Source organism: Tachypleus tridentatus, chromosome 10, assembly GCF_004210375.1.
Source record: "Tachypleus tridentatus isolate NWPU-2018 chromosome 10, ASM421037v1, whole genome shotgun sequence".
In the NCBI taxonomy this organism is placed as follows: domain Eukaryota; kingdom Metazoa; phylum Arthropoda; class Merostomata; order Xiphosura; family Limulidae; genus Tachypleus; species Tachypleus tridentatus.
This window is the reverse complement of record NC_134834.1, coordinates 192,250,351-192,322,439: the sequence shown is the minus strand read 5'-3', so window position 1 is coordinate 192,322,439 and position 72,089 is coordinate 192,250,351. Positions and strand designations below refer to the sequence as shown.

At 34.5% G+C, this 72,089-nt stretch overlaps 1 protein-coding gene across 1 annotated transcript; it reads right to left on the bottom strand.

Moving 5' to 3' along the window:
* Nucleotides 1–28,838: 28,838 nt before the first annotated feature.
* On the bottom strand, nucleotides 28,839–70,976 carry LOC143227854 (alkaline phosphatase, tissue-nonspecific isozyme-like). The gene is made up of 7 exons (XM_076459203.1): nucleotides 70,847–70,976; nucleotides 69,344–69,522; nucleotides 42,543–42,750; nucleotides 36,827–36,967; nucleotides 35,794–35,985; nucleotides 33,157–33,279; nucleotides 28,839–31,780 (listed from the first exon to the last, which is right to left on the bottom strand). Exons 2-7 carry the CDS (start codon nucleotides 69,464–69,466, stop codon nucleotides 31,404–31,406), a joined length of 1,164 nt encoding a protein of 387 aa, XP_076315318.1. The 5' UTR covers nucleotides 69,467–69,522; nucleotides 70,847–70,976; the 3' UTR covers nucleotides 28,839–31,403.
* Nucleotides 70,977–72,089: the final 1,113 nt, after the last annotated feature.

Below are 72,089 nucleotides of genomic sequence, written 5' to 3'. Positions count from 1 at the left end.
AATATGATAGCAGACAGACAAATTGACACACTGATGGTCGAGAAGCCATTTGTACCAACAACTGCCTGGGCAACAACTATTTTGTTTGTTTGTTTTTTTTAATTTCGCGCAAAGTTACTCGAGGGCTATCTGTGCTAGCCGTCCCTAATTTAGCAGTGTAAGACTAGAGGAAAGGCAGCTAGTCATCACCACCCACCGCCAACTCTTGGGCTTCTCTTTTACCAACGAATAGTGAGATTGACCGTAACATTATAACACTCTCCTCGGCTGAAAAGGTGAGCATGTTTGGTGCGGCAGGAACGAATCCTCCTAGTAAAGAAATTAATTAAGTTGTATTTTTACGAGACTTTTTACGTCAATCATCAAATGTGTAATTTTAAGACACTTTTAAACTTATGTAACGATTGTTTGTTTGTTTTGGAATTTCGCACAAAGCTACTCGAGGGCTATCTGTGCTAGCCGTCCCTAATTTAGCAGTGTAAGACTAGAGGGAGGCAGCTAGTCATCACCACCCACCGCCAACTCTTGGGCTACTCTTTTACCAACGAATAGTTGGATTGACCGTCACATCATAACGTCTCCACGGCTGAAAGGGCGAGCATGTTTGGCGCGATGGAAATGCGAACCCGCGACCCTCAGATTACGAGTCGCACGCCTTAACACGCTTGGCCATGCCGGGCCTAACTATTTTGTTATGAATTACGAAAAGTTAATGAACTTCAATTTTATGAATTTTATTTAAACCTTTACAAATCAGAATTATGTTTAAGATTTTTATTAACATCAAACTGTTTATCTATCTTAACATTAAACATTGCATGACGATAGAATTCTACGAAAGCTAAGCCTGATTCGAAGATTTGCTTGAAATCTGCCAAAGTCGATTAAAGACAATTGGTTAAAATGCGCTAGTGTTTATAAAACTTCTAAGCCGTAACATAGAGTTCGGTTATTTCCATAATAACTATTTTGGAATATTCTTGGCAGTAATGAATGGCAATTTAAAATTAATTCTATGACTAGAATACATGAGCGAAATTAAACTAAAATGCCGAAGCATATTTTACGCCCTTTTAAAAACTAATTAGTTTTGTTGGATTTCGTCCATAGCGGTACGAGGGCTGTCTACGCTGTTATTCGTATTTTGTAATTACGCCAAAGATACTAAGGCTTTATAACCAGAGGGAAGGTAATCCGTCGGCAGCACACTAACAATCACGACAAGGGACTGACTGTCACTCTTATAACGCATCCACGGCTGGGGGTGGGGGCGAGTAGATAATGTATTGTATCGCCCGTATTCAAACTCGCATTGCCAGCTTCGCAATTCTAACTGTGATAGCTGCCCCTGAAGTGGAAATGGTGCACTGCACTATCCACTTTTTACTATTGTTTGTCTGATTTTTACTATTGTTTGTCTGATTAAGGGAATTTGATCATGTTTGTTTTTTTTATACTGCATTCGAGGTTCCTGATGAATAAGTGGAAAAGAGACTTTAATCCATCAATATTGGACCGTACGGTTTGTACGCTTCCAAGAATTTGGAGTTCGTGGCTTTTATCATGAAAATATACTTTAAGACTTTGAGTACAGTGTATGAGCACCGGTCAAATCTAACTATTTGCATCAGACAAGTGTAGTTTAAACGTTGGCGAATGGTGCTGCACCGTCCCTCTAATACAGCAATTCAAAATTAAGGACGGTTAGCGCAGATAACCGTTGTGTGCAGGTTTGCGTGAAACTTCTGAAAATAATCTACAAATATTTCCATGTACTTAGTTTGTAAAAACCAACAAAAACGACATCTAGAAGTAGAGCATATATCACCAGACCCCCGCTTGTTCAGCGGTAAGTCTACGGATTTACAACGCTAAAATCAGAAGCTCGATTCCCCTCGTTGGGCTCAGCAGATATCCCGATGTGGCACTGCTATAAGAAAACACACACATATACCACTAAAATAACTATAGCATAACTACTTGACCGTAAGCCTGTATGTGTGCAGACTTACGGAAGCCACAGTGTTTGAAACACCGATAGCCCATTGCGTAGCTTTGTGCTAAATTACAAATAAATCACACCTGCACAACAGATTTCAACATTTAAATAAAAATAATTTTTCTTCTTTCAAAATATTTTACGTTTCATATTTTGCCAATTTTTAGTAACATTTATTTTGGTGTTACTCATAGAGAGAAAAAAATGAAACTTTATTTTCTGAACGGATTGGATCGATTGTTTTACAAAAAAATTCCATTTATTCCAAACACGTAGGTTTATAACTATTAAAAGTTTAAAATTCCTCGAGGATACAGTCGTCTGTATCTTGCTTTTTGTGTAAGTTGTAAAAAAAAAATAAATGAGGGATACTATATCATAATTTTATAGTGGGATCCATAACATTTCTTGAACGCGACAAATTTCAACTGTTAAAATTTTGTGCAATATGTTGGAAGATGATGGATCAATGTTTTTAGTATTTTGTTTAAAAAATGTGAATGGAACAAATGATCCACTTACATTTAACGTATTATAGTGAAACGTGGCCCGGCATGGCCAGGTGGTTAAGGCGCTCGACTAGTAATCTGAAGGTTGCGGATTTGAATCCCTGTCATATCAAACATGCTCGCCCTTTTAGCCGTGGGGGCGTTATAATGTGACGGTCAATCCCACTATTCGTTGCTAAAAGAGTAGTCCAAGAGTTGGCGGTGGGTAATGATGACTAGCTGCTTTCCCTCTAGTCTTACACTGCAAAATTAGGACCTGCTAACGCAGATAGCCCTCGCGTAGCTTTGCGCGAAATTCAAAAGCAAAGAAACCGATAATAAAACAAACAAACAACAGTAACGTATTATTCTACCAGTTACTTGAAAGGGCATCAAAAAGATGTGAACTAGCTTCCCAAGCTTTAAACATTCAGTTCGAAAAAATCATATACATTTGCCTTTCAAAAGCGTAACATTTATTAAAATATTTTTATTTGAGTCTTAATCTTAAATATAGTTTGTTTTTTTATTTAGGTCGCCTTTTATTCACCAGAGGGAATATTGGTGTGACGTGAACTGTATCTACAAATGACTCTGTAGTGAGGGATTTTCTAATGTAAAAATAGCCATCAAATAATTGTGGTTTAAAATCTTAACCTTTCAGTTCTCAAATTTAGACTTAACTTTCACAAGTTCATCAGTTCGGTCTAACGAATAATGATGTTTGTTGTTCCTCGTTATAATTTGTTTGTGTTTCGCCAAAGTTGTTAGTCCTAGTCGTGGTTTAAAGTGTCAAAACTTTAATAATTAGTGTAATAGTTTACGCTAATAGCTGTTTCGTTACTTAGCCTGTTACAATTCGGCGGTGAGTGGTGTTGACTAGTTGCTTTCCCTCTAGTATTACACTGCAAAATTAGGGATGGCTAGCACAGATAGCTCTCGTGTAGCTTTTCGCGAAATTCAAATAACAAACAAACAAACCAGATACCTCGCTCTTATATTATCAGGATATATTTGTTAGCTTCTGGTTTTTCGTTCAAAGCTACACAAAGGTTGTTTGATTCGTACTGTTAAGATAGAGAAAAGTTAATAATTTTGTTGAATGGGTGAAAATGTAACAGTCTGCAAACTCTGGGCACATATTTATATATGGGCTCACGGCAAAGTAATCTTAAGTACAGAACAAGGCCTGTGTAACTTACGTGATTATTCACTGTTTAGAATTTATTTCATTTCGCAAGTGTGACGCCAAATTAAAGTATATGTACATAAGAATACGTTTCATTCGCTTGTCAGAAATTTGGATTTACGATATCCTCGTTTGATATAACGAATATACTATTGTAAGAAATTCAGGTGGGATATGTTCTCGATGAGTTCTACTTGACTTCATTATTATGTTTAAAGCAATTTATGAGTATAGTTTTAATGCACTTGTACTTAAAAATATGTCTTATAATTCAAGTGTTCGTTTGATTGATACCAGTAAGTTACAAGTATGCACCAATTAAGCAAGACTGTTGTTTTTACAGGTAATTAGTTTGTTTGTTTTCGGGTATTCGTGCAAAACTACACCAGCAGGGTGGCGGGTTCGAATCCCCGTCACACTAAACATGCTCGCCCTTTCAGCCGTTGGAGCGTTATAAAGTGACGATCAATCCCACTCTTCGTCTGTAAAGGAGTAGCCCAAGAGTTGACGGTGGGTGGTGATGACTAGCTGCCTTCCCTCTTAGTCTTACACTGCAAAATTATGAACGGCTAGCGCAGATAGCCCTCTTGTAGCTTTGTGAGAAATTGAAAACAAACATACTACACCAGTGCCAGCCACTCCTGCTTTTGGAAGGATAGACTGGAGGGAAGGCAGATAATGAACAGCAGCTACTATGAACTTCGCTTGACATGGCCATGTGGTTAGGGCGCTCGACTCGCAGTCTGAAGATCGCGGGTTCAAATCCTCGTCACACCAAGCATGCTTGCCCTTTCAGCTGTTGGAGCGTTATAATGTGATGGTATGTCCCATTATTCGTTGGTAAAAGAGTAGCTCAAGAATTGACGGTGGGTCGTGATGACTTGCTGCCTTTCCTCTAATCTTACACTGCTAAGTCAGGGACGGCCAGCGCAGATAGCCCTCATATAGCTTTACGACAAATTCAAAACAAACTGTAATCTTTTAAGCTGTTCTTTTCTGACCGTATGGTAGAATTTGATTGTTACTCTTACATCACAGCCAAGTCCTTAAAATACTATTTCACGGCAGGAGTCGCGAACCACGAATTCTCCGATCACAGTCCAAGTACACAAATCACTCAGCCACGTCCGGCTTACTACCATGTAATCATTTAGTAGCTATTAAAATATTTGTCGAGGTGTTTATAGATGTTTTTTTAAAAGGAAGAAAGATCTCTCCTTCTAAATAAACATATATGGTAGTACATTATTTACAATCATTATGGGATGTTTCCGGTTGTAGGTCATTGTGCTAAGTAAGTAAATATTTCACGTTAAATATATTTACAGTTACAGCTAGAAACGGCGATTTCTTATTCTGCATACATGTGGTATGTTTTGTAATTCTAATAAATTTTGAAAGAAATTCAGTAAATATTTTATAGTTTCATATCTGAAGTAATTTCTGGGTGAGTACCAGCTGAGGGCCCGGCACGGCCAAGCGTGTTAAGGCGTGCGACTCGTAATCTGAGGGTCGCGGGTTCGCATCCCCGTCGCGCCAAACATGCTCGCCCTTTCAGCCGTGGGGGCGTTATAATGTGATGGTCAATCCCACTATTTGTTGGTAAAAGAGTGGCCCAAGAGTTGGCGGTGGGTGGTGATGACTAGCTGCCTTCCCTCTAGTCTTACACTGCCAAATTAGGAACGGCTAGCACAGATAGCCCTCGAGTAGCTTTGTGCGAAATTCAAAAACAAACAAACAAACCAACTGAGAAATAATCCACCAGGTAGCATAGCAAAAACATAGAGGGCTTATGTCGCTAAAATTGAAGGTGGTTTCCCAGTGGTTGGTATCGTATAGGTATTATATCGGGTAGCTTTGCCGTTAATAACAAGCAAAGAAACCCGAAGGATAAGTGTTTTTTATTTTTTGTATTGTACAATATCTTAATTTGAATAATAAAGAAAGTTGTAGAAATCCGAATCTAATTTATCCGATATGTAAACATAAAATTATTAAAATAGTACGATGACTTATAAACAAAGACTTGCCACAAAGTTTCCAATTTGCTGCCATATGCGGATATTTTGAAGAAACGTTCTCACTTTATTTTGTAAAAAAATATATATATTCATATAAACCTCAATATATGTCTTAACTTTTGCACACTCGTTTATGCTTTCGTGGATTTAAAGCACCACATAAATGCTGTTACACAGAACACTTGGGTGATTAATAGTCGTGAACTTCTCTGTTTTACCAATATCTTCGCTGATAATATAACTTGAAAAATATCCCATTAACGATTTTTTTTTTCATATGATGAAAGATAATGATTTCTAGGGAACACCTAGTGTCTGGAATGAACACTGGGGCTCTTCTTTTTGTTCGTGTGTGGTACGTTCTAAGTTTCTTTAATACGAAATAAATTGTTCCAAGAAAGTCAAATTCTTAATCGTTTTAAACGATTAAATAATAGTTTATTCGATAGAGGGCAGCACGTTTTAAATAGACGTTATTAAGTACAGTGCTACACAAAGAGCTACTTGTACTCTTCTGTCCTACCACGAGTATTGAAACCGGTTTCTAGCAGTGTGAGTCCGCAGGCAAACAGAAAGAAATTTTGAAGCTGTGAAAATGTTACTTAAGCACTAAATTACGTGCGTAGAAAAAACATTTTCCTAGGAGAGGAAGATAAGAAAGCACTTTGTTGCAAGTTTCTGTGAGATTTCATTTACGTTACTGTCGGGTTTTAGAAATATTGATGTAATTTGTTTAGATATATATAATTCCACAGTGGCTCATTAGTAAGTATGTGTACTTATAACATTTAAAATTAGGTTTCGATATCTAGGTAGAGCAGAGCACAGATAGCCCATTGTATAACTTTGTGCCTAATAACAAACAGAGTTTACTTATATACGTAAAATTATAACTGCAATAAGATATACAATTTACGACATTTCTTTAAATCGGTTACTTTTTTTATCTCTTAATTGTCGGTAAGAAAAAAGCTACATTGATATCCAATTACATACGAATTTTGTCCCCCGCTAGTACAGCGGTATGTCTCAGGATTTACAACGCTAAAATCAGGGGTTCGATTCCCCTCGGTGGGCTGAGCAGATAGCCCTTTGTGGCTTTGCTATACGAAAAACACACACATACATACATACATACATACACACACACATATGAATTTCGCTGGAACTAATTGTTTCTTATAACATAATTGGTGTTTTTATATGTCCAAACTGAATGGTATCTTACAATTCTGCCATGGCCGAGTCATTAACATGCTTTGATTGAATATGAGAATTTGTGGCTCTCGTCCTATCGCTCCAATAGCTTTCTCCTTACGTTGAGGCTGTGTGTTGAATATGAGAGTGACAGCCAAGTTTGTCTATTCGATCAGATCGTACTAGCCCAAAAGTTGGTAGAAGGAGCCGTTAATTAGTTGTCTTATCTCTGTCGATTAAAAATTAGTGACGGTTATACGCAGATAGCTCTTTACTTAGCTTTGTTCGAAAACTCTGAAAGTTTCGTTTGTTTGCTTAAAGTTAAGCACAAATCTGCACAATGAGACATCTGTACTCTGCCCACCACTGGTATCGAAACACGGTTTCTAGCACTGTAAGTCCGCAGAATTACCGTTCTGCTACTGGGGGGGGGGCGAAATTTTGAAAGAAACAAACAAATCTTATGCGACAAATTGGCAACACCCGTCACTTACTTGCTCACTCTTAAATGAACAAATATAAAGTAAAAATATTGTTAGATAATAATAATAATAACAAAGCTATTCAGGGTTAGCTACTGAACTTGAGAAAAGTATCTAAATAAGATATGGGTGGAAGTAGACATAACGTTTGATCGGCTAATGATTATATAACAAACTAAACTGTTTCGACTTTACATGGAGAACAAAATCCCTACATTACTGGCTTCCCCACTTTGCTTATCGATAGCTTGGTGTTTGAACAGAATCTCAGCTTTCATCATTTTGCTTTTACCATAACTTTACAATACTACTTTTATGACTGTTTTACAGTATAACATGTTACGATAGGAAATTCCAGTTCTATTTTTTTAGAAGACAGTGATGTTGGGGTTTTATTCTTCATGCAGTGTCGAGACAGTTTAGACTGCTAAGGAGTCATTAGCCAGTTAAGTAATAAGTCCACTTCCACCCATATCTTGTTTAGTCCATTTTTTTTATCAAGTTCAGTGGCAAACCCTACATACCTCGTTTTAGCGATAAATTTTCCTTGTACTTGTTTTTTATGTTTCTTTTCCAATAATATGTCATTGGTGGGTTAGTAGGTTATAGGGATTACTCTAGACCTTTATAAATTTTGCATGAAATAATAATAAGTAGTGAAAGATCGTGAAAACTGTTTCTCTGTATCATATGATGATGAAATTGTAGTTAGCTGTTAGAACTAGTCGGCTGTTGAAGAAAAATGATGACAAGCAAAGATAAGAAATCTCAGTTTTTGGCTGCTTGTTGGTTTTCGACCTTGGGACGCTCTGCATAGCTGAAAAGCGGCATATACACTGGAGATACAGCGACTGTGTTAGGTATCTCTTCATATCGGTCTTCTAATGACCTGTAGAGGTGAAAATACTGATTACTTGTGTATTGTTTTAATACGGGCTTCCGAGCTATCCCTACATAGAAAGTGCTAGCACACTCTCAAATAACAATATTAACTGTGACAGTGATAATGCCTTTTACAACTGAGGTTACGTTCAGCGGTATATCGCATCTCAAACCTTTGACCTTTGGAGCTTAAACTTGGCACGCTTGTCAGTCCAAGACAGTATCACATTTTCCTTTAACACTTGTAAAATACCTTCTCTGAGAGAAATAAAAAAAAACAAAGGAAATATGGTTTGGGACTTTACAATTTCTTATTTAACCAAAAATGGTAGATAGAACTTTGAGCGAGAATGATTATCATAATAATAATATATCACTTGATTTTCTTATCATTTCATCTCTATAGGGGTATTCATCCTTAATAAGTAAGTAAATAATGTGAATATAAAATACTGAGATGTGTGGGGTATTCATCCTTAATAAGTAAGTAAATAATGTGAATATAAAATACTGAGATGTGTGGGGTATTCACCCTTAATAAGTAAGTAAATAATGTTAATATAAAATACTGAGATGTGTGGGGTATTCACCCTTAATAAGTAAGTAAATAATGTGAATATAAAATACTGAGATGTGTGGGGTATTCATCCTTAATAAGTAAGTAAATAATGTGAATATAAAATACTGAGATGTGTGGGGTATTCATCCTTAATAAGTAAGTAAATAATGTGAATATAAAATACTGAGATGTGTGGGGTATTCATCCTTAATAAGTATGTAAATAATGTGAATATAAAATACTGAGATGTGTGGGGTATTCATCCTTAATAAGTAAGTAAATAATGTGAATATAAAATACTGAGATGTGTGGGGTATTCAACCTTAATAAGTAAGTAAATAATGTGAATATAAAATACTGAGATGTGTGGGGTATTCACCCTTAATAAGTAAGTAAATAATGTTAATATAAAATACTGAGATGTGTGGGGTATTCACCCTTAATAAGTAAGTAAATAATGTTAATATAAAATACTGAGATGTGTGGGGTATTCACCCTTAATAAGTAAGTAAATAATGTGAATATAAAATACTGAGATGTGTGGGGTATTCACCCTTAATAAGTAAGTAAATAATGTGAATATAAAATACTGAGATGTGTGGGGTATTCATCCTTAATAAGTAAGTAAATAATGTGAATATAAAATACTGAGATGTGTGGGGTATTCCTCCTTAATAAGTAAGTAAATAATGTGAATATAAAATACTGAGATGTGTGGGGTATTCACCCTTAGTAAGTATATAAGTGTATAAGTCCTCAGAGTTGATACTGATCCACCGGAGAAGGGCACAATATAGGGACTGATCCCTATTAAGATGTATCTCAGTAATTCCGCTCCTCGAAAACAATCCACAGATCAGTAATAATGATAAAAAATACTCTCTCTGCATAAAGTGAAACTTGGAAAACTTTGCAAGAGATATTTTGAAATTAAAGTATAATCGTAGAGAAGGTTTTGTTTGGTATTTCGCGCAAAGCTACACGAGAGCTATCTGAGACAGCTTTCCCTAATTTAGCAGCGTAAGACTATGGATGGCCGCTGGTCATCATCACCCACCGCCAGCTCTTGAGCTACTATTTTAGAAACGAACAGTTGGATTGACCGTCACATTATAACGCCACCACGGCTGAGAGGGCGAACATGTTTGGTATGATGGAGATTCAAACCCGCGGATTAGAAGTCGAGTGCCTTAACCATCTGACCGGTTATGGATGAAAACTTACTGTACAATGCGTTGACCATTGTTGGGGTTATAAAAGCACTACATCCACTAGCTGGCTGTAATTCTTTTAATTTTAATCACAATTTTCCCTGTTTTCAAAGTATAAAATGTTTTCCATGAAGACATTTATATATGAATATCATTTATTGTGACGACTTAACATTAGAGGTAGCGATAAGTTAAAAGTAACAAATAATCATTATTACATCATTACCAACGAAATAGTGGAATTTACCGTCACATTATAATGCTCCCACGGCTGAAAGGGCGAGCATGTTTGGTGTGACGGGGATTCGAACCCGCGCACCTCAGATTACGAGTCGAACGCCTTAAACCATCTGGCCATGACACGCCCGGTAAAGAAGGTATTTTAAGTTTTCTTAAACATGAAATGTGATAAAGTATTGTGTCCACTAAAACTGAATGTTGGGCAGAGCACAGAAAACCCACCGTGTAGTTTTGTGATTAGCTAAAACCAATCAATCGACAAACTAAAATTGAAAAATCTGTATCACGCTATAATAATACATATTGGTAGGTACTGTATAATTTGGTAAATCAATAATAATGAAAGAAAAGGGTGTGACTGTGTGTGTGTGTGTGACCGTTATAACTCCAAGAGAAAAGAACCGAGAAATCTGATAGTTTACATATATATTAAGTAGATCCCGAGGGTGTGCACCTAGGTATTATTACTACTTTCTTCTATGTGTTTTTCGCAGGAAATAGATATCACAGTTAGACACACATGTGGTCTAAGGCAAACTGTCAAGTCCACCTGGGTATTATTACTTAGCCACATGCTTGCGCACATGCGCGTGCACATGTTTTTAATGAAGCAAGGTAGCGAAAACCCACAGAGAAAAGAAGTGGTTCATTATATCGCAAGTTATAGATGTAAGTCAGAGACAGACAGACACGGACGTGCACGCACGTGCGCATCTTTTTCATAATGCCATCAAGGGAAAAACTGCATAGAAAAGAAGTGGTTCCTTGTAGAACAACTGTTAATATATAGAGAAGCTAGTACGTTTTAACAACGTGTTCCAATAATACCTTTTATATCACGTAGCTTAAGAATGTGAGTATAACCAAATATTATTGTGAAGACACTATGCACCGAAACTACACAACAAAAAGGTATTTTGTAATCTAGAATATCTGTTCATTCGTTTTCGAATTTCGCACAAAGCTACTCGAGGGCTATCTGCGCTAGCCGTCCCTAATTTAGCAATGTAAGACCAGAGGGAAGGCAGCTAATCATTATCGCCCACCGCCAACTCTTGGGTTACTCTTTTACCAACGAATAGTGGCATATCAGCGATGGACACTCTGATGTAATAATCTATGATGTATTACATTCCCTGACGGGTATAAAAAATTCTGCAAAAGAATAAGATAACACTGAATTTATTAGTTTAATGTTTATTTGATCTGATATCCTGGGAGCTGGCCTTGTTATCCTTAAAGATATCCTCTAAGGTAAAAAAGAAAATCAAAATAAGAATGTATTCTCAAAACGGCTGGTATGGGTATTAAAACCATCCGTCTCGAGAACATTTTTACGTCAAGTGGGTTTCTCGTTATCGCGAAAAATAGAGTAAGCTGTGATAAACATAAGCTAGATAGTCCATGAAGTAGGGAGAGGCCGATCTCAAGGTTCAGTGTTGTTTTTTTCTCGCTGGGATACGAAAGAAGATATGCGTTAGTAGTTCGAAACTTTATCCATTTAATATCTATTTATCATTGCGCTGTCGATTTAGAAATCCACATAAACATCAGAGGAAAGAAAGCCGTTGAAAACGAAACTAATTACACAAACTTAAAAGAGAGCGACACAGGATATGTCATGCGTCAAACATATGGAAGCAAAAAAAAAATTGATAGACAGGTAGACAAGTATTCCGTTGGTATTAGAAGTGAATTTGATTAAAGAACAACAATAAATTAAATGGACTTGTTAGCCTTGGAATTGAGCCAAGTCAGAGTAGACAAGAATCTTAACGCATGGCTAAAATCTAACAAATTTCGTTATGCAACAGCTGTGAATTTTCTGACGAGGTGGCGTCCATAATATTTTCTTTACCCATGTGTGTGTGTATGTATCGTTACAATTATACACACACACACACATGCATTTCACATGAGCCATGTTATGAAGTATGTCTCATCTGAAATCTAACGAAAAAAACAGAGGCCTGTCTAATGTCATTCTTCAATGTGTTTGGATGTAATATTTGCTCAGAGAAGTGAGAAAATCACATAAAAATTAGGCCCGGCATGGCCAAGAGTGTTAAGGCGTGCGACTCGTAATCTGAGGGTCGCGGGTTTGCATCCCCGTCGCGCTAAACATGCTCGCCCTTTCAGCCGTGGGGACGTTATAATGTGACGGTCAATCCCACTTCTGTTTTTGTTTTCAGATAAAATTATATTTTGTTGTTTGTCAAACTAAGAGAAATTGTAAAATAGTATTTATGTTGTTTTGTTTCTTTAATAATTAAATGAATTGAACAAAGATAAGACAAAACTTTTAATACTGTATTATTAATGTACGTTAAAGGTTGGCGGAATATTCCTTCCAATTAGTTAATTAAGCATGTGCACTCAGAGAAGTGAGAAAATCACATAAAAATTAGGCCCGGCATGGCCAAGCGTGTTAAGGCGTGCGACTCGTAATCTGAGGGTCGCAGGTTTTCATCCCCGTCACGCTAAACATGCTCGCCCTTTCAGCCGTGGGGACGTTATAATGTGACGGTCAATCCCACTATTCGTTGGTAAAAGAGTAGCCCAAGAGTTGGCGGTGGATGGTGATGACTAGCTGCCTTACCTCTAGTCTTACACTGCTAAATTAGGGACGGGTAGCACAGATAGCCCTCGAGTCGCTTTGTGCGAAATTCCAAAACAAACAAACCAACAAACTCGCGCGATCCAGATGGTTAATTCATTTATTTGTTGGATGGCCGTATTTAACGTTCTTGTATTTCAACCTTACCTACTGCCTTTATTTTACTATGCCATTACTCTGATATTTGTTTTCTACTGCATGCAATAGGTCTTCACCAACTGTAGTGATTAGATCGGTTTTAGCGCTAAGCTAAATAATGGGTTATTCTCCATTGTTTTAGCCGCAGAAATCACCAGCACCTAATTTTTGTTTGTTTGTTAATTTTACCTGTTTAAATAACACGTTTTGTGTTTATCTTTAAGAGTTTGGACACCATCAACTGCCAGCTGAGTCGCGAACATCCTTATGAATCGTGAGAGCTCATAAAATAAGGTTGTCAGATCGTACTCTCTAGGCTCAGAGTTGCCGGTGGTTAAGGCATTCAACTCGTAATCCGAGGGGTGCGGGTTCGACTCCCCGTTGCACCAAACATGCTCGGCCTTTTAGCCGTGGGGCGTCATAATGTGACGGTCAATCTTACTATTCGTTGGTGAAAGAGTACCCCAAGAGTTGGCGGTGGGTGGTGATGACTAGCTGTCTTCTCTCTCTCGTCTTACACTGCTAAATTAGGGACGGCTAGTGCCGATAACCCTCGTGTAGCTTTGCGCGAATTTAAAAAAACAAACAAATACTGTATTATTCACACCGTCCACTAACAGGGCGCTCTTTAGCGGAGAAAAAAATAAAATTAGTGGCGGAAATGTGCTCTAGCGGAAAGTTAGCGAACTTACCTTAAATATATACATTTTTAAATAAGAACATCTTACTTCTAAAACGGATTAATCTATCTTTTGTATAAAAGAAACCTGTAAAACAACCTAGATGATGAGACTTCTGTGTAAATATTTTTATATAAAAGTTTCGTATGTTTGATATAATATTTCCTTATTAAGGTTACCCTTAACTTTAGTTGTGAAAACTGCGTTAATACTTCAAGTTAACTTCACTCGGTTTCACTTAAGTTCAAGTTCTGATTTTTGTTATGTCAACACCTGCTAATTGAGTGCAATATTCCATTTGATTTTCGAATTTAAAACTTGCCAACTTAGCGCAACTAAGTAATCATTGTTCCTATTTACAAAGAACACAAACTCAAATGTTGATGTGAATCTCCTGATTATCAAAATATAATGTTCTAAAAGTCACTTTATATGTATTAAATGTGAACATAATGTTCTAAAAGTCACCTTATATGTATTAATTGTGAGCATAATGTTCTGAAAGTCACCTTATATGTATTAAATGTGAGCATAATGTTCTAAAAGACAATTTATATGTATTAAATGTAAACATAATGTTCTAAAAGTCACCTTATATGTATTAAATGTGAACATAATGTTCTAAAAGTCACCTTATATGTATTAAATGTGAACATAATGGTCTAAAAGTCACTTTATATGTATTAAATGTGTACATAATGTTCTAAAAGTCACTTTATATGTATTAAATGTGTACATAATGTTCGAAGTCACCTTATATGTATTAAATGTGTACATAATGTTCTAAAAGTTACCTTATATGTATTAAATGTGAGCATAATGTTCTAAAAGTCACTTTATATGTATTAAATGTGTACATAATGTTCTAAAAGTCACCTTATATGTATTAAATGTGCACATAATGTTCTAAAAGTCACCTTATATGTATTAAATGTGTACATAATGTTCTAAAAGTCACCTTATATGTATTAAATGTGAGCATAATGTTCTAAAAGTCAATTTATATGTATTAAATGTGAACATAATGTTCTAAAGTCACCTTATATGTATTAAATGTGAGCATAATGTTCTAAAGTCACCTTATATGTATTAAATGTGAACATAATGGTCTAAAAGTCACTTTATATGTATTAAATGTGTACATAATGTTCTAAAAGTCACTTTATATGTATTAAATGTGTACATAATGTTCTAAAAGTCACCTTATATGTATTAAATGTGTACATAATGTTCTAAAAGTCACCTTATATGTATTAAATGTGTATATAATGTTCTAAAAGTTACCTTATATGTATTAAATGTGAGCACAATGTTCTAAAAGTCACTTTATATGTATTAAATGTGTACATAATCTTCTAAAAGTCACCTTATATGTAGTAGATGTGTACATAATGTTCTAAAAGTTACCTTATATGTATTAAATGTGAACATAATGGTCTAAAAGTCACTTTATATGTATTAAATGTGTACATAATGTTCTAAAAGTCACTTTATATGTATTAAATGTGTACATAATGTTCTAAAAGTCACCTTATATGTATTAAATGTGTACATAATGTTCTAAAAGTTACCTTATATGTATTAAATGTGAGCATAATGTTCTAAAAGTCACTTTATATGTATTAAATGTGTACATAATGTTCTAAAAGTCACCTTATATGTATTAAATGTGCACATAATGTTCTAAAAGTCACCTTATATGTATTAAATGTGTACATAATGTTCTAAAAGTCACCTTATATGTATTAAATGTGAGCATAATGTTCTAAAAGTCAATTTATATGTATTAAATGTGAACATAATGTTCTAAAAGTCACCTTATATGTATTAAATGTGAGCATAATGTTCTAAAAGTCACCTTATATGTATTAAATGTGAACATAATGGTCTAAAAGTCACTTTATATGTATTAAATGTGTACATAATGTTCTAAAAGTCACTTTATATGTATTAAATGTGTACATAATGTTCTAAAGTCAACCTTATATGTATTAAATGTGTACATAATGTTCTAAAAGTCACTTTATATGTATTAAATGTGTACATAATGTTCTAAAAGTCACTTTATATGTATTAAATGTGTACATAATGTTCTAAAAGTCACCTTATATGTATTAAATGTGTATATAATGTTCTAAAAGTTACCTTATATGTATTAAATGTGAGCATAATGTTATAAAAGTCACTTTATATGTATTAAATGTGTACATAATGTTCTAAAAGTCACCTTATATGTAGTAGATGTGTACATAATGTTCTAAAAGTTACCTTATATGTATTAAATGTGTACATAATTTTCTAAAAGTCACCTTATATGTATTAAATGTGTACATAATGTTCTAAAAGTCACCTTATATGTATTAAATGTGAACATAATGTTCTAAAAGTCACCTTATATGTATTAAATTGAGTATATTGGTCTAAAAGTCACCTTACATGTATTAAATGTGAACATAATGTTCTAAAAGTCACGTTATATGTATTAAATGTGAGCATAATGGTCTAAAAGTCACCTTATATGTATTAAATGTGAACATAATGTTCTAAAAGTCACCTTATATGTATTAAATGTGTACATGATGTTCTAAAAGTCACTTTATATGTATTAAATGTGTACATAATGTTCTAAAAGTTACCTTATATGTATTAAATGTGAACATAATGTTCTAAAAGTCACCTTATATGTATTAAATGTGGACATAATGTTCTAAAAGTCACCTTATATGTATTAAATGTGAACATAATGTTCTAAAAGTCACCTTATATGTATTAAATGTGTACATAATGTTCTAAAAGTCACTTTATATGTATTAAATGTGAGCATAATGTTCTAAAAGTCACCTTATATGTATTAAATGTGAACATAATGTTCTAAAAGTCACTTTATATGTATTAAATGTGTACATAATGTTCTAAAAGTCACTTTATATGTATTAAATGTGTACATAATGTTCTAAAAGTCACCTTATATGTATTAAATGTGTACATAATGTTCTAAAAGTTACCTTATATGTATTAAATGTGAGCATAATGTTCTAAAAGTCACTTTATATGTATTAAATGTGTACATAATGTTCTAAAAGTCACCTTATATGTATTAAATGTGCACATAATGTTCTAAAAGTCACCTTATATGTATTAAATGTGTACATAATGTTCTAAAAGTCACCTTATATGTATTAAATGTGAGCATAATGTTCTAAAAGTCAATTTATATGTATTAAATGTGAACATAATGTTCTAAAAGTCACCTTATATGTATTAAATGTGAGCATAATGTTCTAAAAGTCACCTTATATGTATTAAATGTGAACATAATGGTCTAAAAGTCACTTTATATGTATTAAATGTGTACATAATGTTCTAAAAGTCACTTTATATGTATTAAATGTGTACATAATGTTCTAAAAGTCACCTTATATGTATTAAATGTGTACATAATGTTCTAAAAGTCACTTTATATGTATTAAATGTGTACATAATGTTCTAAAAGTCACTTTATATGTATTAAATGTGTACATAATGTTCTAAAGTCACCTTATATGTATTAAATGTGTATATAATGTTCTAAAAGTTACCTTATATGTATTAAATGTGAGCATAATGTTCTAAAAGTCACTTTATATGTATTAAATGTGTACATAATGTTCTAAAAGTCACCTTATATGTAGTAGATGTGTACATAATGTTCTAAAGTTACCTTATATGTATTAAATGTGTACATAATTTTCTAAAAGTCACCTTATATGTATTAAATGTGTACATAATGTTCTAAAAGTCACCTTATATGTATTAAATGTGAACATAATGTTCTAAAAGTCACCTTATATGTATTAAATTGAGTATAATGGTCTAAAAGTCACCTTACATGTATTAAATGTGAACATAATGTTCTAAAAGTCACGTTATATGTATTAAATGTGAGCATAATGGTCTAAAAGTCACCTTATATGTATTAAATGTGAACATAATGTTCTAAAAGTCACCTTATATGTATTAAATGTGTACATGATGTTCTAAAAGTCACTTTATATGTATTAAATGTGTACATAATGTTCTAAAAGTTACCTTATATGTATTAAATGTGAACATAATGTTCTAAAAGTCACCTTATATGTATTAAATGTGGACATAATGTTCTAAAAGTCACCTTATATGTATTAAATGTGAACATAATGTTCTAAAAGTCACCTTATATGTATTAAATGTGTACATAATGTTCTAAAAGTCACTTTATATGTATTAAATGTGAGCATAATGTTCTAAAAGTCACCTTATATGTATTAAATGTGAACATAATGTTCTAAAAGTCACTTTATATGTATTAAATGTGTACATAATGTTCTAAAAGTCACTTTATATGTATTAAATGTGTACATAATGTTCTAAAAGTCACCTTATATGTATTAAATGTGTACATAATGTTCTAAAAGTTACCTTATATGTATTAAATGTGAGCATAATGTTCTAAAAGTCACTTTATATGTATTAAATGTGTACATAATGTTCTAAAAGTCACCTTATATGTATTAAATGTGCACATAATGTTCTAAAAGTCACCTTATATGTATTAAATGTGTACATAATGTTCTAAAAGTCACCTTATATGTATTAAATGTGAGCATAATGTTCTAAAAGTCAATTTATATGTATTAAATGTGAACATAATGTTCTAAAAGTCACCTTATATGTATTAAATGTGAGCATAATGTTCTAAAAGTCACCTTATATGTATTAAATGTGAACATAATGGTCTAAAAGTCACTTTATATGTATTAAATGTGTACATAATGTTCTAAAAGTCACTTTATATGTATTAAATGTGTACATAATGTTCTAAAAGTCACCTTATATGTATTAAATGTGTACATAATGTTCTAAAAGTCACTTTATATGTATTAAATGTGTACATAATGTTCTAAAAGTCACTTTATATGTATTAAATGTGTACATAATGTTCTAAAAGTCACCTTATATGTATTAAATGTGTATATAATGTTCTAAAAGTTACCTTATATGTATTAAATGTGAGCATAATGTTCTAAAAGTCACTTTATATGTATTAAATGTGTACATAATGTTCTAAAAGTCACCTTATATGTAGTAGATGTGTACATAATGTTCTAAAAGTTACCTTATATGTATTAAATGTGTACATAATTTTCTAAAAGTCACCTTATATGTATTAAATGTGTACATAATGTTCTAAAAGTCACCTTATATGTATTAAATGTGAACATAATGGTCTAAAAGTCACCTTATATGTATTAAATGTGTACATAATGTTCTAAAAGTCACGTTATATGTATTAAATGTGAACATAATGTTCTAAAAGTCACTTTATATGTATTAAATGTGTACATAATGTTCTAAAAGTCACCTTATATGTACTAAATGTGTACATAATGGTCTAAAAGTCACCTTATATGTATTAAATGTGAACATAATGTTCTAAAAGTCACCTTATATGTATTAAATTGAGTATAATGGTCTAAAAGTCACCTTACATGTATTAAATGTGAACATAATGTTCTAAAAGTCACGTTATATGTATTAAATGTGAGCATAATGGTCTAAAAGTCACCTTATATGTATTAAATGTGAACATAATGTTCTAAAAGTCACCTTATATGTATTAAATGTGTACATGATGTTCTAAAAGTCACTTTATATGTATTAAATGTGTACATAATGTTCTAAAAGTTACCTTATATGTATTAAATGTGAACATAATGTTCTAAAAGTCACCTTATATGTACTAAATGTGGACATAATGTTCTAAAAGTCACCTTATATGTATTAAATGTGAACATAATGTTCTAAAAGTCACCTTATATGTATTAAATGTGTACATAATGTTCTAAAAGTCACTTTATATGTATTAAATGTGTACATGATGTTCTAAAAGTCACTTTATATGTATTAAATGTGTACATAATGTTCTAAAAGTCACCTTATATGTATTAAATGTGTATATAATGTTCTAAAAGTTACCTTATATGTATTAAATGTGAGCATAATGTTCTAAAAGTCACTTTATATGTATTAAATGTGTACATAATGTTCTAAAAGTCACCTTATATGTAGTAGATGTGTACATAATGTTCTAAAAGTTACCTTATATGTATTAAATGTGTACATAATGTTCTAAAAGTCACCTTATATGTATTAAATGTGTACATAATGTTCTAAAAGTTACCTTATATGTATTAAATGTGAGCATAATGTTCTAAAAGTCACTTTATATGTATTAAATGTGTACATAATGTTCTAAAAGTCACCTTATATGTATTAAATGTGCACATAATGTTCTAAAAGTCACCTTATATGTATTAAATGTGTACATAATGTTCTAAAAGTCACCTTATATGTATTAAATGTGAGCATAATGTTCTAAAAGTCAATTTATATGTATTAAATGTGAACATAATGTTCTAAAAGTCACCTTATATGTATTAAATGTGAGCATAATGTTCTAAAAGTCACCTTATATGTATTAAATGTGAACATAATGGTCTAAAAGTCACTTTATATGTATTAAATGTGTACATAATGTTCTAAAAGTCACTTTATATGTATTAAATGTGTACATAATGTTCTAAAAGTCACCTTATATGTATTAAATGTGTACATAATGTTCTAAAAGTCACTTTATATGTATTAAATGTGTACATAATGTTCTAAAAGTCACTTTATATGTATTAAATGTGTACATAATGTTCTAAAAGTCACCTTATATGTATTAAATGTGTATATAATGTTCTAAAAGTTACCTTATATGTATTAAATGTGAGCATAATGTTCTAAAAGTCACTTTATATGTATTAAATGTGTACATAATGTTCTAAAAGTCACCTTATATGTAGTAGATGTGTACATAATGTTCTAAAGTTACCTTATATGTATTAAATGTGTACATAATTTTCTAAAAGTCACCTTATATATATTAAATGTGTACATAATGTTCTAAAAGTCACCTTATATGTATTAAATGTGAACATAATGGTCTAAAAGTCACCTTATATGTATTAAATGTGTACATAATGTTCTAAAGTCACGTTATATGTATTAAATGTGAACATAATGTTCTAAAAGTCACTTTATATGTATTAAATGTGTACATAATGTTCTAAAAGTCACCTTATATGTACTAAATGTGTACATAATGGTCTAAAAGTCACCTTATATGTATTAAATGTGAACATAATGTTCTAAAAGTCACCTTATATGTATTAAATTGAGTATAATGGTCTAAAAGTCACCTTACATGTATTAAATGTGAACATAATGTTCTAAAAGTCACGTTATATGTATTAAATGTGAGCATAATGGTCTAAAAGTCACCTTATATGTATTAAATGTGAACATAATGTTCTAAAAGTCACCTTATATGTATTAAATGTGTACATGATGTTCTAAAAGTCACTTTATATGTATTAAATGTGTACATAATGTTCTAAAAGTTACCTTATATGTATTAAATGTGAACATAATGTTCTAAAAGTCACCTTATATGTATTAAATGTGGACATAATGTTCTAAAAGTCACCTTATATGTATTAAATGTGAACATAATGTTCTAAAAGTCACCTTATATGTATTAAATGTGTACATAATGTTCTAAAAGTCACTTTATATGTATTAAATGTGTACATGATGTTCTAAAAGTCACTTTATATGTATTAAATGTGTACATAATGTTCTAAAAGTCACCTTATATGTATTAAATGTGTATATAATGTTCTAAAAGTTACCTTATATGTATTAAATGTGAGCATAATGTTCTAAAAGTCACTTTATATGTATTAAATGTGTACATAATGTTCTAAAAGTCACCTTATATGTAGTAGATGTGTACATAATGTTCTAAAAGTTACCTTATATGTATTAAATGTGTACATAATTTTCTAAAAGTCACCTTATATGTATTAAATGTGTACATAATGTTCTAAAAGTCACCTTATATGTATTAAATGTGAACATAATGGTCTAAAAGTCACCTTATATGTATTAAATGTGTACATAATGTTCTAAAAGTCACGTTATATGTATTAAATGTGAGCATAATGTTCTAAAAGTCACCTTATATGTATTAAATGTGAACATAATGTTCTAAAAGTCACTTTATATGTATTAAATGTGTACATAATGTTCTAAAAGTCACCTTATATGTACTAAATGTGTACATAATGGTCTAAAAGTCACCTTATATGTATTAAATGTGAGCATAATGTTCTAAAAGTCACCTTATATGTATTAAATGTGAACATAATGGTCTAAAAGTCACTTTATATGTATTAAATGTGTACATAATGTTCTAAAAGTCACCTTATATGTATTAAATGTGTACATAATGTTCTAAAAGTCACTTTATATGTATTAAATGTGTACATGATGTTCTAAAAGTCACTTTATATGTATTAAATGTGTACATAATGTTCTAAAAGTCACCTTATATGTATTAAATGTGTATATAATGTTCTAAAAGTTACCTTATATGTATTAAATGTGAGCATAATGTTCTAAAAGTCACTTTATATGTATTAAATGTGTACATAATGTTCTAAAGTCACCTTATATGTAGTAGATGTGTACATAATGTTCTAAAAGTTACCTTATATGTATTAAATGTGTACATAATTTTCTAAAGTCACCTTATATGTATTAAATGTGTACATAATGTTCTAAAAGTCACCTTATATGTATTAAATGTGAACATAATGGTCTAAAAGTCACCTTATATGTATTAAATGTGTACATAATGTTCTAAAAGTCACGTTATATGTATTAAATGTGAGCATAATGTTCTAAAAGTCACCTTATATGTATTAAATGTGAACATAATGTTCTAAAAGTCACTTTATATGTATTAAATGTGTACATAATGTTCTAAAAGTCACCTTATATGTATTAAATGTGTACATAATGGTCTAAAAGTCACCTTATATGTATTAAATGTGAACATAATGTTCTAAAAGTCACCTTATATGTATTAAATTGAGTATAATGGTCTAAAAGTCACCTTACATGTATCAAATGTGAACATAATGTTCTAAAAGTCACCTTATATGTATTAAATGTGAGCATAATGGTCTAAAAGTCACCTTATATGTATTAAATGTGAACATAATGTTCTAAAAGTCACCTTATATGTATTAAATGTGTACATGATGTTCTAAAAGTCACTTTATATGTATTAAATGTGTACATAATGTTCTAAAAGTTACCTTATATGTATTAAATGTGAACATAATGTTCTAAAAGTCACCTTATATGTATTAAATGTGGACATAATGTTCTAAAAGTCACCTTATATGTATTAAATGTGAACATAATGTTCTAAAAGTCACCTTATATGTATTAAATGTGTACATAATGTTCTAAAAGTCACTTTATATGTATTAAATGTGTACATGATGTTCTAAAAGTCACTTTATATGTATTAAATGTGTACATAATGTTCTAAAAGTCACCTTATATGTATTAAATGTGTATATAATGTTCTAAAAGTTACCTTATATGTATTAAATGTGAGCATAATGTTCTAAAGTCACTTTATATGTATTAAATGTGTACATAATGTTCTAAAAGTCACCTTATATGTAGTAGATGTGTACATAATGTTCTAAAAGTTACCTTATATGTATTAAATGTGTACATAATTTTCTAAAAGTCACCTTATATGTATTAAATGTGTACATAATGTTCTAAAAGTCACCTTATATGTATTAAATGTGAACATAATGGTCTAAAAGTCACCTTATATGTATTAAATGTGTACATAATGTTCTAAAAGTCACGTTATATGTATTAAATGTGAGCATAATGTTCTAAAAGTCACCTTATATGTATTAAATGTGAACATAATGTTCTAAAAGTCACTTTATATGTATTAAATGTGTACATAATGTTCTAAAAGTCACCTTATATGTACTAAATGTGTACATAATGGTCTAAAAGTCACCTTATATGTATTAAATGTGAACATAATGTTCTAAAAGTCACCTTATGTGTATTAAATTGAGTATAATGGTCTAAAAGTCACCTTACATGTATTAAATGTGAACATAATGTTCTAAAAGTCACGTTATATGTATTAAATGTGAGCATAATGGTCTAAAAGTCACCTTATATGTATTAAATGTGAACATAATGTTCTAAAAGTCACCTTATATGTATTAAATGTGTACATGATGTTCTAAAAGTCACTTTATATGTATTAAATGTGTACATAATGTTCTAAAAGTTACCTTATATGTATTAAATGTGAACATAATGTTCTAAAAGTCACCTTATATGTATTAAATGTGGACATAATGTTCTAAAAGTCACCTTATATGTATTAAATGTGAACATAATGTTCTAAAAGTCACCTTATATGTATTAAATGTGAACATAATGGTCTAAAAGTCACCTTACATGTATTAAATGTGTACGTTATACAATGAACAATTACAGGGACGTATTCAGAATTTTTATGGAGGGGGTACTCACAATATACTATATTTGTAATACAAAGAGAACTACTCATCATAAAATAGTTGTAATTTATTTTTCTAGAACTCCGAGGGGTGCGCTTGGTTGCCGGGTTTTATCATGGATATGCCACTGTACTATCTAACTATGTATACTTATGTTTTAGAAATGTCTCGAAAACGAGAAGTTTGTAGTACCCGTATTTAACTCCTCTAATAAAAGGGGGATTGTAATGGATATAAAAACATGAATTATCTCATTAAAGGACTATTAGTCCTCTCTTTATGTGATGAAAACACAGCCATCAGTCCACTTTAAAACGTTATATTAGTTTGTTTGTTTGTTTGTTTTGAATTTCGCACAAATCTACTCGAGGGCTCTCTGTACTAGCCGTCCCTAATTTAGTAGTGTAAGACTAGAGGGAAGGCAGCTAGTTATCACCACCCACCGCCAACTTTTGGACTACTCTTTTACCAACGAATAATGGGATTGCCCGTCACAATATAACGCCCCCATGGCTGAAAGGGCGGGCATGTTTGGTGCGACCGGGATTCAAACCTGCGACCCTCGGATTACAAGTCGAACGCCTTAACACGCTTGGCCATGCCGGGCCCTGTTATATTAGGCCTGATGACCAAAATACGATGGTATATGTTATACTCAATACACTGTATCTGAAATTGTCGGGTATATGAATTGTTATATCAGATATTTTGCTTGTTTGCATGTATAAGAGGCAAAAACCAGTTTCGCTAGTCAGAAGGTAGATCTTTTTGTTATTTAGCTCGTATCAGTCTCACGATTAATCTAATATGTCTGACTGCTCCTTTGAACAACACCTAAGGCGTCTAACAGGCTGAAGGTCAAGGTCAGACACCCCTGTAGTCGTGCTTAATTCCATAGGGAAGATAAGCAGTCAGCAGCAGCCGCCACCTGAGATATCTACTCTTAATCAAATAACGAGTTTGAATATTATTCTTATAACGCATCCATAGTTGAATGAGTCAAACGTGTTCGATAATACCGTGTCTCGAACCCGGGGAACTCGCGGATCCAGTCACACGCTCACCACTAAGACCACGCGAGGGTATATGAAAGGACTTTTCATAATCAATGTTACCGTCATTAAGAAAAAACAAAAGTATTCTTGTTACTGAGTTGATGTAATAAATTCCATCCTCTTTAAATAATTTTAGCACTACATGAAAGTTGTACCCCGGTGGGCCACTGATAAGTTGACGCCTCGATTCCTTGCGGTGAGAACGGCATAGACCTCAATGTGGGTTGACTCTAAAACAAACAACAACGAATTTATGAACAATATATACTTCCACGGGCGACTGTGAGATGTGGGGTATATCGGCTACTTACTTTAACGTTAGAAGTAATTACACAAGTTGCACGAAACCGATAGAAACCGACATCTTTATTTCTTGAATTTTACGCAAAGCTACACGAGGGCTATCTGCGCTAACCTTTCCTAATTTAGCAGTGTAAGACTAGAGGGAAGACAGCTAATCATCACCACCCACCGCCAACTCTTTGGTACTCTTTTTCCAATGAATAGTGGGATGAACAGTCGCGTCATAATACACCGGCAGCTGAAAAGGAGAGCATTTCTGGTGGGACAAGGATTCGAACCCGCAACCTTCAGAACGCGAATCGAGCACCCTAACCACCTGGCCATTTGTTATAAGACAAAATTCGGTCTTTCAAAATGTCTGCCGCAGGTTTTATAACGTTTAGAAGGAAACAAACACGTTTTTCTTATTGCAGTCTTTATCTCTTTGTAAGATTTTGAAGTTAATACTAAAATACAAAACTGAATACTTTTCTTTTTAAATTCTTTTTTGTTTGAAATTAATAGGATAAAGTAACAATAACTGAAATTTGATATTATGTTTAATACTACGGTGAGGTTTTACTTAAATACTTATATTTTTGCCCTCCAGTGGCTTAGCGGTACGTCTGCGGACTTATAACGCCAAAAACCGGGTTTCGATACCCGTGGTGGGCAGAGCACAGATAGCCCATTGAGTAGCTTTGTGCTTAATTCAAAAAACATAAACTTATATTTATTGTTTTGGAATCTTATACACATATATTAATTGTTACTTTAAAATAAATTCTGTAGAACTGATAAAGAGATTACAGATACCAGTAGTCACACTCTGATACTGCCTCTAGAACTGATCCAGAGAAGTATAGATGTTAATAGACGTAGTCTTAACATTGTCTCTAAAGTAAAGATATCCGAAATCGTATTCCAACACTGCATCAAGAACTGGTCCAGAGGAATACGAAACCTGTGGGAGTGATGAAAGATACCATTTCATTCAGTTCTCAGTGAGTACATCATACAACTTTCAATTTGCTTTCGCCTCAAAAGAATGTTTCTTTCCTCTGTGTTTCTGGTTCTATATGGAACCGGTTTCAAATCCCCCTACTTGGGAAACGGTTAACTATAAACCTCTCTATCTCTTCTTCTTCAGCATTAGTAGTACACGATAAAGCTTTCAGGTTTAACACAATATTTTGGGGCGTTGGTCGAAACTTGAACCTACATGGTGCTTACGATCTCGAGTGCGAGCTCGCGCCTCCGCGAGCCAACACGTTTGTGCTTTCTCGATATTTTCGACTTTTATCTTGATGAAGCGCGAAATTGTCGGAGTTCTATGACCAGAATTTTCAATTACCGGAAGCTCTGAGGCGTGTCGATAACAGGGAATTGAATCCAACTTGCACGTTGGTCAAAGTGACCAACATTCGTATCATATTAACCCGTCCATCAAAAATAGGCAGATAAACGGATAACTGAATCGATGTTGGTAAACGGATAGAAGATGGACAGATGGGAAAATTTACAAGCAGACAAACCGACCAAAGATACATAGATAAATGGGCGGAGTGGTACACACAGAGATAAGCCGACTTTCAAACAGAAAGATCGAACGATAAATAGGTGGATGGATAGATGAACTGAGGTACAGAAAGACCAACAGATAGATGGATGGACGGACCGAAGTACAGGGAGACGTTTTCTTCTGATAAACTGCTGAACAAAGAACAACACATTTTCCCGGATCAAACATTCCGACAGCTAGAGCGAATGAATCTCGAGAGAACTAGTTATCGACCCAACCCTGGAGCTATACATATAAACTTTTATCTCCTGTTTACTATAAAATTGCGGTTTTACACCAACATGCGTCTTTGTTAGGGACTTATTCAACCTTTACGCTTCACTTCCCTAACGATAACTCCTTTTTTTTTTTTTTTTTTTAAGGGGAGACTTCCCCTCATTTATCGTCTTTGTTGCAGGAGCAGCGTTTAACCAACCTTGAGCATCAAACAAATAGCAGGGTGGAGTAAAACATAATATCTGTCTTAGTCGACCTATCCGTTAGGTAAATATGGTACTGACACAACGGTTAGTTTCCAATAACTTGGATCATTAGCGATAACGCTATCCCACGAAAATCTTATTTGAAATATTTGATATCTCACTGTTTTTCTGGAATTTTATTAAAAACATTACAAACAGGAAAGTACACTGATTATAAAAATGTTTTGTTTTTTGTAAACAAAAGATAATTTTAACTGTGTTTGTTTGTTCGTTTGTTTTCGAATTGCGCGCGAAGCTACACGAGGGCTATCCGCGCTAGCCGTCCCTACTTTAGCAGTGTAGGACTAGAGGGAAGGCAGCTAGTCATCACCACCCACCGCCAACTCTTGGGCTACTCTTTCACCAACGAATAGTGGGATTGACCGTCACATTATAACGCCCCCACGGCTGAAAGGGCGAGCATATTTGGTGTGGCGGGGATTCGAACCATCGATCCTCAGAGTACGAGTCGAATGCCTTAACCCACCTGACCATGCCGGGCCATTTAACTGTGTTATGTAAAATATTACCATGTAATAATGATTGTTTGTTACTTATAACTTATCGCCACCTCTAATGTTAAGTCGTCACAATAAATGACATTCGTATATAAATGTCTACATGGCAAACATTTTATTCTTTGAAAACAGGGAAAATGGTGATCAAAATTAGAAGAATTAGGTGATGACTAGCTGCCTTCCCTCTAGTCTTACAATGCTATAAATTAAGAACAGCTAGCGCAAATAACCCTCGTATAGCTTTGCGCAAAATTCATAAAACCAAACCCTCTAGTTTACACTTCTAAATTAGCACTTTACGCGAAAATTCAACACACAGACAACATAATGAATACACACACACATTTGATGTGATGAACGCTTAGAATTTCATCTTCTATTTTCTGTAAGTTTACTAAAATTTAGAATATCCGTAACAGATATGCCTCCTCCTGGTGGCAGACTCGAACTAGTTTTCAAGTATATCTTCTGTACGTATTATTGTTTTAATTGCAGTCTCGAAAAGATATGAACGAGCTACCTGTACTGAATACAATTTGAGATTAGTTGTGACTGGACAGTCACAGTTGAGAGGTTATAAATTGGTCGTTTTAGTATATACATAAAAGTTCAGTTATTACAGATATGAATGACACTGTTTTTAACTGTTGTAATACAGCTGTTTCGAATCTTTATTATTTTGTTCTAACCATACTCAGCTAAGCATACATACATACAACATAATTTATCACAAAATAATAATGTAAGGAGTAATTGAACAATGTCTGTAGTAATTTAATGATTTCGGGAATACATTGTTGTATAATAGTGAGACGTAATTTCATCACACAATGTTATAGTGTGAACAATACTGTTATAAGACGACCAGAAGCACGGGTCTGTAATAATTTACCCAACGCTTTCAGAAACATTGGCATCTTGTTCAAAATCGAGTTAGACATAAATTAATGTTATTGTGCTTCCAGAAATATAAAAAAAAAAACACATACATCAAATTGTAAAAAAGATTATTGCTCAACGAATTAATGTCAAGTCACTGTTGAAGCTCAAATTATTGTGTTTTTAATATAATTATAGAAACAGTAAGAAATCAGATGTTTAGTTTTGTAAAAGACACGTATATTAGTGCAGAGATAACAACTTTTATTCCATATCTTCCGTGGTCACATGTCACATCTTAAGGACACATGACAATACGTATACACAAAAAAGGGTTGAAAACTAGAACTCTCTTTCATAACAAATACACTGAATTAGTAAAAAAATGGAAAACTTACAATTTGTTTGTTTTTTACACTTTACATGGTCAACTTAGAGGGAATTAGGTTCTTGTTTACAAAAACTTAACTTTTCGTGAACATTGTATCTTGAAAAGATATATACGGCACGTATTTAAATATACTTATATAGAACAAATGTTGGTATGCATAATTATAGGATGTAGTTATACTTAACCAACGATGTGGTGTACATACTCAGAGATAATGTTACTAATCCGATAAGACAGTACTCACTGTACGTTACAATGTTTGCTAAGCCTCATCTCATCTGGTCTGAGGAAGACGGACTACAAGTTGTTTATAATATAGTTTTTTAAACTTTCCAAAGTAATAATCCATTTCAGAAATATGTAACCAAGAAGTAACTAAGGGGCGAGATAAACGAAAAGTGTGAATTTAGGTCTCAGTTGTTGTTGTCTCGACTGAGCCTTGGGACTCTCTGGTTGTACTTTACACGAGGTTTCTTGCATGAGAAATACTTATTGTATTTCGAGTGTTTGTATGTAATAAACAAAAATGGACGTAATAAAAACAGAATTCAGAAGGCTAACGACTGTTTGATCACGAAACCGATAATATTAATACACATTTTAGGAAAGAATCCATGGCCACTCCCAGTCTATCAAAATTACCGTCTGTTTTTATCACATAAAGAAAAATAATCTATGGCCACTTCCACGCTGTCGAGATTACCATGTAATTTGTTCTCGTAACCGGTAATATTAAAATACATTACCAAAAAGAATCCATGACCACTCTCAGACTGTCAGTGTTTCCAACTGTTTAATTTCATTACTGGTAATTGTCCGAGTATGAAGGGATTTCAGTTTTTAAAGCTATTTACGCTACGTAACAATAGGGATGCTTAACTTGACTGTGTGTGTGTTTTTCTTCCAGCAAAGCAACATCTGGCTATGTGCTGCATCCACCGAGAGGAATCAAACCCCTAATTTTAGCGTTGTAAATCCGTAGACTTACCGCTGTCCCATTGGTGGACTGACAGTGTAAACAGACGGTCACATTGAAGGTTTTCAATATGGCTGATAGTGGTCACACGTAATAAATCATGATGATTTTGTAGTGAACCTTAACATGTTTGCATTTGTTTGACTGCTTTGAATTTTCGTGAAAAGCAACATGAGGGTTATCTCCGCTAGTCATTCCCAATTTAACAGTGTAGAATTAAAGGGAAGGCAGCTAGTCATCACAACCCACCGCCAATTCTTGGGCTGCTCTTTTACGAACGAATAAAGAGACTGACCGAACATTACAACGCCCCCCCCCAATGAAGGGGCGAGCATGTTTGAAGTAACGGGATTCGAACACACGACCCTCAGATTACGAGTCAAACGCCCTAACCAACTGGTCATACCGGGCCAGTGATCTTTAAAATGGCAGGAGTACAGTATTCACATTAGTACAACAGTTTTTAAATAGCAAATATTTAAACAGCCACAGTCATGGCAATCTGCACACTGATATGTATATTGTTAAATATATCTGCACACTGATATGTATATTGTTAAATATTATGTGATTGTTTATCAGTTAAAGGTGTAACTACATCAGTTATTTTCCCCAGTACACATGCTTCAAACTTCAGAACACAAACTTTAAGTAATTATATTATGTTAACGAGTTGGAACATTATTTTCCGGCCCGGCATGGCCAGGTAGTTAGGGCGTTCGACTAGCAATCTGAGGATCGCGGGTTAGAATCCCCATCGCATCAAACATTCTCGCCTTTTCAGCCGCCGGGATGTTATAATGTGACGGTCAATCCCACTATTCGTTGGTAAAAGAGTAGCCCAAGAGTTGGCGGTGGATGGTGATGACTAGTTGCCTTGCCTCTAGTCTTACACTGCATAGCTACACGAGGGCTATCTGCGCTAAATTTAAGACAATCCAAACATTATTTTCCTTTACAAACGTGCCTGTTTCTTATGTAATACTGGTCTTAAGTTCCATCACACATCCTCACAACTGATCTGATGGATCAAAATGAAATGTTAGGTGTTAAACTTAAAACAATGTTGTTCACGTTAAACCATGTTAAATCCAACGCCCATATCACATTTTTCATTCTGCCAGATCAGCAAAACTGTAATCACTGTAGCGCAACACACAGAAACAAGAGGGGTTTCCGTCACCCCTCCATTTCTCCAAGTTGAGGCAACCTTTCCATCTACAGGTGGACAGTCCAACTTCTGAGGTTGGTGGTGATGTCGTCCTCGACCACACGTTTTCTTGTTAGGACCGATACATGCAGCGTAAGCCATAGCGTGGGGGATGTAAGTTTGCTCGAACACTCCCCTGAATAGGTGAGCCATAGGCCCATGAGTGTACACTGGTACATCTTCTCCTCCGTGAGTATCCCATCTCCTGGGGACTGCTGACTGTTGTACATAATTTTTATCTCCTGGAGGTAGGAATAAAGCAATTTATCATCAATTTCTAAACTACTAATTTTTTTACCTTGTCTTTTTCTCTTCTATTTCCATGTATGTGTTCTTAATTAATTTTTCTGTTTTTGGTCTCGTTGTACATAAGACATATTTGACTGAATCGAGTAGATAAATATTTAAGCTAATTTAGTATTAATATTTTATCTTAATTATCTACAAATTGTAGAAAAATGCAAATCCTGCAAGGAGTCAGCCTGGCATCTTAATGTGTACCCCCCTCTTAAAATAAAATAAAAGAGCCATCCAGAAATTTTTGGGGCTGTTTTAATTAGACAAAAGGAAGACATTATTTTCGAGGCCTAGGTGCTGTGACCTAATCCGATAACATGAGAGTCAACATGGATAAGTTAACTTGTAAATGTAAAGTAAACCGAAGTAGCAATGAAACATGTTCTAGGTGTAGTTGTAGTGTAATAAATAAGCTAAACCGTGGGTCCAGGTCGGATGAAGGAAGAACCAGTTAGAACATATCTCAATTTATTTAACAATCCAGCTGAATCGGAAATTCCTCAACTGATTACTGTATTGACAGTGGAAAAAACCCAACAACAACAACAGTATCGTTATTTTTTAAAAAAGGATATTTGAATCACATATATGAAATTAATATCACATATTAGTTTCAATATTTTGTGAAACTAACGGCACAGTAAAGCCTAAAGGTGCAGTGTTGAAGCTGAACCAGATGAAATTAGGTAATAATTTCCTTAGCGATTCTCAAGTTTAGACTATCATTTCTGCTATTAATAGTAAGTAAGAAGGATGATATAACGTATAATGCACCACCATGTTATAATTCAGAATGATTTTCATCATATCATGTTTTCATTCGTATTTACTTGTTTTTGTGAGTTGCAGAAGTTGTGTCGAGCCTCTTTCATTGAAACCTATTGAAATAACCCTAAATCACCGGTTTACTGTTGACTATACTAGGCTTAGTACAAAAAAGATGCTGGGCTGGGTCGTATAGGAGATGTTAAAAAGTAAAATATTTAAAAAAAGAAGTGATATACAAATTTATAACGTGTATATATATATATATATATATATTTAGAACAAAGTCACATTATATTGGGTTATCTATTGTGTTCACCGTAGGGTATCGAGCCCCAAACTTAGTGTTGTAAATTTGTAAACTTACCGCTGTACCGCTGAGGAGTGGGTAGATTAAACGTCATAATGTAATTGGTGTTTTAAACGAAGTAAATCCACGGTAAAGTTAGGCCTAATTCTACGAAAGAACCAGGAGACTCGTGATGAGCTTGAGAGTAGGCTTAGGAAAGATCTAATTCTGAAAAAAAAAAAGAAGCGAGACTCATGAAGTCCTTACCAGTGTCTAACCCCGTGAGGTTTTGTCGACCCAACGGGAAGTTTCTGTTGTAACCTGGTCCGTTAGAATACAGAAGAGTCGTGTACGGTAAACCATCTACGTCAGATACATGATCATCAGTACCTGTTATACAAACAAGAAGAACGTTTAGAATAACCACGCAAATTTGAACCAGTGGTTTCAAATGATGGTACTCACTAAAAATGTGAAAATAAAGAATCATATATTTAATAAAAAGTAATTAAAGTTTGGAAATTCCTAGCACAGAAAAAACGACTTTTTATTTCATTATAATTTATGTTTCAAACCAATATTCTTGTAGGGAAGGTAATGACGCAAGCCTAAAATAATAAATTTAACACAACGTAAAGTTTATTGGCATTTCTTTCTTTTAACGCCACCTGTGAACACTATAAAAACGAATGAAGCGATAACGGAAGACATGTTGGCACTACCCACAATGTCTTAAATGAGTAACTGCTTCTTGAAGTTTGTATCCGAACTTTTAAGAATAACAACCGTCTTTAGTTGCAGGCGACTCTGCGCGGTAGGTAAAATTTAGGGTTAAAATCAAACACGTACACATATCATCTGTCAGGTCGATCAAAAGAAACGTTAGCATTGCCTTAACAACAAAGAATAATATAGTGATACATTTTACTGCAGATTTTTTACTGCATTATTTCACTCTTAATTTCATATTCCCTTTATTATAAATACCTTTTTTCATTTACCTAGGCTTTATCTTTAAATTGTGGCACTAAACTGTGCAGATGTCCCTCACAGAATTTATCTGTGAAAACCTAATCACAACTTGTTAACATTCACTTTTTGTTTACTTTATTTGTTTAAACACAATGGGCTATATGTACCGCGTGCGTAGCTAGGATCGAACTCCTAATTCTACCATTATAAACCCTCATACATCTCACTGAGCCACTATGGGCGATAATATTTAACAATACTGAATGTCTACACTTAAAACAATGCTGTAGTAATAACTAAACAGGCGGATAAACTTAACATACTTGGTACGTCCGAGTAGTGACGTAATAGGCACTAAAGCATCAAGTGACAAGTAGATAAAACACTATTTTTCTATGTTTACCTTCCACTACACAATTGACATAAAATATACATCACAATGAAGTCGAAACATTTAAAAAGTAGACTAACTTTCATTTACTTTTATTGTTATATAAGGAATCAGTTTTACTAAGTCACTCTCTTGTAAAGTTTATTACACATTGAGCAGAGCGTGTAACCATTGGTTTCTTGTGTCTGTCTGATCGTGAATTGATGGTTTTTTTTTGTTTTTGTATTTTTGAGCCGTGAGTGCTTTATAAGAGTGATGGCCAAGTCACATTGTTTATTTAAAGTAACGAAGAGTAGACGGTGGGTGCTGTTAATTAGCTGCCTTCCTTCTAGGCTATTAACTCAGAATTAGAGATTGTTAGTGCGGATTGCCTTTGTTTAGATTTGCTTGAACGTCTGAAGCAAACAAATAAAAGTTTAGTTTGGTTTGTTTGGGATTAAATACAAAGTTACCCAATTGGTCATCTGTGCTTTGCTTGTTATGGGTATCGAAACCCCGGTTTCTAGCGGCCTGAGCCTGCAGATATACCGCTATGCCACTAGGGGAGCGAGGGCACAAATAAAAGTAACTGCACTTAATGACTTGAACATACAAAATAAATTCGTCCAAACCAGCATTGTTACAAGTGGAGGTAAATGGAATAATAAACAGGTGTTTTTCACGTACTTATTTCACTTGATTTGTGATACAAAACAGTGCTCGGTTCCTTTTCGTTTGTCAACAAGAAACTAGTAAAGTCTAGACCGTTTGTTTTGTTTTTAGACATTCACTCAAAGCTGCGATATAAGAGCTGGTTATCTTAAATTTTGGAATGATAGACGAGAGGGAAGGCAGCTAGTCAACAGCACTCCCTGCCAACTTTTGGACTTCTTTAATCGAATAGTGAGATTTGACAGTCACTTTTATAATGCATTTGAAGTTTGTTTTTTAATTTCGCGCAAAGCTACACGAAAGCTATCTGCGCTAGCCGTCCCTAATTTAGCAGTGTAAGACTAGAGGGAAGGCAGCTAGTTATTACCACCCTCCGCTAACTCTTCGACTACTCTTTTACCAACGAATAGTGGGACTGACAGTCACATTATAACGCCCCCATGGCCGAAAGGGCAAACATGTTTGGTGCGACAGGAATTAGAACCCGCGACCCTCAGATTACGAGTCGAACGCCTTAACCTACCTGGCTATGCTGGGCCTTATTTGAAGTTACGGACAAAGCAACACAATGGGCTGTCTGTGCTCTGCTCATCGCGGGTATCGAAATTCCGGTTTCTAGCGTTGTATGTCCGCAGACATGCCGCTGTGCCTCTGGGAAAGCGTCAGTTGTTAGTATATAAAAATTACTTTTAATTCGTTGTTTCAAGGTCCCTGTTTAAAATTATAGCTCATTTTCACATAAAGGTTCGATTACCGGCTACGTCCAGATAGCTCCTGGTATAGTTTTGTGCTAAAAATGAAATGGAAGGTAGTTGTTTGGAAGTATACTTTCCGATATTATAACACTTGATTTTTTTTTCCATGAAGACAGGGAAAAAAAAATCATTTACCGAATATTGGATTTCCTCGTCTTGGATGGCCACCAAAAGCGAAAACGTGCGAATGATCTGAGGTCACAACCAATAATGTATCGTCTGTTCTCGTCATTTCTAACGCTCTTTTTACAGCGCCCTCTAGTGCCAACGTGTCCGTTAGAGCGCGATAGGCATTGTTAAAGTGGTGAGCGTGGTCTATTCGGCCTCCTGTTGGGGGTATAAAAAAAAAAAAGGAAAATTATATTGCAGCTTTAACAATTTTGTTATCAAATTATGATTTGTGAAACATGAGGTATAGTTTTATTCTCACATTTGAAATATCAAAAAATGGACGAGAAACATGAAAGTTAAAACAACCACTGACTCTGAGACTCGAAGTAAGATGAACTGTTAATTTTGCTGGAAAAAAAGAACCAAAAAAGTAAGAAATAGAATAAAAGAATATTAACGCCCTCGTATTAAGAAACTCAAATATACTTTAAGCCTGAAAGTTAGGTTGTTTAAAATTAGGCTTAGAAAGCTGAATATATGAAATGACACCGAAATACTTTTATTTGGAGAAACATGTAGACTAAGCAATAAAAACAGAAGGTTTCAGTGAGCACTGAAGAAATCTTTGTTACAAACATAACATAGTACACACGTACACAATTTCGCCAAGGTGTTTATAGTTACGGCATATTGACCCACAGAATGGCTTTGAGTTTGTTGTTTTTTCCAAGTACAAACTTTCAGCTCAAAACTCCATCTCTTGGCCGATTTGAGATTATCTACAGCTGCGGCTATTGATTATTCCCTCCTGTTTTTTATTGTCAAGTGCCCATCTGTTACGTCTTCCAACTTTTATTACCTCAACGTGGTTCCTTGTCGTCAAAACAATGGGTGAGCATACTTCCGAAGGGGGGGGGATTTGATTTGTGTTAAACGCAAGAAATAAGATAAATACTTGGACATGATGAAAAGCTGTTCGCATACTTACATCCCAAAAGACGTACGCTATCTCTATACATATACAGTAGTAATAGACCCTTACTAATGGTATACGTACCTTCTACCATTAGGAAATAGCCGTGAGGATTTCTACGCAGTATTTCAATAGCTTTTTGAGTCATCTCAGCTAAAGAGGGTTCACCATTCGGACCTTTGTCTCGGTCAGTTTCGTATGTCATGTGAGAGTGGTCAAATAACCCTGCAATAGATTAGGAAATTTTCGTTTATCATTCGTTTGTGTGTGTGTTTTAAAACATACTTTTATTTAACAACAGGAACAAGCGATTATTCAGTTAATAATATTAAATGATTATTAAAATATAGGGGCTATTTTAGTTTAAACAGATTGTCTTTTTAAAAGCTTCAAAACTCTCATCATCTACGTGAACAACAGAATTGTTGTTTCATAATTTGAATACAATAGTCCTATAAGACGTCACTGATTATTTCAAAAGTGGAAGAAAAATTAACAATTTTATTATATTGAATATAGTGCATGGTTTAATTTTCTTATTAGAAAGCCGAGAGACTGAATTGTTTTTCACTAGACAGCAAATTGTCTCTTTCGACGTCAGTGCATGGGCCAAGCGTGGCTTTGAGGTTCCTGGTTCGAAAGTCTGTGCCATAAACACGTGCGTCGCACTTTACGTTGTTGTTTTGAATTAAGCACAAAGCTACACAATGGGCTATCTGTGCTATACCCGCCACGGGTATCGAAACCCGGTTTTAGCGTTTAAGTCCGCAGACATACCGCTGAGCCACTGGGAGGGCACGTCGCACTTTAAGAATGTGTGTGTGTGTGCATAGTAAAAGTGACAGTCAAATCCCACTATTCGGTCAGGTAACCCTGGTTCAACAGTTAACGGTGGGAACTGTTAACTTGGTGCCTTCTCTTTAACCTATCCATCAGCACAAAATTAGGAACGGCTGTGCGCTGATGTCTCTTTGCAGGTGTACTTATGGCACGAAAATCCTCAACGCCTATATCAACTCAAGGAATTAATTTTGTTCATATAATATACGGTAGTAACATTAATACTTTAAATATATGTATATAGTCAAATTTCAAAAAATATTTTTTAACGTTTTAAGCGGGTGCGATAGAGGTTTTAATACAGGAAGTCATTCTCTAGGAAGCATCCTTTGATATCTTTAATCGGAAGTACTCTACTGTAACCGGAACTAAAGAAATGCCACGCCCTTACTTACACATGATATGATTTGTTTGTTTTTTTAAAGTTAAACTTTAATATCAGGCTAACTGTCATGACCCTTTAACTACGCAGTTGAAAATGTCATAACTGTAATCATTTTCTTACCGTACGGTGTCCAGAGTTTGAGCCTGTGTTGCGTTCTCTAAAAAATAAAATTTGATAACATTTTGAAAGTGTGCTCACAGGAGCGAAACTTGGGTTTGTGTTACCTTAAAAAAGAAGTCGTTAGGCTTTTCGAATCGTGTAAATAAGTATGAAGAATTAATAATGGAACATTCAGCTGATTTATAGCAGCTCTTTAAGGCTTTGTGAGACCCGGCATGGCAAGGTGGGTTAAGGCGTTCGACATGTAATCTGAGGGTCGCGGGTTTGAATCCCCTTCGCACCAAACATGCTCGTTCTTCAAGCCGTGGGGGCGTTATAATGTGACGGTGAATCCCACTATTCGTTGGTAAAAGAGTAGCCCAAGAGTTGGCGGTGGGTGGTGATGACTAGCTGCCTTCCCTCTAGTCTTACACTGCTAAATTAGGGACGTCTAGCACAGATAGCCCTCGAATAGCTTTGTGCGAAATTCAAGAAACAAACAAACAGAGCCTTGTGTAATAACTTCAAATCATTGGGTTAATTCAAGAGATTACAAACCCTCATCCACAACCCTTTAAAAAAAAAGAATTATACATTTTGAATCTCTTCATGCCGTTTCTAATGATTAAGCTGTAGTTCAGTTATGTAGGAATTTCTTCAGATACGACTTTCTTTTCGTTAATCGCTTGATAAGAAAATTAATGTAAGTTATACCGAATAATTTGAAATAACTACAAAAGAAACAAACAAACGCCGTCGTTTATGTGATAAGCCATGTTTTCATGTCCAAATGTTTATCTGTCACGAATGGGCTTTAGCTGCTGTCGATTCCACGCTTTATCAAACATTACCATGATTCGTTCTGTCACAACAACCTGCGCACGTGAATCAAACAGTCTATCATCTGTTTTATTCCACGCCTGGGTCTCAGTTCTTCTGCAAGTGAGTTTTTGCAGTATTCAGTGAAGCACTAGCTTTGTATTAAATACGTACGTTAATATTTAATATCTGAAAATAAACTTTTAAAATAATTGTTTGTTTTTTAAATGTTCCAAGAAGCGACTTGAACGAATATGTAATGCTACATAATCCATCAACTTCCCCAAACTCCTGACACTGTTTGTTTGTTTTTCAATTTCGTGCAAAGGTACACGAGGGATATCTTCGCTAGCCATCCCTAATTTAGCAATGTAAGACTAGAAGGAAAACAGCTAGTCAACACCACCCACCACCAATTCTTAGGTTACTCTTTTACCAACGAACAGTGGGACTGACCGTCACGTTATAACGCCCACACAGCTGAAAGAGCAAGCATGTTCGGTGCGATGGGGAATCGAACCGCGAACGTCAAATTATGAGTCAAGCGCCTTAACCACCTGGCCATGCCGGGCCTACTCCTGTCATTAACAAAAGCGTAATCATGAGGAGAAACACACAGCGAGCTCACTAGAGATATGCCAGAAGTTATTTTGACTGTAATAACCAATGAGTCGTCCTCCCAGTGGCTCACGGTACGTTTCAATACCTGTAGTGGGCACAGCACAGTTAGCCCATTGTGTAGTTTTGTGTTTTAGAACATACACACCGATACCTTAACATTATATATAACAACGCTGATTCCGAGTAGCCCCCCTAGTGGCACAGGGGTAAGTCTGTGGACTTATAACGCTAGAAACTGGGTTTCGATACTCGTGGTGGGCAGGGCACAGATATCACATTGTGAAACTTTGCGTTTAACTTCAAACAAACAAACAAAAGGACACCGAATAACGTGATTATAACTATCGTATCAATATCTATCCAAATCGTTTAAATCGTTTCAACGGATTTAGTGTACCAGTTTGAAGACAACGTTTCGATCTCCTGGAGTGTGTTTCCATCCATCAGATCAAACGAAATGATTTATGAGTAATATCACTGGGATAGAAAGCTATCATCAAATGAGACATTTCTTTTAAATAAGTGTAATAAAGAAATGTTCCAAACCCGATACAGGAGAGCACGTGCCCTGACTTTAAGCATCAAATCAAAACTTCCTTCGTGTACAAACCACAAAATCTTAAAGTGAAGCTATGCGAAGATCTATACATATTTTAAAACAGTAATGTGCAGTCTGTTTTTGTTGTTTCTTTTGCAGCACTACACTAGAAATGAAAGTTCTGATTTTATTATTAAAGTGTTGAAACGTTTTCATATAAAATTATAAGCTGTTTGACAGAACGGGTATTAAAATAAAGAAATATCACTATATTTACTTCGCTATTTGCAAATAGATTTAAATGTGTAATATGGTAGAGTATATCCATTGGGAAATTTCACTTTGTAGCATAGACTGTGGCTGCCATTCTTCGTTTTTGTGAGTTTTTAAACTTAATTTTTACCATTATTGTATAATTGTGTTTAGTTTTTGTTTGTTTTTGAATTTCGCTCAAAGCTACACGAGAGCTGTCTTCGCTAGCCGTCCCTAATTTAACAGTGTAAGACTAGAGGGAAGGCAGCTAGCTAGTCACCACTACCCACCGCCAACTCTTTGGCTACTATTTTACCAACGAATAGAGGGATTGACCGTCCCATTATAACGCCTCCACGGCGAAAAAGGGGCGAGTATATTTGGTGTAACGGGGATTCGTACCCATGACCCTCGGATTACGAGTCTAGCGCGTTAGACACCTGGCTACGCCTGGAAGTGTAGTATTAAAAGAAACATATATAAATTATATTTTGTTTATTTAAACAAATATCTTCACACAGATGTTTTATCTCGTGCTTTTGTTGTGTTTTATTTATCGCGGAGTTATTCATTCGGCTATCTTCACTGTGTCCAACACGAGAGATCGAACCAGGAATTTAACCATTTTTAAGTCCAGAAAACAACCACTGATCCAATGGGCGACTTTTTCTTGTGATGTGTTTTGAATTAATAGTTAAGTAAATGTTCCAAAAGTGTTACTTCACTAGATGAAGGCTATATAATTTAAAATCCTTAAACACTACTCAAAATTATATTAATGAGATATTTTTAGCTCCTCGTCTCTTGTTACAATACTTATTTGCTAACAGTACAACTACGTGCTGATTAGATGTGAAATAATTAGCAATCGTTTTTCAGAAGTATTAATTTTAGCGACATTAACAAAATCTGTATATATATGTATTAAAAACAAATCTTAAATATTCAAATTCATTATTTGAGGCTTTTAGACAGCTCACCAATCAACTGTAAATTAAAAAGAACTTGCATTTTTTAAGGGGCTGTTTTGAAATAAACTAAAACTTATTTTTAATTATTTTCAATCTGATGAAGATGATAACTTATGGGGAGAAAAAAATATGTTATATATTTCAAAGGGAATGACTAACCACGGAAAATATACATATCAAAAGGGTCTCAGCTGTGACATAAGACTCAAACTAATCAACAATTTAAGTGCGAATTCCATAAAAACAGTAACAAACGAAAACAAGTTAAGCCACTGGAGCCATTTTGATGGAGAATGTTTTGTTTGTTTTTGAAATTCGCACAAAGCTACAGAGGGCTATCTGTACTAGCCGTTCCTAATTTAACAATGTAAGACTAGAGAGAAGGCAGCTAGTCATCGCCACCCACCGCCAACTCTTGGGCTACTCTTTTACCAACGAATAGTGGGATTGACCGTAACTTATAACGCCCCCACAGGGCGAGCATGTTTGGTGTTATGTGGATTCGAACCCACGAGTTTCGGATTACAAGTCGAGCGTCCTAACAGCCTGGCTATGCTGGGCCTGAAGAATGTTAAGAGGCCTTATAATACTGTTTGTAAGAACAAATGGCAAGGTTTAGCTTGGTGCTTTTTCTTCATTCAAACATCTTATTGTTTGATTGGTCTTAATCAACAGAGCGCTACTGAAATCATTTTATCTTATTTTTGTTTGTCTCTCTAAACACTAGTGCTTATCTAAAGTAACTTTTATTTAGTTTACTGAGGAGCTGGACGTCGTCTAATGTTTAGCGTGCCTGGCCTCAAAGTTAGAGACTTCATGGTTTGCCACTCATTGTCGCAAACATGTGCTCTTTATGCGGTCATAGAAGTCTTGGAAGGAGATTCGAACCCTACGTCCTTGAGTTGGATGTTTGTTCCTGTAATGTTGCATGTTTACATAACTCGAGGAAAGTCATTATACTTTACTGACATTGGAGACTGTTTAGAACTCAGATGTGTCAACATCAAAATTACTGATTTTCTGTATGATGTACTGACAATTTAAGACGTTTCTATTTTCTGCATATTATCCAATATACAAGGCTTAATTTTTGTCGGATGGGCACTGTTAACTAGTTGTCTTATCTCTTGTGTGTTAGCTAAAAAAATTAGGATTGCTGTGTGTAGATCCCTTTTCATGTCGTTGCGTGAGGTACTGAAACGAGCAAAAAAACCTTACTAGTTTTTATATTATGTATTGTGGCCAAAATTATAAACTTTATCAGAAACTAATTACCTAACAAGTAATCCGTACGACCAGTGTCCACTGCTTCAAAATCTTCCTTCTTCCACACGAATCGATGATGTAAGTCTCGTGCCTTTTTGTCCTTCTGCCATTCCTCAATCAGGTTTCTTCCATCCAGACGTCGTCCAATGTCAGCCGGACGCTCAGGATCTCGTTCGTTTTGTGGCAGGAAGTGACGTCGACCTCCTCCGAGTATTACCTTGAATATAATTAATTGAAACGTAATTGGATAAAAAGTAACAAAATACTCAAGCCCTCCGAATATTATTTATAAAATCGAAACCAATGGCAATATCCAAACGTTCTTGACCAGAAGAGTAAAAGTGTTTTAATTAATATTAGAGTAATACCAGTGTACTCTTTTCGATACCAAAAACAATTACGGATTAAGCCTAATCTTAAAAAAAATCCCTTAGCGAACTTTTTTCTGTCAACAAGGCAATCCTCTTTTACAACCTAACCATTTTATAAAGAAGATCCATTCTCGAGCTACACTCTTCATCTGTTCAGTTTGTAAAAGTGCTGACTTCTTGTAACCCCAGTTGGAAGGAGACTCGAACCCTGCGTGTTAGAGTTGGGCATTTCTCCTATGATGTTGCATGTCTGCCTACCTCAAGGAAAGCCTCCATACTACACATGCATCAGAGACTGTTTTGAACTTAGATGTTTCAAAATAAAGATCTCTGATTTCATAAATGATGTGTTGGTGGTGTAGTACGTTTATAGTGTCCGTGTATTTCCCAATATATGAGGCTTAATTTTTGCCGGATCTAAGATCCGGAATCTGTTGGTTTTCTTTTTATCTAAAAGTGAAAACATTAAGATTAATTTTAAGACTGCTTCGACTGCACTGCCAACTACTATCTGACGGACATAGTTGATCCCTTCAGCCCACCATCTCACCCCACACGCGTGTAAACGGGGATCCAGTGCATTTGGTCCCAGAAAATTAACACTGACAATATATATTTGCTTGAGTTCCATGATAAGTGTAAATTACCTGTGTGCAAAAGTTCATTTTTACGCATTGGCTCGTAAAGCAGCCCTCTAGTGGCTCAGAGATACGGCTGAAGGTTTATAAGGCTAGAAATCTGGTTTCGTACCTACTGTAAACAGATCACGTATAACTCATTGGGTATCGTGGGGCCTAACAACAAACAAACTTCTGACGCAAAAAGATAGCAACGATCATAAAATTTGATGGAGTAATGTGTAAATATGTTCAAGACTAGGAGCAATGTGTAAATATTGTTCAAGACTAGGACCAATGTGTAAATAATGTTCAGGACTATCAGCAATGTGTAAATATTGTTCAGGACTAGGAGCAATGTGTAAATAATGCTCAGGACGAGGAGCAATGTGTGAATAATGTTCAGGACTAGGAGCAATGTGTACATAATATTCAGGACTAGGAGTAATGTGTAAATAATGTTCAGGACTATGAGCAATGTGTAAATAATGTTCAGGACAAGGAGTAATGTGTAAATAATGTTCAGGACTAGGAGCAATGTGTAAATAATGCTCAGGACGAGGAGCAATGTGTGAATAATGTTCAGGACTAGGAGCAATGTGTACATAATGTTCAGGACTAGGAGTAATGTGTAAATAATGTTCAGGACTATGAGCAATGTGTAAATAATGTTCAGGACAAGGAGTAATGTGTAAATAATGTTCAGGACTAGGAGCAATGTGTAAATAATGCTCAGGACTAGGAGTAATGTGTAAATATTCTTCAGGACTAGGAGCAATGTGTAAATAATGTTCAGGACTAGGAGTAATGTGTAAATAATGTTCAGGACTATGAGCAATGTGTAAATAATGTTCAGGACAAAAAGTAATGTGTAAATAATGTTCAGGACTAGGAGCAATGTGTAAATAATGCTCAGGAATAGGAGTAATGTGTAAATATTCTTCAGGACTAGGAGTAATGTGTAAATAATGTTCAGGACTATGAGCAATGTGTAAATAATGTTCAGGACAAGGAGTAATGTGTAAATAATGTTCAGGACTAGGAGCAATGTGTAAATAATGCTCAGGACGAGGAGCAATGTGTGAATAATGTTCAGGACTAGGAGCAATGTGTACATAATGTTCAGGACTAGGAGTAATGTGTAAATAATGTTCAGGACTAGGAGCAATGTGTAAATAATGCTCATGACTAGGAGTAATGTGCAAATATTCTTCAGGACTAGGAGCAATGTGTACATAATGTTCAGGACTAGGAGCAATGTGTAAATAATGCTCATGACTAGGAGTAATGTGCAAATATTCTTCAGGACTAGGAGCAATGTGTACATAATGTTCAGGACTAGGAGTAATGTGTAAATAATGTTCAGGACTAGGAGCAATGTGTAAATAATGCTCATGACTAGGAGTAATGTGCAAATATTCTTCAGGACTAGGAGCAATGTGTAAATAATGTTCAGGACTAGGAGTAATGTGTAAATAATGTTCAGGACTAGGAGCAATGTGTAAATAATGTTCAGGACAAGGAGTAATGTGTAAATAATGTTCAGGACTAGGAGCAATGTGTAAATAATGCTCATGACTAGGAGTAATGTGCAAATATTCTTCAGGACTAGGAGCAATGTGTAAATAATGTTCAGGACTAGGAGTAATGTGTAAATAATGTTCAGGACTATGAGCAATGTGTAAATAATGTTCAGGACAAAAAGTAATGTGTAAATAATGTTCAGGACTAGGAGCAATGTGTAAATAATGCTCAGGAATAGGAGTAATGTGTAAATATTCTTCAGGACTAGGAGCAATGTGTAAATAATGTTCAGGACTAGGAGTAATGTGTAAATAATGTTCAGGACTAGGAGCAATGTGTAAATAATGCTCAGGACTAGGAACATTATGTAAATAATGTTCAAAACTAAAAGCAATGTGTAAATAATATGCAGGGCTAGGAGCAATGTGTAAATAATACTCAGGACTAAAAGCAATGTGTAAATAATGTTCAGGACTAAAAGCAATGTGTAAATAATGTTCAGGACTAAGAGTAATGTGTAAATAATGTTCAGGTCTAAAAGTAATGTGTAAATAATGTTCAGGACTAGGAGTAATGTGTAAATACTGTTCAGGACTAGGAGCAATGTGTAAATAATGTTCAGGACTAGGAGCAATGTGTAAAAAATGTTCAGGACTAGGAGCAATGTGTAAATATTGTTCAGGACTAGGAGCAATGTGTAAATAATGTTCAGGACTAGGAGCAATGTGTAAATAATGCTCAGGACTAGGAACAATATGTAAAAAATGTTCAGGACTAGGAGCAATGTGTAAATAATGCTCAGGACTATGAGCAATGTGTAAATAATGTTCAGGACTAGGAGTAATGTGTAAATAATGTTCAGGACTAGGAGCAATGTGTAAATAATGTTCAGAACTAGGAGCAATGTGTAAATAATGTTCAGGACTAGGAATAATGTGTAAATAATGTTCAGCACTAGGAGCAATGTGTAAAAAATGTTCAGGACTAGGAGCAATGTGTAAATATTGTTCAGGACTAGGAGCAATGTCTAAATAATGTTCAGGACTAGGAGCAATGTGTAAATAATGCTCAGGACTAGGAACAATATGTAAATAATGTTCAAAACTAGGAGCAATGTGTAAATAATGCTCAGGACTATGAGCAATGTGTAAATATTGTTCAGGACTAGAAGTAATGTGTAAATATTGTTCAGGACTAGGAGCAATGTGTAAATAATATGCAGGACTAGGAGCAATGTGTAAATAATGCTCAGGACAAGGAGCAATGTGTAAATAATGTTCAGGACTAAAAGTAATGTGTAAATAATGCTCAAGACTAAAAGCAATGTGTAAATAATGTTCAGGACAAAGAGCAAAGTGTAAATAATGTTCAGGACTAAGAGTAATGTGTAAATAATGTTCAGGACTAGGAGCAATGTGTAAATATTGTTCAGGACTAGGAGTAATGTGTAAATATTGTTCAGGTCTAGGAGCAATGTGTAAATAATGTTCAGGAATAGGAGTAATGTGTAAATAATGTTCAGGACTAGGAGCAATGTGTAAATAATGTTCAGGACTAGGAGCAATGTGTAAATAATATGCAGAACTAGGAGCAATGTGTAAATAATGCTCAAAACTAGGAGCAATGTGTAAATAATGTTCAGGACTAGGAGTAATGTGTAAATAATGTTCAGGACTAAAAGCAATGTGTAAATAATGTTCAGGACTAGGAGCAATGTGTAAATATTGTTCAGGACTAGGAGCAATGTGTAAATAATGCTCAGGACTATGAGCAATATGTAAATAATGTTCAGGACTAGGAGCAATGTGTAAATATTGTTCAGGTCTAGGAGCAATGTGTAAATAATGTTCAGGATTAGGAGTAATGTGTAAATAATGTTCAAAACTAGGAGCAATGTGTAAACATTGTTCAGGACTAAAAGCAATGTGTAAATAATGTTCAGGACTAGGAGCAATGTGTAAATAATGCTCAGGACTAGGAGCATTATGTAAATAATGTTGAAAACTAGGAGCAATGTGTAAATAATATGCAGGACTAGGAGCAATGTGTAAATAATGCTCAGGACTAGGAGCAATGTGTAAATAATGCTCAGCACTGGGAGCAATATGTAAATAATGTTCAAGACTAGGAGCAATGTGTAAATAATATGCAGGACTAGGAGCAAAGTGTAAATAATGCTCAGGACTAGGAGCAATGTGTAAATAATGTTCAGGAATAGGAGTAATGTGTAAATAATGTTCAGGACTAGGAGCAATATGTAAATAATGTTCAAAACTAGGAGCAATGTGTAAATAATGTTCAGGACTAGGAGTAATGTGTAAATATTGTTCAAGACTAGGAGCAATGTGTAAATAATGCTCAGGACTAGGAGCATTATGTAAATAATGTTCAGGACTAGGAGCAATGTGTAAATAATATGCAGGACTAGGAGCAATGTGTAAATAATGCTCAGGACTAGGAGCAATGTGTAAATAATGTTCAGGACTAGAAGTAATGTCTAAAAAATGTTCAGGACTAAGAGCAATGTGTAAATAATGCTCAGGACAAGGAGCAATGTGTAAATAATGTTCAGGACTAAAAGTAATGTGTAAATAATGCTCAAGACTAAAAGCAATGTGTAAATAATGTTCAGGACAAAGAGCAAAGTGTAAATAATGTTCAGGACTAAGAGTAATGTGTAAATAATGTTCAGGACTAGGAGCAATGTGTAAATATTGTTCAGGACTAGGAGTAATGTGTAAATATTGTTCAGGTCTAGGAGCAATGTGTAAATAATGTTCAGGAATAGGAGTAATGTGTAAATAATGTTCAGGACTAGGAGCAATGTGTAAATAATGTTCAGGACTAGGAGCAATGTGTAAATAATATGCAGAACTAGGAGCAATGTGTAAATAATGCTCAAAACTAGGAGCAATGTGTAAATAATGTTCAGGACTAGGAGTAATGTGTAAATAATGTTCAGGACTAAAAGCAATGTGTAAATAATGTTCAGGACTAGGAGCAATGTGTAAATATTGTTCAGGACTAGGAGCAATGTGTAAATAATGCTCAGGACTATGAGCAATATGTAAATAATGTTCAGGACTAGGAGCAATGTGTAAATATTGTTCAGGTCTAGGAGCAATGTGTAAATAATGTTCAGGATTAGGAGTAATGTGTAAATAATGTTCAAAACTAGGAGCAATGTGTAAACATTGTTCAGGACTAAAAGCAATGTGTAAATAATGTTCAGGACTAGGAGCAATGTGTAAATAATGCTCAGGACTAGGAGCATTATGTAAATAATGTTGAAAACTAGGAGCAATGTGTAAATAATATGCAGGACTAGGAGCAATGTGTAAATAATGCTCAGGACTAGGAGCAATGTGTAAATAATGCTCAGCACTGGGAGCATTATGTAAATAATGTTCAAGACTAGGAGCAATGTGTAAATAATATGCAGGACTAGGAGCAAAGTGTAAATAATGCTCAGGACTAGGAGCAATGTGTAAATAATGTTCAGGAATAGGAGTAATGTGTAAATAATGTTCAGGACTAGGAGCAATATGTAAATAATGTTCAAAACTAGGAGCAATGTGTAAATAATGTTCAGGACTAGGAGTAATGTGTAAATATTGTTCAAGACTAGGAGCAATGTGTAAATAATGCTCAGGACTAGGAGCATTATGTAAATAATGTTCAGGACTAGGAGCAATGTGTAAATAATATGCAGGACTAGGAGCAATGTGTAAATAATGCTCAGGACTAGGAGCAATGTGTAAATAATGTTCAGGACTAGAAGTAATGTCTAAAAAATGTTCAGGACTAAGAGCAATGTGTAAATAATGTTTAGAACTAGGAGCAATGTGTAAATAATTTTCAGGACTAGAAGTAATGTGTAAATAATATGCAGGACTAGGAGCAATGTGTAAATAATGCTCAGGACTATGAGCAATGTGTAAATAATGTTCAGGACTAGGAGCAATGTGTAAATATTGTTCAGGACTAGGGAGTAATGTGTAAATATTGTTCAGGACTAGGAGCAATGCGTAAATAATGTTCAAAACTAAGAGCAACGTGAAAATAATGTTCAGGTCTAGGAGCAATGTGTAAATAATGCTCAGGACTAGGAGCAATATGTAAATAATATGCAGGACTAGGAGCAATGTGTAAATAATGTTCAGGAGTAAGAGTAATGTGTAAATAATGTTCAGGACTAGGAGCAATGTGTAAATATTGTTCAGGACTAGGAGCAATGTGTAAATAATATGCAAAACTAGGAGCAATGTGTAAATAATGCTCAGGACTAGGAGCAATGTGTAAATAATGTTCAGGACTAGGAGTAATGTGTAAATAATGTTCAGAACTAGGAGCAATGTGTAAATAATGTTCAGGACTAGGAGCAATGTGTAAATAATATGCAGGACTAGGAGCAATGTGTAAATAATGCGCAGGACTAGGAGCAATGTGTAAATAATGCTCAAGACTAGGAGCATTATGTAAATAATGTTCAGGACTAGGAGCAATGTGTAAATATTGTTCAGGACTAGGAGCAATGTGTAAATAATGCTCAGGACAAGGAGCAATATGTAAGTAATGTTCAGGACTAGGAGCAATGTGTAAATAATGCTCAGGACTAAAAGCAATGTGTAAATAATGTTCAGGACTAGGAGCAATGTGTAAATAATGCTCAGGATTTGGAGCAATGTGTAAATAATGTTCAGGACTAGGAGCAATGTGTAAATAATGTTCATGACTAGGAGTAATGTGTAAATAATGTTCAGGACTAGGAGCAATGTGTAAATAATGTTAAGGACTAAAAGGAATGTGTAAATAATGTTCAGGACTAGGAGCAATGTGTAAATATATTTTCAGGACGAGAAGAAATGTGAAAATAATGTTCAGGACTAGGAGCAATGTGTAAATAATGTTCAGGACTAAAAGCAATGTATAAATAATGCTCAGGACTAGGAGCATTATGTAAATAATGTTCAGGACTAGGAGCAATGTGTAAATAATATGCAGGACTAAGAGCAATGTGTAAATAATGCTCAGGACTAGGAGCAATGTGTAAATAATGTTCAGGACTAGGAGTAATGTGTAAATAATGCTCAGGACTAGGAGCAATGTGTAAATAATGTTCAGGACTAAAAGTAATGTGTAAATATTGTTCAGGGCTAGGAGCAATGTGTAAATAATGTCCAGGACTAAAAGCAATGTGTAAATATTGTTCAGGATTAGGAGCAATGTGTAAATAATGTTCAGGATTAGGAGCAATGTGTAAATAATGCTCAAAACTTGGAACAATATGTAAATAATGTTCAAAACTAGGAGCAATGTGTAAGTAATATGCAGGACTAGGAGCAGTGTGTAAATAATGCTCAGGACTAAAAGCAATGTGTAAATAATGTTCAGGACTAGGAGTAATGTGTAAATAATGTTCAGGACTAAAAGCAATGTGTAAATAATGTTCAGGACTAGGAGCAATGTGTAAATATTGTTCAGGACTAGGAGCAATGTGTAAATAATGCTCAGGACTAGGAGCAATATGTAAATAATGTACAGGACTAGGAGCAATGTGTAAATATTGTTCAGGTCTAGGAGCAATGTGTAAATAATGTTCAGGATTAGGAGTAATGTGTAAATAATGTTCAAAACTAGGAGTAATGTGTAAATAATGTTCAGGACTAAAAGCAATGTGTAAATAATGTTCAGGACTAGGAGCAATGTGTAAATAATGCTCAGGACTAGGAGCATTATGTAAATAATGTTCAAAACTAGGAGCAATGTGTAAATAATATGCAGGACTAGGAGCAATGTGTAAATAATGCTCAGGACTAGGAGCAATGTGTAAATAATGTTCAGGACTAGAAGTAATGTGTAAAAAATGTTCAGGACTAAGAGCAATGTGTAAATAATGTTCAGAACTAGGAGCAATGTGTAAATAATTTTCAGGACTAGAAGTAATATGTAAATAATGTTCAGGACTTGGAGCAATGTGAAAAAAATGTTCAGGAGTAGGAGCAATGTGTAAATAATGTTCAGGACTAGGAGCAATGTGTAAAAAATGTTCAGGACTAGGAGCAATGTGTAAATATTGTTCAGGACTAGGAGCAATGTGTAAATAATGTTCAGGACTAGGAGCAATGTGTAAATAATGCTCAGGACTAGGAACAATATGTAAAAAATGTTCAGGACTAGGAGCAATGTGTAAATAATGCTCAGGACTATGAGCAATGTGTAAATAATGTTCAGGACTAGGAGTAATGTGTAAATAATGTTCAGGACTAGGAGCAATGTGTAAATAATGTTCAGAACTAGGAGCAATGTGTAAATAATGTTCAGGACTAGGAATAATGTGTAAATAATGTTCAGGACTAGGAGCAATGTGTAAAAAATGTTCAGGACTAGGAGCAATGTGTAAATATTGTTCAGGACTAGGAGCAATGTGTAAATAATGTTCAGGACTAGGAGCAATGTGTAAATAATGCTCAGGACTAGGAACAATATGTAAATAATGTTCAAAACTAGGAGCAATGTGTAAATAATGCTCAGGACTATGAGCAATGTGTAAATATTGTTCAGGACTAGAAGTAATGTGTAAATATTGTTCAGGACTAGGAGCAATGTGTAAATAATATGCAGGACTAGGAGCAATGTGTAAATAATGCTCAGGACAAGGAGCAATGTGTAAATAATGTTCAGGACTAAAAGTAATGTGTAAATAATGCTCAAGACTAAAAGCAATGTGTAAATAATGTTCAGGACAAAGAGCAAAGTGTAAATAATGTTCAGGACTAAGAGTAATGTGTAAATAATGTTCAGGACTAGGAGCAATGTGTAAATATTGTTCAGGACTAGGAGTAATGTGTAAATATTGTTCAGGACTAGGAGCAATGTGTAAATAATGTTCAGGAATAGGAGTAATGTGTAAATAATGTTCAGGACTAGGAGCAATGTGTAAATAATGTTCAGGACTAGGAGCAATGTGTAAATAATATGCAGAACTAGGAGCAATGTGTAAATAATGCTCAAAACTAGGAGCAATGTGTAAATAATGTTCAGGACTAGGAGTAATGTGTAAATAATGTTCAGGACTAAAAGCAAATGTGTAAATAATGTTCAGGACTAGGAGCAATGTGTAAATATTGTTCAGGACTAGGAGCAATGTGTAAATAATGCTCAGGACTATGAGCAATATGTAAATAATGTTCAGGACTAGGAGCAATGTGTAAATATTGTTCAGGTCTAGGAGCAATGTGTAAATAATGTTCAGGATTAGGAGCAATGTAAATAATGTTCAAAACTAGGAGCAATGTGTAAACATTGTTCAGGACTAAAAGCAATGTGTAAATAATGTTCAGGACTAGGAGCAATGTGTAAATAATGCTCAGGACTAGGAGCATTATGTAAATAATGTTGAAAACTAGGAGCAATGTGTAAATAATATGCAGGACTAGGAGCAATGTAAATAATGCTCAGGACTAGGAGCAATGTGTAAATAATGCTCAGGACTGGGAGCATTATGTAAATAATGTTCAAGACTAGGAGCAATGTGTAAATAATATGCAGGACTAGGAGCAAAGTGTAAATAATGCTCAGGACTAGGAGCAATGTGTAAATAATGTTCAGGAATAGGAGTAATGTGTAAATAATGTTCAGGACTAGGAGCATTATGTAAATAATGTTGAAAACTAGGAGCAATGTGTAAATAATATGCAGGACTAGGAGCAATGTGTAAATAATGCTCAGGACTAGGAGCAATGTGTAAATAATGCTCAGCACTGGGAGCATTATGTAAATAATGTTCAAGACTAGGAGCAATGTGTAAATAATATGCAGGACTAGGAGCAAAGTGTAAATAATGCTCAGGACTAGGAGCAATGTGTAAATAATGTTCAGGAATAGGAGTAATGTGTAAATAATGTTCAGGACTAGGAGCAATATGTAAATAATGTTCAAAACTAGGAGCAATGTGTAAATAATGTTCAGGACTAGGAGTAATGTGTAAATATTGTTCAAGACTAGGAGCAATGTGTAAATAATGCTCAGGACTAGGAGCATTATGTAAATAATGTTCAGGACTAGGAGCAATGTGTAAATAATATGCAGGACTAGGAGCAATGTGTAAATAATGCTCAGGACTAGGAGCAATGTGTAAATAATGTTCAGGACTAGAAGTAATGTGTAAAAATGTTCAGGACTAAGAGCAATGTGTAAATAATGTTTAGAACTAGGAGCAATGTGTAAATAATTTTCAGGACTAGAAGTAATGTGTAAATAATATGCAGGACTAGGAGCAATGTGTAAATAATGCTCAGGACTATGAGCAATGTGTAAATAATGTTCAGGACTAGGAGCAATGTGTAAATATTGTTCAGGACTAGGAGTAATGTGTAAATATTGTTCAGGACTAGGAGCAATGCGTAAATAATGTTCAAAACTAAGAGCAACGTGAAAATAATGTTCAGGTCTAGGAGCAATGTGTAAATAATGCTCAGGACTAGGAGCAATATGTAAATAATATGCAGGACTAGGAGCAATGTGTAAATAATGTTCAGGAGTAAGAGTAATGTGTAAATAATGTTCAGGACTAGGAGCAATGTGTAAATATTGTTCAGGACTAGGAGCAATGTGTAAATAATATGCAAAACTAGGAGCAATGTGTAAATAATGCTCAGGACTAGGAGCAATGTGTAAATAATGTTCAGGACTAGGAGTAATGTGTAAATAATGTTCAGAACTAGGAGCAATGTGTAAATAATGTTCAGGACTAGGAGCAATGTGTAAATAATATGCAGGACTAGGAGCAATGTGTAAATAATGCGCAGGACTAGGAGCAATGTGTAAATAATGCTCAAGACTAGGAGCATTATGTAAATAATGTTCAGGACTAGGAGCAATGTGTAAATATTGTTCAGGACTAGGAGCAATGTGTAAATAATGCTCAGGACAAGGAGCAATATGTAAGTAATGTTCAGGACTAGGAGCAATGTGTAAATAATGCCCAGGACCAAAAGCAATGTGTAAATAATGTTCAGGACTAGGAGCAATGTGTAAATAATGCTCAGGATTTGGAGCAATGTGTAAATAATGTTCAGGACTAGGAGCAATGTGTAAATAATGTTCATGACTAGGAGTAATGTGTAAATAATGTTCAGGACTAGGAGCAATGTGTAAATAATGTTAAGGACTAAAAGGAATGTGTAAATAATGTTCAGGACTAGGAGCAATGTGTAAATATATTTTCAGGACGAGAAGAAATGTGAAAATAATGTTCAGGACTAGGAGCAATGTGTAAATAATGTTCAGGACTAAAAGCAATGTATAAATAATGCTCAGGACTAGGAGCATTATGTAAATAATGTTCAGGACTAGGAGCAATGTGTAAATAATATGCAGGACTAAGAGCAATGTGTAAATAATGCCCAGGACTAGGAGCAATGTGTAAATAATGTTCAGGACTAGGAGTAATGTGTAAATAATGCTCAGGACTAGGAGCAATGTGTAAATAATGTTCAGGACTAAAAGTAATGTGTAAATATTGTTCAGGGCTAGGAGCAATGTGTAAATAATGTCCAGGACTAAAAGCAATGTGTAAATATTGTTCAGGATTAGGAGCAATGTGTAAATAATGTTCAGGATTAGGAGCAATGTAAATAATGCTCAAAACTTGGAACAATATGTAAATAATGTTCAAAACTAGGAGCAATGTGTAAGTAATATGCAGGACTAGGAGCAGTGTGTAAATAATGCTCAGGACTAAAAGCAATGTGTAAATAATGTTCAGGACTAGGAGTAATGTGTAAATAATGTTCAGGACTAAAAGCAATGTGTAAATAATGTTCAGGACTAGGAGCAATGTGTAAATATTGTTCAGGACTAGGAGCAATGTGTAAATAATGCTCAGGACTAGGAGCAATATGTAAATAATGTACAGGACTAGGAGCAATGTGTAAATATTGTTCAGGTCTAGGAGCAATGTGTAAATAATGTTCAGGATTAGGAGTAATGTGTAAATAATGTTCAAAACTAGGAGTAATGTGTAAATAATGTTCAGGACTAAAAGCAATGTGTAAATAATGTTCAGGACTAGGAGCAATGTGTAAATAATGCTCAGGACTAGGAGCATTATGTAAATAATGTTCAAAACTAGGAGCAATGTGTAAATAATATGCAGGACTAGGAGCAATGTGTAAATAATGCTCAGGACTAGGAGCAATGTGTAAATAATGTTCAGGACTAGAAGTAATGTGTAAAAAATGTTCAGGACTAAGAGCAATGTGTAAATAATGTTCAGAACTAGGAGCAATGTGTAAATAATTTTCAGGACTAGAAGTAATATGTAAATAATGTTCAGGACTTGGAGCAATGTGAAAAAAATGTTCAGGAGTAGGAGCAATGTGTAAATAATGTTCAGGACTAGGAGCAATGTGTAAAAAAAAATGTTCAGGACTAGGAGCAATGTGTAAATATTGTTCAGGACTAGGAGCAATGTGTAAATAATGTTCAGGACTAGGAGCAATGTGTAAATAATGCTCAGGACTAGGAACAATATGTAAAAAATGTTCAGGACTAGGAGCAATGTGTAAATAATGCTGAGGACTATGAGCAATGTGTAAATAATGTTCAGGACTAGGAGCAACGTGAAAATAATGTTCAGGACTAGGAGCAATGTGTAAATAATGTTCAGAACTAGGAGCAATGTGTAAATAATGTTCAGGACTAGGAATAATGTGTAAATAATGTTCAGCACTAGGAGCAATGTGTAAAAAATGTTCAGGACTAGGAGCAATGTGTAAATATTGTTCAGGACTAGGAGCAATGTCTAAATAATGTTCAGGACTAGGAGCAATGTGTAAATAATGCTCAGGACTAGGAACAATATGTAAATAATGTTCAAAACTAGGAGCAATGTGTAAATAATGCTCAGGACTATGAGCAATGTGTAAATATTGTTCAGGACTAGAAGTAATGTGTAAATATTGTTCAGGACTAGGAGCAATGTGTAAATAATATGCAGGACTAGGAGCAATGTGTACATAATGTTCAGGACTAGGAGTAATGTGAAAATAATGTTCAGGACTATGAGCAATGTGTAAATAATGTTCAGGACAAGGAGTAATGTGTAAATAATGTTCAGGACTAGAGCAATGTAAATAATGCTCATGACTAGAGTAATGTGTAAATATTCCTTCAGGACTAGGAGCAATGTGTAAATAATGTTCAGGACTATGAGCAATGTGTAAATAATGTTCAGGACAAAAAGCAATGTGTAAATAATGTTTAGGACTAGGAGCAATGTGTAAATAATGCTCAGGAATAGGAGTAATGTGTAAATATTGTTCAGGACTAGGAGCAATGTGTAAATAATGTTCAGGACTAGGAGTAATGTGTAAATAATGTTCAGGACTAGGAGCAATGTGTAAATAATGCTCAGCACTGGGAGCATTATGTAAATAATGTTCAGGACTAGGAGCAATGTGTAAATATGCAGGACTAGGAGCAAAGTGTAAATAATGCTCAGGACTAGGAGCAATGTGTAAATAATGTTCAGGAATAGGAGTAATGTGTAAATAATGTTCAGGACTAGGAGCAATATGTAAATAATGTTCAAAACTAGGAGCAATGTGTAAATAATGTTCAGGACTAGGAGTAATGTGTAAATATTCTTCAGGACTAGGAGCAATGTGTAAATAATGTTCAGGACTATGAGCAATGTGTAAATAATGTTCAGGACAAAAAGTAATGTGTAAATAATGTTTAGGACTAGGAGCAATGTGTAAATAATGCTCAGGAATAGGAGTAATGTGTAAATATTCTTCAGGACTAGGAGCAATGTGTAAATAATGTTCAGGACTAGGAGTAATGTGTAAATAATGTTCAGGACTAGGAGCAATGTGTAAATAATGCTCAGCACTGGGAGCATTATGTAAATAATGTTCAAGACTAGGAGCAATGTGTAAATAATATGCAGGACTAGGAGCAAAGTGTAAATAATGCTCAGGACTAGGAGCAATGTGTAAATAATGTTCAGGAATAGGAGTAATGTGTAAATAATGTTCAGGACTAGGAGCAATATGTAAATAATGTTCAAAACTAGGAGCAATGTGTAAATAATGTTCAGGACTAGGAGTAATGTGTAAATATTGTTCAAGACTAGGAGCAATGTGTAAATAATGCTCAGGACTAGGAGCATTATGTAAATAATGTTCAGGACTAGGAGCAATGTGTAAATAATATGCAGGACTAGGAGCAATGTGTAAATAATGCTCAGGACTAGGAGCAATGTGTAAATAATGTTCAGGACTAGAAGTAATGTGTAAAAAATGTTCAGGACTAAGAGCAATGTGTAAATAATGTTTAGAACTAGGAGCAATGTGTAAATAATTTTCAGGACTAGAAGTAATGTGTAAATAATATGCAGGACTAGGAGCAATGTGTAAATAATGCTCAGGACTATGAGCAATGTGTAAATAATGTTCAGGACTAGGAGCAATGTGTAAATATTGTTCAGGACTAGGAGTAATGTGTAAATATTGTTCAGGACTAGGAGCAATGCGTAAATAATGTTCAAAACTAAGAGCAACGTGAAAATAATGTTCAGGTCTAGGAGCAATGTGTAAATAATGCTCAGGACTAGGAGCAATATGTAAATAATATGCAGGACTAGGAGCAATGTGTAAATAATGTTCAGGAGTAAGAGTAATGTGTAAATAATGTTCAGGACTAGGAGCAATGTGTAAATATTGTTCAGGACTAGGAGCAATGTGTAAATATATGCAAAACTAGGAGCAATGTGTAAATAATGTTCAGGACCAGGAGCAATGTGTAAATAATGTTCAGGACTAGGAGCAATGTGTAAATAATGTTCAGGACTAGGAGCAATGTGTAAATAATGTTCAGGACTAGGAGCAATGTGTAAATAATATGCAGGACTAGGAGCAATGTGTAAATAATGCGCAGGACTAGGAGCAATGTGTAAATAATGCTCAAGACTAGGAGCAATGTGTAAATAATGTTCAGGACTAGGAGCAATGTAAATATTGTTCAGGACTAGGAGCAATGTGTAAATAATGTTCAGGACAAGGAGCAATATGTAAATAATGTTCAGGACTAGGAGCAATGTGTAAATAATGCTCAGGACTAAAAGCAATGTGTAAATAATGTTCAGGACTAGGAGCAATGTGTAAATAATGCTCAGGATTTGGAGCAATGTGTAAATAATGTTCAGGACTAGGAGCAATGTGTAAATAATGTTCATGACTAGGAGTATGTGTAAATAATGTTCAGGACTAGGAGCAATGTGTAAATAATGTTCAGGACTAAAAGGAATGTGTAAATAATGTTCAGGACTAGGAGCAATGTGTAAATATATTTTCAGGACGAGAAGAAATGTGAAAATAATGTTCAGGACTAGGAGCAATGTGTAAATAATGTTCAGGACTAAAAGCAATGTATAAATAATGCTCAGGACTAGGAGCATTATGTAAATAATGTTCAGGACTAGGAGCAATGTGTAAATAATATGCAGGACCAAGAGCAATGTGTAAATAATGCTCAGGACTAGGAGCAATGTGTAAATAATGTTCAGGACTAGGAGTAATGTGTAAATAATGCTCAGGACTAGGAGCAATGTGTAAATAATGTTCAGGACTAAAAGTAATGTGTAAATATTGTTCAGGGCTAGGAGCAATGTGTAAATAATGTCCAGGACTAAAAGCAATGTGTAAATATTGTTCAGGATTAGGAGCAATGTGTAAATAATGTTCAGGATTAGGAGCAATGTAAATAATGCTCAAAACTTGGAACAATATGTAAATAATGTTCAAAACTAGGAGCAATGTGTAAGTAATATGCAGGACTAGGAGCAGTGTGTAAATAATGCTCAGGACTAAAAGCAATGTGTAAATAATGTTCAGGACTAGGAGTAATGTGTAAATAATGTTCAGGACTAAAAGCAATGTGTAAATAATGTTCAGGACTAGGAGCAATGTGTAAATATTGTTCAGGACTAGGAGCAATGTGTAAATAATGCTCAGGACTAGGAGCAATATGTAAATAATGTACAGGACTAGGAGCAATGTGTAAATATTGTTCAGGTCTAGGAGCAATGTGTAAATAATGTTCAGGACTAGGAGCAATGTGTAAATAATGTTCAAAACTAGGAGTAATGTGTAAATAATGTTCAGGACTAAAAGCAATGTGTAAATAATGTTCAGGACTAGGAGCAATGTGTAAATAATGCTCAGGACTAGGAGCATTATGTAAATAATGTTCAAAACTAGGAGCAATGTGTAAATAATATGCAGGACTAGGAGCAATGTGTAAATAATGCTCAGGACTAGGAGCAATGTGTAAATAATGTTCAGGACTAGAAGTAATGTGTAAAAAATGTTCAGGACTAAGAGCAATGTGTAAATAATGTTCAGAACTAGGAGCAATGTGTAAATAATTTTCAGGACTAGAAGTATTGTGTAAATAATGTTCAGGACTTGGAGCAATGTGAAAAAAATGTTCAGGAGTAGGAGCAATGTGTAAATATTGTTCAGGACTAGAAGCAATGTGTAAATACTGTTCAGGACTAGGAGCAATGTGTAAATAATATGCAGGACTAAAAGCAATGTGTAAATAATGCTCAGGACTATAAGCAATGTGTAAATAATGTTCAGGACTAGGAGCAATGTGTAAATATTGTTCAGGACTAGGAGTAATGTGTAAATATTGTTCAGGACTAGGAGCAATGTGTAAATAATGTTCAGGACTAGGAGCAACGTGAAAATAATGTTCAGGTCTAGGAGCGATGTGTAAATAATGCTCAGGACTAGGAGCAATATGTAAATAATATGCAGGACTAGGAGCAATGTGTAAATAATGTTCAGGAGTAAGAGTAATGTGTAAATAATGTTCAGAACTAGGAGCAATGTGTAAGTATTGTTCAGGACTAGGAGCAATGTGTAAATAGAATGCAGAACTAAGAGCAATGTGTAAATAATGTTCAGAACTAGGAGTAATGTGTAAATAATGTTCAGGACTAGGAGCAATGTGTAAATAATGTTCTGGACTAGGAGCAATATGTAAATAATGTTCAGGACTAGGAGCATTGTGTAAATAATGTTCAGGACTAGGAGTAATGTGTAAATATTGTTCAAGACTAGGAGCAATGTGTAAATAATGCTCAGGACTAGGAGCATTATGTAAATAATGTTCAGGACTAGGAGCAATGTGTAAATAATATGCAGGACTAGGAGCAATGTGTAAATAATGTTCAGGACTAGAAGTAATGTGTAAAAAATGTTCAGGACTAAGAGCAATGTGTAAATAATGTTTAGAACTAGGAGCAATGTGTAAATAATTCTCAGGACTAGAAGTAATGTGTAAATAATATGCAGAACTATGAGCAATGTGTAAATATTGTTCAGGACTATGAGCAATGTGTAAATAATGTTCAGGACTAGGAGCAATGTGTAAATATTGTTCAGGACTAGGAGTAATGTGTAAATATTGTTCAGGACTAGAAGCAATGCGTAAATAATGTTCAAAACTAAGAGCAACGTGAAAATAATGTTCAGGTCTAGGAGCAATGTGTAAATAATGCTCAGGACTAGGAGCAATATGTAAATAATATGCAGGACTAGGAGCAATGTGTAAATAATTTTCAGGAGTAAGAGTAATGTGTAAATAATATGCAAAACTAGGAGTAATGTGTAAATAATGTTCAGGACTAGGAGTAATGTGTAAATAATGTTCAGAACTAGGAGCAATGTGTAAATAATGTTCAGGACTAGGAGCAATGTGTAAATAATATGCAGGACTAGGAGCAATGTGTAAATAATGCGCAGGACTAGGAGCAATGTGTAAATAATGCTCAAGACTAGGAGCATTATGTAAATAATGTTCAGGACTAGGAGCAATGTGTAAATAGAATGCAGAACTAAGAGCAATGTGTAAATAATGTTCAGGACTAGGAGCAATGTGTAAATAATGTTCAGAACTAGGATTAATGTGTAAATAAAGTTCAGGACTAGGAGCAATGTGTAAATAATGTTCAGGACTAGGAGCAATGTGTAAATATTGTTCAGGACTAGGAGCAATGTGTAAATAATGCTCAGGACAAGGAGCAATATGTAAGTAATGTTCAGGACTAGGAGCAATGTGTAAATAATGCTCAGGACTAGGAGCAATGTGTAAATAATGTTCAGGACTAGGAGCAATGTGTAAATAATGCTCAGGATTTGGAGCAATGTGTAAATAATGTTCAGGACTAGGAGCAATGTGTATATAATGTTCATGACTAGGAGTAATGTGTAAATAATGTTCAGGACTAGGAGCAATGTGTAAATAATGTTAAGGACTAAAAGGAATGTGTAAATAATGTTCAGGACTAGGAGCAATGTGTAAATATATTTTCAGGACGAGAAGAAATGTGTAAATAATGTTCAGGACTAGGAGCAATGTGTAAATAATGTTCAGGACTAGGAGCAATGTATAAATAATGCTCAGGACTAGGAGCATTATGTAAATAATGTTCAGGACTAGGAGCAATGTGTAAATAATATGCAGGACTAAGAGCAATGTGTAAATAATGCTCAGGACTAGGAGCAATGTGTAAATAATGTTCAGGACTAGGAGTAATGTGTAAATAATGCTCAGGACTAGGAGCAATGTGTAAATAATGTTCAGGACTAGGAGTAATGTGTAAATAATGTTCAGGGCTAGGAGCAATGTGTAAATAATGTCCAGGACTAAAAGCAATGTGTAAATATTGTTCAGGATTAGGAGCAATGTGTAAATAATGTTCAGGATTAGGAGCAATGTGTAAATAATGCTCAAAACTAGGAACAATATGTAAATAATGTTCAAAACTAGGAGCAATGTGTAAGTAATATGCAGGACTAGGAGCAGTGTGTAAATAATGCTCAGGACTAAAAGCAATGTGTAAATAATGTTCAGGACTAGGAGTAATGTGTAAATAATGTTCAGGACTAAAAGCAATGTGTAAATAATGTTCAGGACTAGGAGCAATGTGTAAATATTGTTCAGGACTAGGAGCAATATGTAAATAATGTTCAGGACTAGGAGCAATGTGTAAATATTGTTCAGGTCTAGGAGCAATGTGTAAATAATGTTCAGGATTAGGAGTAATGTGTAAATAATGTTCAAAACTAGGAGCAATGTGTAAATAATGTTCAGGACTAAAAGCAATGTGTAAATAATGTTCAGGACTAGGAGCAATGTGTAAATAATGCTCAGGACTAGGAGCAATGTGTAAATAATGCTCAGGACTGGGAGCATTATGTAAATAATGTTCAAGACTAGGAGCAATGTGTAAATAATATGCAGGACTAGGAGCAAAGTGTAAATAATGCTCAGGACTAGGAGCAATGTGTAAATAATATTCAGGAATAGGAGTAATGTGTAAATAATGTTCAGGACTAGGAGCAATGTGTAAATAATGTTCAAAACTAGGAGCAATGTGTAAATAATGTTCAGGACTAGGAGTAAAGTGTAAATATTGTTCAGGACTAGGAGCAATGTGTAAATAATGCTCAGGACTAGGAGCATTATGTAAATAATGTTCAGGACTAGAAGCAATGTGTAAATAATGTTCAGGACTAGAAGTAATGTGTAAAAAATGTTCAGGACTAAGAGCAATGTGTAAATAATGTTCAGAACTAGGAGCAATGTGTAAATAATTTTCAGGACTAGAAGTAATGTGTAAATAATGTTCAGGACTAGGAGCAATGTGAAAAAAATGTTCAGGAGTAGGAGCAACGTGAAAATAATGTTCAGGTCTAGGAGCAATAAGTAAATAATGCTCAGGACTAAGAGCAATATGTAAATAATATGCAGGACTAGGAGCAATGTGTAAATAATGTTCAGGAGTAAGAGTAATGTATAAATAATGTTCAGGACTAGGAGCAATGTGTAAGTATTGTTCAGGACTTGGAGCAATGTGTAAATAATATGCAAAACTAAAAGCAATGTGTAAATAATGCTCAGGACTAGGAGCAATGTGTAAATAATGTTCAGGATTAGGAGTAATGTGTAAATAATGTTCAGAACTAGGAGCAATGTGTAAATAATGTTCAGGACTAAGAGGAATGTGTAAATAATATGCAGGACTAGGAGCAATGTGTAAATAATGCTCAGGACTAGGAGCAATGTGTAAATAATGCTCAAGACTAGGAGCATTATGTAAATAATGTTCACGACTAGGAGCAATGTGTAAATAGAATGCAGAACTAAGAGCAATGTGTAAATAATGTTCAGGACTAGGAGCAATGTGTAAATAATGTTCAGGACTAGGAGCAATGTGTAAATAATATGCAAAACTAAGAGCAATGTGTAAATAATATGCAGGACTAGGAGCAATGTGTAAATAATGCTCAGGACTAGGAGCAATGTGTAAATAATGCTCAAGACTAGGAGCATTATGTAAATAATGTTCAGGACTAGGAGCAATGTGTAAATAGAATACAGAACTAAGAGCAATGTGTAAATAATGTTCAGGACTAGGAGCAATGTGTAAATAATGTTCAGGACTAGGAGCAATGTGTAAATAATATGCAAAACTAAGAGCAATGTGTAAATAATGCTCAGGACTAGGAGCAATGTGTAAATAATGTTCAGGACTAGGAGCAATGTGTAAATAATGTTCAGGACTAGGAGCAATGTGTAAATATTGTTCAGGACTAGGAGCAATGTGTAAATATAGTTCAGGACTAGGAGCAATGTGTAAATAATGCTGAGGACAAGGAGCAATATGTAAATAATGCTCAGGACTAGGAGCAATGTGTAAATAATGTTCAGGACTAGGAGCAATGTGCAAATAATATGCAAAACTAAGAGCAATGTGTAAATAATGCTCAGGACTAGGAGCAATGTGTAAATAATGTTCAGGACTAGGAGCAATGTGTAAAAATAATGTTCAGGACTAGGAGCAATGTGTAAATATTGTTTCAGGACTAGGAGCAATGTAAATATTGTTCAGGACTAGGAGCAATGTGTAAATAATGCTCAGGACAAGGAGCAATATGTAAATAATGTTCAGGATTAGGAGCAATGTGAAAATAATGCTCAGGACTAGGAGCAATGTGTAAATAATGTTCAGGACTAGGAGCAATGTGTAAATAATGCTCAGGACTAGGAGCAATGTGTAAATAATGTTCAGGACTAGGAGCAATGTGTAAATAATGTTCAGGACTAGGAGCAATGTGTAAATAACGTTCAGGACTAGGAGCAATGTATAAATAATGCTCAGGACTAGGAGCATTATGTAAATAATGTTCAGGACTAAAAGCAATGTGTTAATAATATGCAGGACTAACAATGTGTAAATAATGCTCAGGACCAGGAGCAATGTAAATAATGTTCAGGACTAGGAGTAATGTGTAAATAATGCCCAGGACTAGGAGCAATGTGTAAATAATGTTCAGGACTAGGAGTAATGTGTAAATAATGTTCAGGACTAGGAGCAATGTGTAAATAATGTCCAGGACTAGGAGCAATGTGTAAATATTGTTCAGGACTAGGAGCAATATGTAAATAATGCTCAAAACTAGGAACAATATGTAAATAATGTTCAGGACTAGGAGCAATGTGTAAGTAATATGCAGGACTAGGAGCAATGTGTAAATATTGTTCAGGACTATATGTAATGTGTAAATAATATGCAGGACTAGGAGCAATGTGTAATTAATGTTCAGGACTAGGAGCAATGTGTAAATAATGTCCAGGACTAGGAGCAATGTGTAAATATTGTTCAGGACTAGGAGCAATGTGTAAATAATGTTCAGGATTAGGAGCAATGTGTAAATAATGCTCAAAACTAGGAACAATGTGTAAATAATGTTCAGGACTAGGAGGAATGTGTAAGTAATATGCAGGACTAGAAGCAATGTGTAAATATTGTTCAAGACTAGGAGCAATGTGTAAATATTGTTCAAGAGTAGGAGTAATGTGTAAATAATATGCAGGACTAGGAGCAATGTGTAAATAATGTTCAGGACTAGGAGCAATGTGTAAATAATATGCAGGACTAGGAGCAATGTTTAAATAATGCTCAGGACTAAAAGCAATGTGTAAATATTGTTCAGGACTAGGAGCAATGTGTAAATAATGTTCAGGACTAGAAGTAATGTGTAAAAAATGTTCAGGACTAAGAGCAATGTGTAAATAATGTTCAGAACTAGGAGCAATGTGTAAATAATTTTCAGGACTAGAAGTAATGTGTAAATAATATGCAGGACTAGGAGCAATGTGTAAAATAATGCCCAGGACTATGAGCAATGTGTAATAATGTTCAGGACTAGGATAATGTAAATAATCAGGACTAGGGAGCAATGTAAATAATGTTCAGGACTAGGAGCAATGTGTTAATAATATGCAGGACTAACAATGTGTAAATAATGCTCAGGACTAGGAGCAATGTGTAAATAATGTTCAGGACTAGGAGTAATGTGTAAATAATGCTCAGTACAAGGAGCAATGTGTAAATAATGTTCAGGACTAGGAGTAATGTGTAAATAATGTTCAGGACTAGGAGCAATGTGTAAATAATGTCCAGGACTAGGAGCAATGTGTAAATATTGTTCAGGACTAGGAGCAATGTGTAAATAATGTTCAGGATTAGGAGCAATGTGTAAATAATGTTCAAACTAGGAACAATATGTAAATAATGTTCAGGACTAGGAGCAATGTGTAATATGCAGGACTAGGAGCAATGTGTAAATATTGTTCAGGACTAGGAGTAATGTGTAAATAATATGCAGGACTAGGAGCAATGTGTAAATAATGTTCAGGACTAGGAGCAATGTGTAAATAATATGCAGGACTAGGAGCAATGTGTAAATAATGTCCAGGACTAGAAGCAATGTGTAAATATTGTTCAGGACTAGGAGCAATGTGTAAATATTGTTCAGGACTAGGAGCAATGTGTAAATAATGTTCAGGATTAGGAGCAATGTGTATATAATGCTCAAAACTAGGAACAATATGTAAATAATGTTCAGGACTAGGAGCAATGTGTAAGTAATATGCAGGACTAGAAGCAATGTGTAAATATTGTTCAAGACTAGGAGCAATGTGTAAATATTGTTCAGGACTAGGAGTAATGTGTAAATAATATGCAGGACTAGGAGCAATGTGTAAATAATGTTCAGGACTAGGAGCAATGTGTAAATAATATGCAGGACTAGGAGCAATGTGTAAATAATGCTCAGGACTAAAAGCAATGTGTAAATATTGTTCAGGACTAGGAGCAATGTGTAAATAATGTTCAGGACTAGGAGCAATATGTAAATAATGTTCAGGACTAGGAGCAATGTGTAAATAATATGCAGGACTAGGCGCAATGTGTAAATATTGTTCAGGACTAGGAGCAATGTGTAAATATTGTTCAGGACTAGGAGCAATGTGTAAATATTGCTCAGGACTAAATGTATTCAAATCAATATTAAATCTCAAACCTTACCAAGAAAGTTTGATATTTATCTTTAAAAACATCTTGTTAACTAGCGCCACCTAATGCATTGATTTCAATAATCGATATTTCCAAATCACTCTAATAATACATAATACAAAGACAAATCACTCAGTCGGTCACGTAATTGTTAAGAACTTACAGATAGGTGGCTTCTTCCCCTACACAATCACAGTTCACTTCAAGACTGAATAACATAAGATTGTCTATTATATCAGACCAATGACGCCTGAGAACACGACAACATGCTATACAGAAGTTTCAGGCTGCTGGTTTTTACCTCCGCATATTAAACCTCAGTTGAGTTGAAGACAATGTTTAATGAATATCAGAGGTAGAATTTTTTGACAAACTATATATAATTTCAATTTTATATTTAACTTTGTGAATTTGAAACAACCGAGTCCACAAATATATTTTATTTGTGTTGTATTCTCGACGTCAGGTTAATTTAATATTATAAATGCTTCCAATATTTTATAGTAAGTTCCTGTTTTGAAGACACCAACTTTTATGACTTTGTTTTTTATCCAAAAAAATTGATATCGTGATATTTACTCTTAATTGTTTGTTGGGAATTTTGCGGAAAGCTACTCGAGGGCTATCTGCGCTAACAATCCCTAGTTTATCAGTGTAAGGCTAAAGGGAAAGCAGCTGGTCATCGCCACCCACCGCCAACTCTTGGGCTACTCTTTTACCAACGAATAGTGGAATTGGCTGTCACATTATAACGCCCCCACCGCTGAAAGAGCGAGCATGTTTGGTGCAACTGAGATTCGAACCCGCGACCTTCGGCTTACGAGTCGAGCGCCTTAACCACCTGGCCATGCTGAGCCTTTACTATCCATCTCTTGGTCATATGTTTGTTTGTTTACATGCAGAAAAATAATTAATACGTTTATTTATGCGTCAGCTGACTGCATCTTTTATTAAACATTTTATAAGTTTTGTTTCTTTTAAAATCCTAGGTTTATTCCTTGCTCAAAATCATTTTCCACCAGTTCTCAGTCAAGAATAATATTCTATGTGGCGACAGTTATAATATTCTACCATTAGTTATACATGATAAAATGCCCTCCTGTGGCTCAGCGGCATGTCTGCGGACTTACAACGCTAAAAACGGGGTTTCGATATCCGTGATGGTCAGAGCACGGATAGCCCATTGTATAGTTTTATGCTTGACTTAAAACAACAGCAACAACAACATGATAGAGCAAAATGAATTAATATCCTACGTTTTGTATGATCAGTTACAATATTCTACTAGTAGATATACGTAATAAAAAAGAAAATGAATTAATATCCTACGTTTATGTGGCGATCAGTTACAATATTCTACTAGTAGATATACGTAATAAAAAGAAAATGAATTAATATCCTACGTTTTGTGGCGATCAGTTACAATATTCTACTAGTAGATATACGTAATAAAAGAAAATGAATTAATATCCTACGTTTTGTGGCGATCAGTTACAATATTCTACTAGTAGATATACGTAATAAAAGAAAATGAATTAATATCCTACGTTTTTGTGGCGATCAGTTACAATATTCTACTAGTAGATATACGTAATAAAAGAAAATGAATTAATATCCTACGTTTTTGTGGCGATCAGTTACAATATTCTACTAGTAGATATACGTAATAAAAGAAAATGAATTAATATCCTACGTTTATGTGGCGACCAGTTACAATATTCTACTTGTAGATATACGTAATAAAAGAAAATGAATTAATATCCTACGTTTTTGTGGCGATCAGTTACAATATTCTACTAGTAGATATACGTAATAAAAGAAAATGAATTAATATCCTACGTTTTGTGGCGATCAGTTACAATATTCTACTAGTAGATATACGTAATAAAAGAAAATGAATTAATATCCTACGTTTTTGTGGCGATCAGTTACAATATTCTACTAGTAGTTATACGTAATAAAAGAAAATGAATTAATATCCTACGTTTTTGTGGCGATCAGTTACAATATTCTACTAGTAGTTATACGTAATAAAAGAAAATGAATTAATATCCCACGTTTTGTGGCGATCAGTTACAATATTCTACTAGTAGATATACGTAATAAAAGAAAATGAATTAATATCCTACGTTTTGTGCGATCAGTTACAATATTCTACTCAGTAGTTATACGTAATAAAAGAAAATGAATTAATATCCTACGTTTTTGTGGCGATCAGTTACAATATTCTACTAGTAGATATACGTAATAAAAGAAAATGAATTAATATCCTACGTTTTTGTGGCGATCAGTTACAATATTCTACTAGTAGATATACGTAATAAAAGAAAATGAATTAATATCCTACGTTTTGTGGCGATCAGTTACAATATTCTACTAGTAGTTATACGTAATAAAAGAAAATGAATTAATATCCTACGTTTTGTGGCGATCAGTTACAATATTCTACTAGTAGATATACGTAATAAAAGAAAATGAATTAATATCCCACGTTTTTGTGGCGATCAGTTACAATATTCTACTAGTAGATATACGTAATAAAAGAAAATGAATTAATATCCTACGTTTTTGTGGCGATCAGTTACAATATTCTACTAGTAGTTATACGTAATAAAAGAAAATGAATTAATATCCTACGTTTTTGTGGCGATCAGTTACAATATTCTACTAGTAGTTATACGTAATAAAAGAAAATGAATTAATATCCTACGTTTTTGTGGCGATCAGTTACAATATTCTACTAGTAGTTATACGTAATAAAAGAAAATGAATTAATATCCTACGTTTTTGTGGCGATCAGTTACAATATTCTACTAGTAGATATACGTAATAAAAGAAAATGAATTAATATCCTACGTTTATGTGGCGACCAGGCTCATCTTCAACTAGTTGCCTAGCTATGTCTTTACACGTACTACGGGCATCTTCCGGCATCTTATCGTCAGACTCCCAGTATCTGCTGGCTGAGTGGGCGTACATGGCCGCTGGGGTAGCATGAGTGACCCTGGTTGTTGTTACTAGTCCAGTCGCCTTACCTAACGAGGGTTAATCGGGCATTTTCATTTAAGAATCTCAGTTCATTCTGAGAGCTGTAATCTGATTTTTATTGGCGATAATAAATAGATGTTTTATAAGTTTCGTTGACGGGAGCGTCAGAGTCATTCAAATGTGAAACCGATACGTCACAAACATAGTTCGTTTTGAATTTCACGCAAAGTTACTCGAGGGCTATCTGCGCTAGCCGTTCCTAACTTAGCAGCATAAGACTAGAGGAAGGCAGCTAGTCATCACCACCTACCGCCAACTCTTGGGCTACTCTTTTGCCAACGAATAGTGGGATTGACCGTAACATTATTACGCCCCACGACTGGCACAAAGATAGATCTGTTATTTTCACCTGAAGTAGGTTACAACGAATTAAGTTCCTTATACTCCGAAGAAACTGATTAATTATGTTTTATAGAGTGGAAAGTTGTTACAAGCTGTCTTAACTAATTAGAAAAGACTAACTTCCATTTTTTAAAACACAGATGAAACCAGAACTCGAATGAACATTCTGTTCGATGTTTGCCGCGATTAAACACTGAGTTCCCGCGTTTTAAATATTTAACTTTATAGCCAATTAACCAAGAGTTGGTAAGATAGTTTATGTATAACCCTTTATTTTTGTATGTGTTGCTTACGGCGGATCTAATAATGCTATTGTCGCTCTTGTTAAATTTGAACTACTGGCTAAAAAAGAAATGCAGCCAGATAGCAGCACCCACAATCCACGTTAAGGGATCGAGTGTATCTATTGCAGTGGTTTCCAACCAGCGGTGGTCGCACCCCAGGGGTGCGAGATAACTTGTTTTGGCCACCTTCACCTTTATTCTTAAATAAATAACTACTGTGAGGGGTGCGAGAACGTATTAAAATTTTTAGGGTGCGGGGCATAAAAAAAAGGTTGGGAAACCCTGATCTATTGTAACAGTTTAAATTGGGTGGAATAAAACTCGACTCGTCAGCTCCGAAATCCAGAACTCCATGGAGCCAACTTGTGCTTCCGTATTTCACTGTAAGAATTGTAAACAAATCGTTAGAAAGGGTTTTATACAACCGTCAGAAAGTCCTTGAAGAAGACACTAAGAATAATTCCTTCTGAACCAGAACTAGTTTCCCACGCCCCGTGATTCTCCTTGGTGAAACACTGTGCAATTAAATTATTGTGTATTTTTGAATTTAAAAATCAAACGTACAAACCAAAACTAACTTCAATGATTGAATATTTCAAACTTGTATTTCAAATATCTTGTTTCAAACAGACTTTGATTCTGCTAAGTAAAGGTAATCTTCTTTAGAGACGCGTGCAACTCCTACCTTCTTGTTGGGCCCAGTCCGTCAAGCAAGGGATTCTAGAAGTGATGCTAGACAAGCAGTTCTCGTAAAGTCCGCTGTCATCCAGACCTAACGTTTCGTAACGACTTTTCACCCCACTCAACAAGGCAGTGGCACACGCAGAGTCCCCTACTTGACTGTCAATGTTGTATGTCTGTAAACCCGAGAAAAAAACAACCAGTTAAAACCAAGAGGATCAAAAGCTTCTGCAAGATTTCTAAACAAGTTTGTACTTTCTGCAAACAGAGACACGTTAATAAATACAGTAAGTATTGTATTCAAGACCAGACTACTCGGACTTAAGCAGTCCGTTTACTACTGCTAACTTAACGATTTTTCGAGATTGTCAGCTAATATTAATTTAATACCAAAAGCGTAGAAAACTATAATTAGCTCAGTATTTTTTTTTAGTTCAAGAGTTAAGTACAATATCTATTTCTTTTATATTTGTTCTCCAGAAGGAATATAATGGAATTGTGCATAATTTACATCGTAAAGATGTACCTTCAAACCTAGTTTAGGTTCATCTCAGCTTTACTTAAGCAATGTGGAAGTAAACTCTCTTCTTTTCTATGCAGAGGACTCCACTACGGTAATATTAACTTTTATGAACTATACGCCCGGCGTGGCCAGGTGGTTAGGGTGCTCGACTCTTTCCCCAGTGGCACAACGTCATATCTGCGAATTTATGTCACTGGACACCAGGTTTCGATATTGGTGATGGGCAGAGCACATATATCTCTATGTAGATTTGTGCTTATTAACAAAGACGTCCTCAAGAGGACATCTTTCTTCCCTATCTTTTTTTTGAAAATGTAATTATTTAACACCACTGAACAACATTAGAATGAAATTAAATTAACCACTGGAAGTAGGCTCACCCCTGAATCCACCAACATCAGACCTCTGCCATAGACATGTTCAGTATTTCAGGTGACCCTCATATACCCTTCCTCATTTGCATTTAAGCTCTATTTTGGGCCTTATTAAACAAAGTTAGAAATTGGGTCATGCCGTGTCCTTAGTTCTATTCAAAGAGGAGAAGGTGTCCTCCTTCTTCGTAAAAGAGTTACTTGGTCTGATATCGTTCCCAACCTAATATCTTAGTAAATAAACTTATTGTTACAAAATATCCTTTCATCAATATTGCATTATATCAATGAGAATTATATCCTCACACTTCAGAAGACTTTAGCAGACGTTCCCTGAACGTTATATTAGGCAC

Excerpts from the sequence above, each read along its gene's own strand:
- LOC143227854 (XM_076459203.1), bottom strand. The coding sequence starts at position 69,466 with ATGTACGCCCACTCAGCCAGCAGATACTGGGAGTCTGACGATAAGATG. Across the intron at positions 42,751-69,343 it reads AGCCTGGTCGCCACATAAAC|GTAATACTCGGAGGAGGTCG; the intron begins GTAGGATATTAA and ends ATTATATTCAAG. Across the intron at positions 33,280-35,793 it reads ACGAGGAAATCCAATATTCG|GTACTGATGATCATGTATCT; the intron begins GTAAATGATTTT and ends TTTGTATAACAG.